The following is a 66,806-nucleotide window of genomic DNA, read 5'->3' as shown; positions in this document are numbered from 1 at the left end:
ATTTTAAGACGTGTACGACAAACAAGAAAATCTGTACGGAAAAACGCAAATTTGTCAATTATGGGTACCATCCGGTATTCACCGACTATCACCAAACGGCAAATCAATCTAGTCAAACGAGTTCGCAAGTCATTCTGATCTGAAAACAACAGGCGGGTTGATTGAGTAAATTTGAAATACATGTGGTCTTAAAAAACATCGGATTTCATGTGGTAGTTGTGTAGTGAAAGGAAGTACGTCTCTTTTTAGAGAACCGGCTTTTTCGGCTCAACTCATTAAAGAAAGCCGGCTCTCAAACGGCTCACTTGTTTTGATGCATTATATTACGAATCATTATTGTTGTATAAAGAAGTTAAGAAAAAAAGGAAGTATAAAAGGAGAAAATGAAAAAAGACAGGTTTGTGGTTATCCCTTTCATCAGTATATTACCAACAATAATTTAATGCAGAAAATGAATTGATAATTTTAATAAGAAAACGTATTATCTTATTTATATTTGCATGTATTTTTTGCTTCTATGGTGAACGTCTAAGCTACTTCATTTTGTAACTTTTTTTTATAATAAACCTCATTCATGTCGAGCAACTCAGTATCTCACAACAAAATGTTAAGTAACAACATATATGATATCGAAACACATGTACAATATAACATTTTAAACTACATATATAAACACGTTTGAAAAAAATATATGATGTAAGATTATTTTGTAAGGGAAAATATGACATTTTGTAAGGGCATGGAGCCCTGGAGCGCGACAGGTGTGGGCAGGGTTGGGTAGGGTTACTTTACTGGATTACTTTCAATTACTTTTGGATTACTCCAATACCAAATATGCTAATAAAAGACAAAATAAACTAAATATGAATAAAATTATGACTCACAGCACATGGTAAGGTTTCTCTCCTGGCTTTGATCTCCGGCAAAACTAATATATAATGCGACAGAAACAAAATGAAAATAAATCCAAACAGCTTGCCAACATCATTTTTGCCGTTCCATGTATTCCAAGCATGCACAAATTTAGTAATTTTCTCATATTTAGTTTCTTTTGTCTTTTATTAGCATATTTGGTATTGGAGTACTGTAATCCAAAAGTAATTGAATGTAATCCAGTTAAAGTAACCCTACCCAACCCTGGGCATGGGGTAGAGGTCCGTAATTTGGCCATCTAATACATTATTATTATTTTATTTTTTTAAAGCTGGGTTTTTTTTGTAATTATATGTATAGAGTGTGACAGAATGCTGTTTTGTTACAAAATATATACATACAAACATTTTTTGAACAAAAGATGACACTCCTACGTCACATCCGGCGCCAGTGTCCGGAAGTACAGTCAATTTTTATCCACAAGAAAAAAAAACATCTGGTGTCCGGAGGAAAAAAATCGTCTAGGTAAGTTCTCCATCGAGCTTTCGTGTCTTTAAATGCAAGTTTGATAAGTTTCAGGATCTGTCAAACCTTTTTCTGGTGTTTTGGACTACTATACCCTTATTTTATAAGCGAGCCGCGTTGTGATGCCCTGTAGTTAGCGTTAGCGGTAGCGTCCACTAGCACTGTGGCTGCTGTGCAATTGTAGCTAACACATTAGACACTGATTTTCTTGGATTAAACCCTGTTTAATGTCAAAATTCCTGCAAAACCTCGTTGTTTTCATCACATTTATACTTTATTCAAACACTCGTGCGTATGCCATTTACCCAAATAGTGCGTGTAGTGCCCGCATTGTTTTGCATAACTGTGCCTTGTTGACGTTTGACTGCACCAACCAAAATCATTTATTCATGATCATTCAGTTTCAGTTTACAATTTAACAAGATAAACTAAAGTTTGAGGAGGAAAAAAATACGTAAATGGTATCTTAACCAGCTCAAGTGCTGTTTGCCACTGGTTCTCAACTGGTCTGACTTCAGAACACACAATTCCACCCTGGTGACAAGCTGCGACCCAAATCAATAAAATAAATTCCACTATTCAGTTGTATTGCACGAAAGGCATCTTAAATCAGAGATAATATAATCTATTCAGCATTTTTCCCAAGAACTAAATGACCAGCAAAGCCAAAACGACTTTGAGTACCGTATTTTCCGCACTATAAGGCGCACCGGGTTATAGGGCGCACCCCGAAAAAAATAGTTTTTGGTCCTATTTTTGACATACATAAGACGCACCGGATTATAAGGCGCTACAATGGGAACGGGGACAAAACAGTCAGATAGTTCAGTCCAACTTATTACCCCCTTAATATTCCCAAAGCTTGCAAAGACGCAAATACGTGTCGTAGACACGTGCGGATGCGGTGTCCGTAAGATGTCACTCAAATGCATCGTTCCATCATTCGGAAGGTTAAAGTCTTGGGATTCAAGAAATGCCAACCATTCCCTAGTTTCTATTTTCTTTTTCGCTCGCAACTTTACTGTGAACATGACAATAAACACTTGGAATTGAGTTTAATTTAAAAATAGACACTCCATTCCATCCATTATCTGCACCGCTTATCACAGAAACATCGAGTTCAGTCTGAAACAAGATATATAGCCGGAGTAGCTCACCGAAGTCGTTGTGTTCATAATAATGTGCAGCCGTGGTCCTCTTATATCCGTGAGTGTAGTCAATCCAGGAGAATAAAATATTTACAAATACAGTATAGTAAAAAACTCTTTCTGTATGCTGTCAGCCACGTCCTATACACATTCATCTTTTTCGGCCAATTGCAGGCTTTGTTTTGCTGTTTAAGCCAATGCCAGCCTGTAAATGATAAAAAGGATCTGCCTCTTGACCTCCGAATAACTTTAGCCAATAGTGATCGAGTCAATTGATGATTGACACATCTTTTTTGGCTAATTGCAGGCTTTGTTTTGCCGTTCAAGCCAATGCCAGCCTGTAAATGATAAAAAGGATCCGCTCCTTGACCTCCGAATAACTTTAGCCAATAGTGATCGATTCAATTGATGATTGACACATCTTTTTTGGCCAATTGCAGGCTTTGTTTTGCCATTTAAGCCAATGCCAGCCTGTAAATGATAAGGATCCGCCCCTTGACCTCCGAATAACTTTAGCCAATAGTGATCGATTCAAATGATGATTGACACATTGGTTAGCCAATGAAACACCGGTAAATAAATCCCAGCATACACCGCGGACTACTTGGCGTTCGGGGGGAAATCTAGTTGGCGGCTGCAAGTTAGTTGCAAGACTTTGCGAATTAATATTGATCCATAAATAAGGCGCACTGTATTATAAGGCGCATGGTCAGCTTTTGAAAAAAATAAAGGCTTTTAGGTGCGCCTTATAGTGCGGAAAATACGGTACTTTATATATATTCGCTTATGAATCTACATTGCATTTAAGCGACTCCCTAAAACTTCTTTAAAATAGCCACATCTATCTACCTTGGTCATATCCCTCAAGATGGGTGACCGACAGCAAGACAAACACATACAATAACAATGAATATAAAAAAGGGAAAAATAGCAAAAAGCCCACACAAAATTTTTGGGGGACCATGGCCAGCCCAAATGCCCAAACTCCCAAACAAGTTAGGCACCTCTGCACCTAAGTTGGTCATGCTTTCGTCCCTCCGGATGAAACAAGACGCAAGAAAGCGGCCATGTCACTCGGGTCAGGGTGACACAACACACTCAGCAGGGCCCAACAGCTTTCACTGGTTTACTCCTGCCCCATCATACAGGTGCCCTGCCCAACATGTCTAAACATCCCACTATCCTTTTACATCACCTTTCCACTCATTCCTATCAACAATAAGAGCTCTAGCTTCCACTAAATTTAGACCTCTTTCCTGCAGTGCAGTCATAACACCATGTATCCAAATCAATCGCGGCCACATACCAAAAGAAATTTAAAATATTGATTAAAAAAATGGCGAACTTAAACATCAACAAGTATGTAATAAATATGGAGATACTGGTAAAAAGCCAAAAATATAACATTTTTCAATCATTTACTGTACCTTCCAGCAGCACTTCAATGACAAACACTTGTACACCATTTTTGAAATTCACAATCATTTCTTCCTTCGACTCGATAGTTGTTGTCATTTGTTTAACACTTTTCTTTTCTCTTATCACTTACCTTCTCGGCACCCATCATTATGGGCAAAAAAGGCAATAAAACCAACAAAATCCCAATAATATGAGATGTGGTGCCTCTCAAACACGATGATCGACTGAACAGGTAGAAGAGATTGAGCAGGGCATGATTGCCACCAACTTTTAAAGAGTGTAATTGACCCTCAGTTTTTTCTCCTTGACCTTTGCCAAGTAAAAGGCGCACAAAGCGCTGAAAAGGGACCCATTTTTGCATCCTGACACACAAAATGAGAAGTAGTGTGCTAATTATCAAGAGTAGGAAGATGTACAACCCTACAATACTGGTAAATTATCACAGATAGTAGAATATATTCAGCATTTTTCCCAAAAACAAAATGACCACAAAAGCGAAAACGACTAAGTACTGTATATATTCGCACATAAGCCTACATTGCATTTAAGTGAGTCCCCCTAAAACTTCTTTGAAATAGCCACATACCAAAATAAATTCAAAATATTGATAAAAGTGTACTTAAACATCAATTATAATGTAGTTAATAAATATGGAGCTACCAGTAAAAAGCCAAAAATATAACATGTTTCAACCATTTACTGTACCGTCCAGCAGTTTTTTAATGGCGGACAATTGTACACCATTTTCAAAATTCACAATAATTTCTTCCTTCGACGCGATAGTTGTTGTCACCTTTTAACCTTTTTCCTTTTCTTTATCACTAACCTTCCTTCCTACCTTCCTTCTTGTATTATAATATTACTGTCGTGTTTTTGTAGTACTTTATAGTATTATTTTCCCCCTTCGAAATGAAAGCAAAATATTATACAGGGTCCTGTTTTAAATTGGAAATTTTGTTTTGTATTCATGTTTTAGTATTTTTCGTGTATACACACAAAGGGACAATGGGGGCAAAGGTGGCAATAAATACATTTCTTATTAGTAGAGCTTTATTTTTACTACTATGTATAATGTCATGGTATTTTGGTTTGGCATGGATGACGTGGTATCTGTGGGGGTGCGTGGGAATCGCTTTATTTTCTATAATCGATCTGCTTTGCATTGCATTTGGTGCTTGGCAGTTTCGTCTCGATTCGATCCAGCTCCAAATAATAGGGACACTCTGAGTTTTTGGATAATACCCCATTCTTACCACTGATGGTATTGCTGTAAAAACAAGTGGTTGTCAACTGGTCCGACTTCAGGACCCACCATCACATCCAAATTACAAGCCGTGACCTGAAGCAAGAAAAAAAATACATTTCTCGAATTTATGGAATGAAAGGAATGTGCAGTTTAAAGCAGATATAGCAGAATACACTGTATTCACCTTTTTTCAAAAAGCAAAACCAAAAGAACTCAAAGTACTGTATATACTGGCACATACTGTGACTACATCACATATAAGCCACCCCTGTTGAAATAACCACTTACTAAAATAAATTCATACCTAAAATATTAATAAAACTTTTAAATGCATATAATTATTTAATTATGTACAGTAGATGATAGATATTGTAATGCTGGTAAAAAAAAAAGCTGAAGAAAAACCCAATTAAAAATAAAATAAAATCATTGACTGTACCTTCCAGCAGCGCTCTGATGGGAGACTCTCAGACACCATTTTGGTATTTCACAACCATTTCCTTTTTTGTCTCAATAGTTGTCACTATTTTCCACTTTTCCTTCCCTGTCTTACTAACTTTTTCGGGACCCATTAATATGGGCAGAAAAGGGAAATGAAACCAAAAATAATATCACAAGAAAATGACATATGATACCTGTTAAAAATCTATTGGGACAGTGCTCACTGACTGAACCGAAGAAGGAGATCGAGCAGGGCATTACCGCTATCTACTTTTCAAAAATCTTAGAGACCGTCTGTTTTCTGATAGCATTATTTTGCAAAGGCCCGCCGCTTACTGAAAACAGATCTGAGACCCACTTTTGTGTCCCCGCCCAGCAGTTGAGAAACATTGCAGTTAACCCTTGTGAAATATTTTTCTGTAAAAGTGTCACAATTGAACTCCCAATTGGACTTTACAGTCGCTGCCATATATATCAGTAACATTTTGTTATTGGTTTTGACAGGATGCCAGCCCCAAAGCGAGGATCAGAGGAGCCATTTGACCCTCAAGCAAAATTGGGGAGGTTCGACGACAATGTTGAAGCGCTCCAGTCTGAAACCACACCAGAAGTCAACAACAGGTCTGAATTAGATGCCGTCGCGCCTCGGACAAAGAGGAAACTTAACGATGAAGACGCAACAGAAACTGAAGAGAACCCATCCAAGGCATTCCGACAAACATCCCCACTCACAACTACCCCAGGTTTTTCTGTCTCGGAAAACACAATCGCCTACTGTTGGAAAGCACCGTCAGACAATGATAACGCAGAGTGCGGTGAACGGAACACACCTAATGAGGTCAGCAAGGGACATTCGAGCCAAGTACCGCAAGTCAGCGAAGAGTTGGCATCGCTACCACAGCACAATTACGATGGCGTTTCAGACTCAATGATGGAAAAAAACACAAAGGAACCATTACGTTTTGAAAACACGTCTGCTGATATCAAAGTCTCATCTGAACAATGTGACAGAGAAGAATCAGAGGGCCAAAGTCTTACAGAGGGCAATCCTCTTGCATATTCCCTAACCGAATCTCAATCAGAGGCTCCTGTGTCCGCCAGAAGTCATTTAGTGGAAACATTAAATTCCTGCGATGAAGATGTACATCTTCCAAATTGTGTCTATGGACCAAATTGCAACCCAGATTGCAACATAAAATACAGAGGGACTAACTTAAGCGTGATAGCACAGAATTCAACACAAACCACAGACCAAACGCAACGTAGCCTGCCAGAAAGTGATGACTTCAGAAAACGTAATGAAGTACAAAATGAAGATCAGACACATACAAATGAGTCTGCCAATGAAACCATGTTTGAAAGTTGTAATCCTGAGAAAATAATTGAAGAAAGTTGTTTATGTGAGTCAAATAGGACACCGTATCCTCAGGCAACAGAAAGTAAGTCAGACCTAAAACAGCAGGGTCAGAGCCAAGAAAAGCAAATGGTTATGGACTATAACAGCAATTTACATAGTCCTCTTGAAAAAGTAACACGGTTTGATGGAAATCCACCAAGCGACATTGGAAATTCTTTATCGATACCGTCAACAAGAAGTCCAGCAACTCAAATGGAATCAAATCCAGATTGTGTCATCGAAACAAATGTTGCATCTACATGGCCAGACATAAAAACTTGCCAAGTTGAATATGAGTGTAGTGAAACTGTCGAAAGTCTGGCTGGATCCATTTCGAAGGTGGACAATGACGTGGCACAAGACGTCCTTGGAAAAAATGACAGAGAAGGGCATTTAATCCAGGAAATTCAAATGCCATCAACTGAAATAAACCAAGAAGTAATGACGTGTGATATAAACCCTGCAAGCCATATTACCGAAAATGTGTTTTTGACAAAGTCTCATAAAATTCCAGACAATCTGGACGATAATTTGATTTTGAAGGAAACTGCTGCTGGACTCTTTGAAAGTCATAATACAGACGGTCAAATTAAGTCTGGTAAAATACCAGAAAATGCAGATGATGGGAAAATAACAGATACAGGGCAGAAAGAAGTAACGTTGATTGAAGATATGTCACTCATGAAAAAAATTGTCTTCACACCTCAAGAGATTCCCATTAAAGGTCCTAATGCACAAATTGAAGCGCAAATCGAGTCTCCCGTTATAGAAAATCTGCCATTAAAGTTACATTGTATATCAGAAACTGGAGATTCTTTATCAAAAAATCATTTACCTTCCAAAAAAACTAAGGAGGTCCTAGTTGACCATTTTACTGCTCAGAATAACATTGATAAGTTTTGTGAAAATATTCAGAGCCAAACTGAAATAAATCAACATTCAACTGCGTCTGATTGGAAACCAGTAAGTTCTATTGAAAACAATGTATTTGCTAGTCCTTTACTTCACCAAGACACCAAAATCTGTCCCCCCAAAATCCCTGGCAACTGTGTAGAACATCAAACTTTCGATGAAAAAAATAATTCACAAGCGGACATAGATAAACAACTGGATGTTTCGTCACAGTTGCACATAAATGAATCAATGTCACGTGAGGTCCTCCCAGCCAGGGGTAAAATGGCGGGGCATCAGATGGAATCCGAAAACAAGGCAGAAGATGAAGCTGCAACGGATTCAAGTGAACACTCTCAAGGTCACATAGATGCCTCTCTTTCAGAAGAAACCCAGCCCAGACCAGAAGAAGTCTTTCCAGGAAGCCAAATTTTAGAGTCTGAGTTGGATTCTGACCAACGGGAATTTCAACTTGATAAAAAGACAACATCATTGGAGTCATGGAATCCTGCATTTTCAACGGTAACCAAACCCGCACTACATGGGGTTTTGAAAGACTGTCTCGATACAATGAGTCAAGTGGAGGATAAGCCACTCCAGTGTGATCAAAATCTTTCAAAAATGGAGTCCATTGGGAGTTTGGGACAAAATGTGACAAACGTAACAGAAACCCTACAACAAAGGGACCCGAGAGACTGCTTGAATGCAGAAAGTTGGGTGAAAGAGAAACGCACAGGATCTGAGACTGAAATCCACGCAAAACCCCCTGATCCAAAGCATGTTCCTGTGTCAAGTTCGATTATCGTCAACAAAACCTCTGAGGTGTTTCCTCCACACAACGACGCAACCTTTGAGCAAAACCAGACAAAAGAGCGTCGTCAATGTGTCATTGTCTCACGTCACCAAACAGATATGGAAGTATCTCCTAAAAGAGTTCATGCTGGCTCGCTTCAGGCCGAAATCAATAATGACACTAGAAGAAACCTTAATAATATGGATATAATGGGAAACCCTTCTATTTTGGAAATGGAAAGTAAGTGCTTGGAATATACAACAGCAACTATGATTGAAACGAACACGACTTTACCTGTTTCTGAAAATGCGAATGAAGCAAATCATAATGAAAATATACTTGGAATGAGTAAATACACCAAAAAAGAAGACACAATAAATACAGAATATAGTATGGAGGACTTGACAGTTTTAAATTCAGAAAAGATGCAAGATGCCATCGTTCAGGAAGACACAAGAGTAACTGACTCTACCACTAATGATGTACTGAAAAGTGTAACTTTAGGCAATTTCCAGACCAACAGAAGTGAAGAACATATCACTGTTTCAGGGAAACCTGGAGAAGCTTATGAGAAAACTAAGAAGGATGAGCATGCAAATAACCACGTATATGACTTGAAAAACACAAGACATTTTGACGCTGTGGCTACACCTCTGAGTCCGGTTGACCTCAAAATTCAAAGCGCTGCAGGCCTGGTGAATACTTCAGAGGAATCAGATAATCAAATTATCCAGGAAAAGCTGTATTCAGCTCTCATAGAAGAAACCCATGAAGAAGTGAAAGAAGGGATATCCGATGCAAATGGGAATCAAGTGGTAGTAACTGAAGACATGGATTTTGAAAATATTGTCCAGGAGAACCAGACATTACCATTAGAGGCTTCTCTAAGGCCACAAATCTCTGGTGGCCAAACTGCGGAAACTTCTCATCTGGTGGAGATACAACCTGAAACGGACCTGCTTTGTGAGAACTTGACAGAAAATTCAACTACTGATCACACAAAGATTCTTCAACATGTACCCTTGCTTGACGATTTACAAGCATCAGCATTAGTAGATTCATACCAAGCAGTAAGCGACAGAAAACAAGTTGTCACTGAACGTGCATTGGACATACTTGAAGTTCAAACAGGTCCATATTTTACAGGTAAGGGTTTATATGACATTTCTGACCAACCAACTGCTGGTCCTATTTCACCTACTTCTACCGAAGAGCAAAGTGGGACAGTCAGTCACTCACAATTTGAAAACGACATGATCATATATGAGCCTATTAGTAGCCCAGAAAGTGATAAAAACGCTGATGCTGCTTTGGTTTCAGAAAAGCAAAGTATGGTGCCGTTGTCAAGTATTCAAGATACTCAAGAGGCCTTGTCTTCTAATCAAACCATGGAAGCTAGTCATTTGATACTGAAAAATGAGGAAATGGCTGAAGAACATGCTGATGGCCAAATAGCAGTTGAAAGTTTCTCACTCCCACTGACAACTTTTTTGCCGAAGTGTAATACAGACAATAAAGTTGCAACATCTTTTAAGAGACAAGATTTGGTGTCTTCATGCAATATGTCAAACAGTCCAAATATAGACTGCTTTTCTTCTAATCATAACATGGAGGCTAGTCATTTGCAACTGGGAAATACCAAAACTGCTTTCGAAAAACTGTTAGAGGGCCACAGAGAAATTGAAATGGAGGAGGTACAGGAAACCACCACATTTCCAGAGGCTGTTAATTTAGACAAAGCACCAAGTACTCAACACCCAATGCAGAACTTACTTGCTAATGAAAGTCTGTTTGATGGTAGTTTGCAACTGAAAAACAAAAGTAACTCAAAAAATGCATTGCCGCAAGATGCATTATGTTTGCATTCCTGCATAAATAAATGCAGGAATGCTGCTGTGACTTTTGAGGAAGTACCAATTACTCAAGGCTTGAAGGACTTTTCTAACAATGAAAGCATAAAGATCTGTAATTTGCCCCTGGAGGAAACCATTACCACTGCAGACAACCAATGTGCAGTTGAAAAGGACAAACTTCAACTGATCACCGCTCTTAAGGAGACCAAAGGAGATGATTTGGAAATGCAATATGGTGGGTCTTCGGAGTCCATACAAAGCAATCAAAACCAAAAAGACGTGCTCACTAATGAAAGCGCACCTGCAAGCGATTTGCAAAAGGAAAATGATAAAACCTTTAACGAACTGACAAATCACAAGGCAGCAGTGGAAATGGAAATACATCATACCAACATGGTTCCAAACCGTAATCCAGATAGTAACAATGGTTGCTATGCTATTAAGGCTTTTAAGAACCAATGTTCCCTTTCTTTAGACGATGAACCTGGTGACGAAGGCATTGATAAAAATGTGTCTACAGATGAAAGCAGAGAAGATAGTTGTTTACGATTGAGAAATAGCATTATCTCAAAAGTAGACGCTATAGATAACCAAACTGGAGGTAATATTGAGAAAGTACAACAAACCACCACTATCCCGAAAAGAGATGAAAGTGATGACTGTGATTTACAAAAGACAGATTTGTTGTCGTTAAGGGAAGCACAAATCATTAAACATGTGGACATGCAAACCATTGGAATTTCAGCAGATTGTCATTTGGAAATGGAATGTAATGAAAATAGTGAATATCAGGGAGACGACCGAGCAGCAGCTGAAAGAGCAAGACGACATCCTGCCACAGTTCAAGACAGAAGTCCAAAAAGTAACGAAGATGGTGTTGCTTCTGTCACTTTGCAAAAGCAAGATTTGATTTATTCAGAGTGTGCACCTAATAAGCAAGAGATCGATCATTTGTCTCAGAGTAAAAGAGAAGAGTGCCTTCACTTGGATTTGAAATTCAACAATACAATCAAAGAATCAACAGATGTCCAAACACCAGTTGAAATGGAGCTAGAACAGGCAACCACGGTCCTGGAAAAAGATAAAGGTGTTGACTGTGATTTACAAAGTCCAGATTTGTTTTCCTTAAGGGAATCACAAAAAAATAAATACGTGCTAACAAGTGGAATTTTGGCGGATATTCATTTGCAAATGGAATGTGCTGAAAACAATGAAGATCAGAGAGAAAACCTAGCCGCAGTTGAAATAGCAGGGCATAAGACCACCATAGTTCAAGAAAGAAGTCCAAATAGTAACAAAAATGGCGATTCTTCTTTGACTTTAGAGACGCAAGATTTAATATCAGCAGAGTGTGCACATAATAAACAAGACATCGATCATTCGTCTCTTAGCGAAAGAGAAGACTCCAATCACTTGGAATTAAAATTTGAAAACACGACCAAAGAATCAACAGCAGTTGAAATTGAGCTAGAACAGGCGGCCACAGTCCTGGAAAAGGATAAAGGTGTTGACTGTGATTTACAAAATTCTGATTTGTTGTCCTCAAGGGAAGCAGAAATCAATAAAAATGTGGACATGCAAATGATTGGAATTTCGGCAGAAAGTAATTTGCAAATTTTATTTGCTAAAAACAATGACGATCATAGAGAGAACCAAGAAGCAGTGGAAAATGCAGGACAGAAGACCACCATAGTTCAAGAGAGAAGTCCAAATAGTAACAAAGATGGTGATGCTTCTGTAATTTTGCAGAAGCAAGATTTGATTTCTTCAAAGGTTGCACCTAATAAGCAAAAGATCGAGCATTTGTCTCCCAGCGAAGGAGAAGAGTCCAATCACTTGAAATTGAAATCTGAGAACACGGCTGAAGAATCAACAGATGTCCAAACAGCAGGTGAAATGGAGCTAGAACTGGTGACCAAAGTCCCGGAAAAAGATGGATATATTCATGGTGATTTAAAAACGCAGGAATTTTCATATGATGAGAAATTACGAAAATTTACCTCCAGTGAAATTGCGTCTGATTGTCCTATGCATACGCAGCATGATGAAATTATGGAGGATCAACAGAAAGATGGCCAAGCAGGAGTAGAAATTGTAGGACAACAAACTTCCATAGTTGAAGAGAAAAGTCAGAAGCAAAATTTAATATCTTCAGAGTGTGCACCAGGAGCGCCACAGATGGGGCATTTGTCTCCCAGCGTAAGAGAAAAGTCTCATTCGAAAGTGGAAGATGACAAATCCAGTCATGAAATGGCAGACATCCAAACAGTAGTCAAAATGGAGATGGAACAGACCACCACTAGTCCAGAAACAGATGGAGACAATTCCATTGATTTAAAAAAGCAAGATTTGTGGTCTTTTGAAGAAGTGAAAACTATTGAAGCAATCAAAGTTGCCATGCACTCAAGTGAAATTTTGTCAGATTCTCAGTTGTCTAAAAAAAATACTGAAGAACAAAAAGCTGGTCAAGTAGCAGTTGAAATGGTCGGACATCAGGCTTTCATAGTTCAAGAGAATAGTCAGAACCAACATGTGATGTCTTTAGAGTGTGCACCAGAAGTGCCACAGATGGGGCATGTGTCTCCTAGTGTAAGAGAAGAGTCTCATATTTTGCAACTGGATGATGAGAAAACCGGTGAAGAAAGGGGAGCTATCCAAACAGTAGTTGAAATGGAGACAGAACTGCCCACCACAGTTCCAGAAACAGATGAAGACAATTCCATTGATTTAAAAAGGCAAAATTTGTTGTCTTTAGAGGAAGTGCAAACTATTGAAGTAATCAAAGATGCCATGCACTCAAGTGATTTTCCATCAGATTCTCATTTGCAAATGCAGTATGATGAAATTACCGAAGAACAGCAGCAATGTGATCAAGCAGCAGTTGAAATGGTAGGACATCAGACTTCCATAATTCAAGTGAATAGTCAAAAGCAAGATTTCATGTCTTCAGAGTGTGCACCAGAAGCACCAGAGATGGGACATTCGTCTACTGGTGTAATAGAAGTGTCTCCTCATCTGCAACCGGGAGATGAGAAAACCAGTGAAGAAAAGGTGGATGTCCAAACAGTAGTTGATATGGAGATAGAAAAGACCACCACAATTCCAGAAGAAAATGGAGACAATTCCAGGGATTCAAAAAAGCAAGATTTAAACTGCAGCAAAATTCCATCGGATTCTCATTTGCAAATAAAATATGATGAAATTACTGAAGACCAACAGACAGATGGCCAAGCAGCTCTCGAAACGGTAGGACAGCAAATTGCCACTGTTGTAGAGAGGATTCCAGATAGTAACAAAGATGATGATCACTCTGTGGCTTTGAAGAAACAAGATTTGATGTCTTCGGAGTGTCCAACTAGCCAAAAGACAGAGCATTTGTTTCCTAGAGATCAAGACGAGTCTCCTCATTTGCCACTGGAAAACGAGAAAGAAGCTAAAGAATTAGAATGTGTCCAAACAACTATTGAAATAGAGGTAGAACAGATCGCAACAATTTCAGAGACTAGTACAAAGAGTCCTCAAATTGAAGCGATTTCTATTGATTTCAAAAGTCGAGACCTTACGTCTTTAGACATTGAGGCTGACTTGTACCCTGAAAGGGAGGAAATTGCTGATAATGAAGCGCTGGAGTGCCAAGCAATGCAAGATGTGAAAACTGTCTTGCAACTGGAAAAAGAAAAATCTGCTGAAGAAGAACTGACTGATGGAAAAGAAACAGTTGAAGTAATGGAGCAACAAAATACCACCAAAGTTCAATTGAAATGTCCAGCCAATTGTGCAGTAGGCAATGAAACGGAGATTTTGGCAGTTAAAGAAACGTGTGATTCTGCAGAATGTGTGGTTCTTGAAAAGGTAACGGGACACCTTCAAAATGACCTTCCAGTCACAGTACCTTTGGTCATTCCTGCAGTCGACATACTGGATATCACATCTGAGGAATATGTCATTCTTGAGCCAGTCCCAGAGGGCAAAGATATTGTCCCACAAGATGCTGTTGCCTCAGGTCTCTCCGAACCCTGCTTGGTGAGCCAGGTGGATACAAATTGTTTAATTGCGGCCACAGAAGAACCTCTGCAGATCCCCGAGATCAACGTTTCTGCAGTGATACCATCTGGAGAAAAAGTTGCGGTTTTACCTGAAACACCTTCAGAAAAACCTTCAGAGTTAACAACTCCAGAGGACCACTCTCAATCACCATCTGATATAGCAAAAACAGCTGAGTCTCAATTCCAAAGTGGGAATTTTGTGTCAGCAGAGGATAACCCGAGTGACTTGGCTGTCCAGGAATTTCAAATTCTGGAGGACATGGAAATTGGACAAGAAGTTGTAGTGGTTGAGGTTGGGAAAGAATTCGACAATGAGGTTATGGTGATCAACAATTCTAACACCCTAGCACCTATCAATTCATCTCCAATTCCTGACAACCGGATAGTTATTGAGAAACCCAAGAAGCAAGAAATGAACACCCAGGCAAGAACAAAGGCACGTTTGGCCGCTCTGGCAGAGCAAAAAGCTGCTGCCATGAAAAGGACTGCCAACAAGCAGCAGCTCAACCTCTTAGCCTTGTGTGAGGAAATTGCTGAGGACATAGCAACTGACAGCATGCTGTTGGAGAGGATCAAGAAAGAAAAAGAAATTTTAAAAATAGACGAGAATGTCAAGAAAGGAAATCTACCTGTGAGTGTACAAAAGGTGACCACAGTTGACGTTAAGCCTGCTGCTGAACCCGAAAGTGCCTTCGTTTTGGTGTCCCAGGCTGAAGAGCCTCCTGCGGTGCAGTCCCCTACTGCTGAATCCAAGCTGGCAGCTGAACCTCCAAAGAGGCGTTTCTTTGTCTCACAGGTTTCAGTGCCCCTAAAGGCCCATGAAAAGAAGAAGCTAACTCGATATCAAAAGCTAAGACAGGTTGAACTCCAAAGGGAAAAGATGTCATGGGCACGCATGAAAAAAATGAAGTCTGACCATGCAAATCAAATTTTCTCTCAAATGGACTGGCAGCCGTCAATGTTTACGCCTGCTCCATTTTTCCCTAATGCCACAACCTCTGAACCTGCACCCAAAACCCATTCCTCCCCGCCTCCAAATCCTACGGCTTGTAGCAAGCCTGAATCACCCAAGCCAGAAGCACCTGAGCCTGTAAAGAGTGACGGAGCTAATGCTGAAGCTCCAAAAGTTGATCTCCTCAAGACTGTACCAGAAGTCAAAACTGAACCCCCAAAAGCAGAAACCCCTCAGACTGAACCTGTTAAAACCGGAAGCACGCGAATAACAAGGCAAAGTAGTAAGGCTCAGACTTTGAAGCAGAACCCTCCCTCAAAGCCTGCCCCTAAAATTACACGGTCATCTACCAGGAGGACGTCCCTGCCAGCTGTCCCCCCACCAATGCCCAATGGATTTAAGGCAGAAAAACAACAACCTGTTGAGTACAAGCCATACAAACCACGCCCAAAATATTCCCCTGATGACTTTGAACTTGACGATGACCCATTACCAGCACCCCCAAAGAGGTCTTGTCCTCTACCTAAGCTTAACCAGAGTCAAATTCAGTCAAACCTTCCTGCGCAGGCAAAAGCCAAATTTCAGCAAGCTACCCAAGGAAAACCGAAACACTCAACTGGACTCATACCATTTCAGTCAAAGTCCACCATTTCAACCGTGGGTCACTCCAAAGTCAACTGTGCTCTCCCTGCACAAAGTCCCATCGCCACACCTGCCCAGTCAAAAGCTTCTGTCACGGTTGCCCCCACCAATTCAATTCCTTCTGATATTGTACCACAATCAAAATCAACCTCAGTCTTGACTCACCCGCATAATGAGAGGTCTGTTTTGCCCCAGCCGAAGACCGCTGGTGCATCCTCAGATCAAAGAGCCATTTTAAACACACCTCAGATAAAGCTCAGCAGTCCTCCAGTTGAGGATTTTCTAAGACCCGCTGAAAGCCTTGAGGTTCAGGCAACGGCAGATAACGAAAGCAAGGTAACATCTTTAGTTCATATTCGCAACGAAATAACTAGAATTAATGTCCAATCGTTTTTTTTTTTCCGTCACTATGTTTTCTAGAGTACAACAGCTTTGAGTTTATCAAGTCCACCTAAAAGTCCCCCTCCTCGCAATGACAGCTCTAATATCCCTGAGGTGCAGCAATGTGAAGGAAAACATGATGGTCTGTTCTTTTTAAATTTCCAGACCTCTTCTAAACGTTCCTGGTATACTGTACAACAATGATTGTTATTTTATCTCCACAGTAGCTGACCAGAGCCAACCTACCCCCAAGATGGTCCCTGTTGGGCATGCATCAGAAATTTCCTGTCAAGAGTAAGTCCCTCCTTTTTCTTCACAATGACTGCATTCTGTAGTCATGTTATTTTCTGCAGTGGTGTGACGAAGCAACATGATGGGGAGACCACCAAGGATTGTGACAAAGATGACAGCCATACGATCATTGTAAGTAAATTAAGGGAACACTTTATCTTCAAGTCATTATAGTCGGATCTGAGGATATGTTTTTGTGGTGAGCAGGATGCAGGACAGAAACATTTTGGAGCTGAAGCCTGCAGCGTTTGCGGTATGCTTTACTCTGCCACAAGCCCTGAGGACGAATCGCAACATTTGCTATTCCACAATCAGTTTATCAGTGCCGTCAAATACGTGGTAAGAAGTAGTTGTCATTCCAATGGCTGTTTTGTTTTGTACTCAAGTCACATTTATTTGTACAGCCCTTAATCACAAAGTCTCACATGGCTGCACAGACCACCATTACAACCTCCCCTGATCTGAAACCTACACGAGGGCAAGGAAAAACTCAAAAAAACCTAGGCAAGAGGAAAATTAAGAAACCTTGAGAGTGGGTCACACATGAGGTAATTCCCCCTTCCATGATGATCAGGCCACAATGGATGTTGCAAGGGCATTAAAAGACGATACATAGTCTACATGAAAATTATATATAAGTAATAACTAAAGTCATGCAAAAAGTCCCGTTGACAGCATCGGGAAGCTTCCTATCTCGAAATCTCAACCAGTGCAGCAGGTTCTAAATTATAGCATGCTTCAGGTCCAGTTGCCGATACTATGCCTCAGAACACACGCACCGTGCAACATCCAGACTTGTATTAGGTCAACATCACTCATAAGCTATAGAATATTAGTGTGTCTTAAGATCTGCAACCGAAGTGGAAGTGTTTAAATCTAGACTTATCGCATAGGGCAGAGCATTTCACTGCACTGGGCCCAGAGGGGAGAACGCTCTCGAGCCTACAGATTTCTTCTTGGATCTTGGAATCTTTAGTAGACCAACCTTTTCAGAGTAGATTCTCTGAACAGGAACATAGGGCACAATCAAATAGGAAAATAACCTTTAATTCCCATCTTAAACGAAGAAAGTAGCCTAGATGGTAGGGCGCCCGCTTTGAGACTGGGAGGTCGCTGGTTCGCGCCTCGGCCGAGTCATACCTAAGACTTATAACATTGGTAAAAAATGGCGGCGCCCTCTGTTGGCTGCGGCTGCATCGGCTCGCTACAACGGGTCAGGTGTATCGACATTTTCGTTCTGTGTACATTGTTGTTTTTTTACTGTGTTTTAATTGACAGGGCTGGAAAAAGGAGAGGATCTTGGGGGAATTTCCCGACGGCAAAATCATCCTGATTCTACCTGATGATCCCAAATACGCTCTCAAAAAGGTATTTAAAAGTATTTTTGGATATTAATACACGAAACCCTAAAAAGAAGTCAAATTTATGGCATTGGAACATACAGCATAATGATCCACGTTTCATTTTATAATAATGATATTAAGGAAATCAAGTTTATAAAATATTCTGAAAAAAATTCAATGCAGTAATCCCTGGGTGTTTGGCGTAGGTTGCATTCAAAAAGGGTCCTGTGATAGTCAAAACCTGCAAAGTAGAAACATTTATTTACTTATTTATTGTATACTCTATTATACATTGAAACCAAAGAACAAACCCAATTTACAGGCTCAAGCATTTGTTTAACAAATAAAAGTACTGCACCTCATAAACTTTTTTCACCAATAATTTTTCTCCTGTCAAATTATAATTTTAAAAATATTCTTGCTGTTGTTCACTATTGATTATGGACACAATCTACTTCAGATGATATTTTGTGGCCATCATGTGGAAGTTATTGAAAAACAAAAGTATGTTGTGAAAAGAACATTTTTAACAACAAATATAGAAGTAGAGTACTTTTTAAAACTTTTTTTTTTTTACAATAAACATATGTACTATTTCATCACAATTTACAAAATAATCTTGCAACTATATTGCACTAACTTGGGCGCTTTTTAGATAAAGCAATAAAAATCTCAATTTGGCCCAAAAAAGTGAGGTATCCACTTATGGTATTAGTATGATATGTATTACCATTATATATTTGCCATTTTTTGTTTGGCATTAAAAGTTAGTCAAAATTGAATTCTGAACCATCCACTTTACTTTAGAGGATATTTTATTGCTGTCATGTGGACTTGTACATGTGTAATGTAGGTTCCTAAAGTTGCTTTACATTTTCTTAGACCGCAACATTATTGATGCACAGGCAGAAAATTGGCGGAGCCTCTCTTTAGCCAATCAGAACGTAGAACACAATGCATGATGATATTCCGCAAAGTAGGAAAACCGCGAAAAGTAAACCGCAATACAGCGAGGATTTACTGTATAATGAGCCCTTGTTTTTCGCAGGGTTTACGTTCCCCCAAAGTGCCACGATAGTCAAAACCCGCAAAGTCAAACGTATATTTATTTATTAGATATCCATCAATCCATTATCTGCACTGTTTATCCTCATTAGGGTTGCGGGGTGCTGGATCGCATCCCAGCTATCTTCGGGCAATAGGCAGGGGACAGCCCAAACTGGTTGTCAGCCAGTCACAGGGCACACAGGGACAGACAACTCACTTGCTCATTCAGGGACAATTTGGACCGGCTAATTAAACTGAAATGCATGTTTTTGGAATGTTGGAGGAAACCTGAGTGCCCGGAGGAAACTCACGCAAGCACGGGAAAAACATGCAAACTCCACACAGGAAGGTTCTATCTCATGACCTTAGATCGGAGCCGCACACACAGTAACCACTGCGCTGCCGTGCTGATTATTAGATATCAGTAAGATATGATATATACTCGGATTCATGGGTTGAGCCAAATAATTTGTTAGGGGTAATCGCTCTGGCATTGGTGAGATGCAGGGGTGGCTTGTTACGAAGCCAGAGCAGTAGGCTTGAACTGCAGCCACGCTATTGCTTCCTCTCGCGACGCCGCCTTAGTCTCTTCCCTGACCCAATAACAATCCACTGAGCACCCAGTGGTGATCAGCATTTCTTCACTTTCTTCAGAGTCCAATTTAATTTACAATTTTCTTTTCAATGTCACGAGCCTATAACTACGAGGTGTCGCCGTGCTTTGCAGTTTGTTTTAGCGGCCACATTGACTTGCGGGGCCGCCCCGCTGTTAAACTGACAGCATAAACCAGCCTATCACAGTCATGCACACAAACAGTCAATGCCCACCTAACAAACACACACAAAGCCTTCCACAACCTGCACCAATGATGGCATTGGCTGTGAGCTCTTTGCTGTGGAACACAATGCAAAACATTGACATCAATGACAATAAAGCCCATTCAATTCAGAATCTGCAAAGAATCGAAACCGTGAAAAGTAAACCGCGATACAGCGAGGGATTACTGTATTTGACAAATTAGCCCTTTAACATGGAGAAAAAAACCATGATCAATCCTAATTTCAATATATAAGTGCTTATTGTCAAGTGTTGTTTCCCCAAAATGATGATTATTTGTCATTAAATTCTTCACCAAATCAAGTTTCCATCTACAAAGGCGCCAATGATGTCGTTTGTCGCCACACAGGTCGAAGAGATAAGAGAAATGGTGGACAATGACCTTGGCTTCCAGCAGGTAGGGAAAAAATGTCCCTCCTCAACCAAAACTTTCCTGTTCATCACCAACGACAAGAAAGTGGCGGGATGTCTTATTGCCGAGCACATTAATGAGGTGAGTCCCCCGCAACGATACTAATACTAGTAAATGAGTAAAAATGCAATAATTATTTGGGTCTTGCACCCTGTAAGTCTTGTGACACCCGAAGGATGCCAAAAAGAATGAAGTCCGTATAATATTCTTGTAAATGATTATATTTCAGACACTGATATGCATCACACAGCCTGCACATTTTGTGACAACATAATGAGGCCAAAAAGAATGAGGCCCATGGTAAAAATCTCAATAGATTGTGACACCAGGAAAAAGCCAAAACAAATATAGCCTTTAGTAATTCTAGTAAATGAATGCATATATGATGACTATAAGTCTTCATTTCTTGTGATATCAAAAAGAATGAAACCATAGTAATAGTGGAAAATGAGTCCATACATGATCACTATATGTATACCTGTCAACCTGTACGTTTTTGCCGTACAAATTACGTTTATTATGTATTTTAAGACATGTACGATGTACAAGAAAATCTGTACGGAAAAACGCAAATTTATCATTTATGGGTACCATCCGGTATACACCGACTATCACGAAACGGCAAATCAATCAGGTCAAACGAGGTCGCCGTGGTAGCCTATATCTCTATCGTGGTGTAGAGAACCGGCTTTTTCGGCTCAACTCAATAAAGAGAGCCGGCTCTCAAACGGCTCACTTGCTTTGATGCATTATATTACGAATTATGTTGTATAAATAAGTTAAGAAAAAAAGGAAGTATAAAAGGAAAAAATGACAAAAGACAGGTTTGTGGTTATCCCTTTAATCAGTATATTACCAACAATAATTGAATGCAGAAAATGAATTCATAATTTGAATAAGATAATTCTACTTAATTATATTTGCATGTATTTTTTCCTTCTACAGTGAACGTCCGAGCCACTTCATTTTTGAACTTTTTTTATAATAAACCTCATTCATGTCGAGCAACTCTCTCACAACAAAATGTTAATTAACAATATATATGATATAACAAAACACATGTACAATATAACATGTTAAACTACATTAATAAACACGTTTGAAAAAAAACATATGGTGTAAGATTATTTTGTAAGGGAAAATATGACAGTTTGTAAGGGCATGGAGCCCTGGAGGTTGACAGGTATGTATATGCGTCATGTACCACGCGTGTCCTGTGACATAGGGGTCTTATAAAACCAGGAAGAGGCCTAAAAGAACGAGGCCCGCACTAAGACCCTGCACGTTCTGTGCTCGGCACACCCAAGTCACACGACTATTGGATCCTCTACGCAGGGCTACAGAGTAATCAAGGACCCCGAACCCGAGGGCTCAGAAGGGGAGAAGTTGATGTTTGAGCGTCAGAGAGCTTGGTGCTGCTCCACCAAACCCGAACCGGCGCTGTGCGGGATCAGCCGCATCTGGGTGGTCAGCATGATGAGACGCCAGGCCATCGCCTCACGCTTGGTGGAGTGCCTCAGGTCAGTGCCGCCATGCACGCTTTCGGCCTATACACTGCCAGAACATGTACCGGGGTAATGACCGTAAATCCCGGACTACTAGCTACTACTTTTATGTTACATTTTATTGGGATTCCCAAATTGTAAAACATGAAAAATGTTAGAAAATAGTACATCGTTTTTTCATAAAATATCTATCTATCTATATAATCGGTATTTTCCAGTTATTATCTGAGATAATGCATTTTTAGGACAACTTGTTGTTAATTCGTCTAAGAGATTCAGAGTGTTTCAAGCAAAGTTTTGGCAGTTTACATGTTTTATGTTAGCTGGGGGTCACATAATGTAAAAAAAAAAACTCAAGGGGGTATGACTAATAGGTTTAGGAAAAAGAGCAGGAGGAAAAGAGAGAGATAAAAAGAGAGTGAGAACAAGGAAGACAGAGTAAAAGAGAGAATAGGTAAGAGAGAGAAAATTAAAAAAAAGTGAGAGAAATAGAGAGGGAAAGAGCTCAACAAAGAGAGAAATGGGGAAAAAAGAAAGAGAGTAAGAAAGTAAGAAGGAGAAAGATCAAAAGAACACGGGAAGAGAAAAAGACGGAGAAAGAGAGAGAAATGGTGAACATGAAAAAGAGATAGAGCACAATAGAGAGAAAAAGGGAGAAAAAGGGAGAGGCTAAGAGAAAGAAAGAGAAAACACTAAAGAGAGAAATGAAGTGAGGAAGAGAAAGATCAAAAGAAGATAAAAAAATAAACATAAGAGAGATAAATAGAGGAAGTGGGGAAAAAAGAAGAAAAGAGAAAAAAGAGAGAAATAGACGGACAGAGAAAATCAAAGGGAGTAAAAGAGAGAGGGAGAAAAAGAAAATGGAGAACAAACAAAAAGACAGAGACAAAACCTGAGTCTTACCTTTCAACAGAGACCAAAACTGTCCATATCCTCCAAATGGTTCAAGAACAGCATTCAATTTACCGTATTTTCACGACTATTAAGGCATACCCCCCAAAAATAGTTTTTTGTCCTATATTTTCCATACGGAAGGCGCACAGGACTATAAGGCGCTACAGTGGGAACATCAACAAAACAGTCAGATAGTTTTATCAAACCCCTTAACATTCCGAAGGGCTCGCAAAGAAGCAAATACGTGTCTCAGACACGTATGGACATGGTGTCTGTACGATGTCACTGATCACTCAAATGCATCATTCCACATATCATTAGGAAGGTTAAACTCTTAGGACTTAAGAAATGCCAAACATTTCTTAGTTTTTATTTCATTGTGCATATGACAACAACACTTTGTATTGAATTGAATTTAAAAATAGACTCATCACAGATACATCAAGATCAAACTGAAACAAGATACTGGGAAAGTAGCTCACCAAAGTCGTCTTGCAGCCATCACGTTCAATAATAATAGGCAACCATGGTCCTCTTACACATGTAAGTGTAGTAAATCCAACTTTGTAAAATATTTACACACTCCAAAACACGCAATAATGCTGATAAATAAAAGAAAAAAATCCGCCAAGAAGCATCTGCGTCGATGGACATTGTTAAGCGCTATAATTCCTGTTTACAAATACAGACTATTAAAAATGTTTTCTCCATGCCGTAGAGAAACCTTACGTGTGATTCACATCTTTTTTGGCCAATTGCAGGCTTTGATTTGCCCGCTTTAGCCTATGCTACCCTGTAAATGCTAAAAAGGACCCGCCTCCTTTACCTCCGAATAACTTTAGCCAAGAATGACGGATTCAATTGATGATTGACGCATTGGTTTGGAAATGAAACGCCAATGTATATATATATACCAGCAAACACCGCGGACTACTTCGCCTACGGGGGAAAATCGAGTCTGCGGCTGCTTGCCTTAGTTGCAGGACTTTGCGACTTAATATTGATCCATATATAAGGCGCACTGTATTATTAGGCGCACGGTTAGCTTTTGAAAAAAATAAAGGCTTTTAGATGGGACTTAATAGTCATGATAATATGGTACTTTGGGTATGACTGGGATTGGGGTTTTAGGCAAAATGTACAGGAACTTTAAGGCATTAAGGCGCAGGTGTCAAACTCACGGCCCGCGGGCCACATCTGGCCCGGCGTACAATTATATCCGGCCCGTGAAATAATTTTGTATACATCTACTATAATGGATGAAACGCTGATAACTTTCAAACTATACTCCGATATTAAAAACCACAATGACCGAGAAAATTATGTTAACTTACATTGCTGCTAAACCCGTGTGTCTTATTTGTGGAGCTTTTGTGGCCGTAATTAAGGAATTTAATGTAAAACGGCACTACAAGACAAAACTTCAGAGTAAGCTGAAAATCTTGAATCCAGAGAAAGGATACAGAAAGTGGAAGAGTTCAAGAAGAATATGAAGATGTTTTTCACCAAAGCAAATTCCCAAAGTGGATAGCACAAATTTTACTTACATTTCTTTTTTTTTTTTTCTTTTTTTTTTTTTTTTTCATATTTTCAATTTGACAGGAGATATTTTTATGGAGAGCAATAATATTTAATTCATTTAATGTTTAAGTTTGTTTATTCTGGAATAATATTCCTGACTGTTTTAAATTCATATTTTTTTTATTTTTTTTTAAGGTCAATTTTAGTGTATTCAATAAATATTTATCCTTTTCGGCCCGCGACCAAAGGTGTGGTTGGAGTTCTGGCCCTCTGTATAATTGAGTTTGACACCCCTGCGTTAAAGAGTGTCCAAGTCTCTGGGTGAGAGAGCAGGGGCTGAAAATTGGTGGAGGAGTAAAGTACCGAGCGCAGGTCAATAGTATCTATCCGATCCAAGTATTTGATAAGTATCGATAACATCGATATTTGAATCCCACCCCTAATATAAGGTGGGGTTTTTAGGCCATAAAGTCCACAAATTACGGTACATTTGAAGGTTTCAAAATTGGGTAAATTGACTGACTACATCACAGCAATAAAAGACTCTTAAAAGCCGGTTCTCCGATTTATGTTTTCCTCACAGGAACAACTTCATCTACGGTTCGTACCTGAGCAAAGACGAGATCGCCTTCTCGGACCCGACTCCGGACGGCAAGCTTTTCGCCACGCACTACTTTGGCACCTCGCAGTTTCTGGTGTACAACTTTGTTAGCGCTACTCAGTCACGACAGCCCAAAAGCGATACCGGATGACGGGACACTTCTTGCTTTCGATCTCAGGATACACTCATTTACGCGTTACCTAGGAAAACATTATTTTAAAGCGACATTAAGGGATTATTACACAGGAGTTATCGATGGCACGCTAAAAAGAAGGCAAATTTAAAGCAAGGATAATATATTTTTTGATTCGATCCTCAAATTATATCCGATATCATCTTGAGAAATAACTATAATTTTACCCCTCCCTCTGATGTTCTCATATGAATCTGAAAATGTCCTTTATATTTTATCTTTGTTGTAATATTAGGACTACTATGAAATGTTATTTGTTTTGTTTTTAAAACATGCACTGTTCTCTCCCAGAATATACAATTATTGTGAGAAAAACTACCCATATCATAATTTACATTAAAACAGTTTAATTGGGATATTGCTGAATCTACAGATATCCTAAAAACGACTGCAGACGCTCCCCTACTTACGAAAAACCATAGATACGAATATTTTTTTCGGGATGTCAGAAAATATCCGGACATTGCTGTAGGTTTTGTATTGCGTACACCTTTTTACAGGACAGTACTGTAGTGCTTCAGTCTGCCACTACGGAGGTGTGGCGCTGTGAGAGCTTTGATGCTAGGTCCTTAGCTTGGCCCTTACCTCTTGCCATTATCTTTGATTTTTGCATCTCGGAGATGGAATAAGAGCTTGCTCTGTCCACTCCACGCATCGGCCCGGTATTGCAGTACCTCCGGGAACGGTGCATTCGCAATGATCGCAGCAAGGCTTTAGGGCTAGGACCTTAGCTTGGCCTTTTGGCTGAGAGTAAGTGTCCCGGCTCCTAGGCTTTGTAGCGTATTATGAACTGACCGATAACGGATAATGAATAACGAAGATAGAACAATAACCCTTAAAAACCCCAAAACCCCCACCCATCATCCACCCTAAAGAAGAAATCTGCTTCCTCTTCCTAGTTTGTGTGTAAACATTCTATACTGTATCTCCACCGCACTAAGAATTTTGACATTTTTATTGTTTAATATTTCGCGCATCCACTCAATATGATTGGTGTAAAGTATAAAGAAGAGACGAGCCGTTTCTTTTGAAATGAAAGTGGAATAAGAAAGCTTGATGCGGTTGAGAAAATGGTCGAATTGCTTTTTTTCTGGCCACTTTCTACCATGGAGGAGGAAGTAGCCTAACTCTTGAAGCCCATCTTCCAAAAGTAAGTTAAACTTAACTTTATTTGTCTTTATAGAGCATATTGTTTCATGAAATGTTTGTTTTTTAGTACAAAACAATACAGGTTATTTATACAAGCCTTAAACATACTTATACAAAACTTAAACATCCAAAATATCGCACTGTAACAACTTGTGAAAAAATCCAACTTACAAATGATTGTCCGGTACCTATCTTGTTCGTAAGTAGAGCAGCGTCTGTATTGGGTTTCAAAATGTATAAGGAACCTGTTTTGGATCTACACAGGACTTTATCAAACTATCAATCTGGTAAAAGTTCCACTTAGAAGTAAGATCGGACCTTAAAAATCCAGTCCGACACGGGCCCGCGGGTATTAAAGCCCAAACCAACCCGAGCCTGACCTGTTAACTTGATTCGAAGGACCGATCCCGGAGAAAACCTGAATTTTCCCATTTTTTTGTGAGGACTCGGGAGGAGGTGGAGTGATTTGGGCTGACTACACCAACATTTCAGGCCGGGCTCGGGCCTCAAGATCTTACTTCTGCTTCCACTTTATGTTGCTAAGTAGATCTGGGAAATGCATTTTGGAAACCACAGTATATTTTTACCAGTATTACATTCAATTTAGCTGGATGATTCAAGTCTTGTTTTCTTTAAAGGGACAGTGTGTGTTTTTGAGCGCCTTCTAGTTGTAAAAAGAAAACTTTATTCATTGAAACAAAACACAAATACTATAGTAAGAAAAAATATATATTTTGATCCCAAATGGCTTTTTTTAACATTTTGGGTTGCCAACTCCCGCACCACTCCATATAACAACATTCAGTGGTCAAATAATCATATTAATAATAATACACACTGTCCCTTTAAAGTTACATTTTTGGGGGAAAGTACATGAATTTTTTGGTGTGTTTTCTCCCTGTGAGGCCCTCGAACTACCGAGTGGAAATTGAATCGTGCGCAGTTGTTTTTTTTTAAATATATCAGTCACTTTCATGGTGTTTCACGATTCATAGACGATCACCTATTTTATTTTTTACACAAGGTTTGTCACATTTCAAACTAATAACTTACCTTTGGACTCGTTGTTCCTGACACCTCACCCTTTCCTTATGTTTTTTTAATTTGTGTCATGTACTCTTGATTCTTAAAGCAACGGCATTTCACTTTGCTTTGACGCTGTGCCTGAATGTAATCAGCAGTGTCTTACTTTCTTTTCGTTTGTTTTAGTAGCGCATAGTATGATCCTCCTGAAATATAACAGTCATGTAGATAATCTTGTACTATAACATTTGTAATAAACTAAGTTGAAGGTCCCTCTCCACCCACTCTTTCCTATGGCTTCAGATGGATGAGATTTTTACTAAACGGTTGTGAATACGGTGCCGTACAAAAGTATTGACCACGTCCGAGATCCAGCGCCCCAATCTTAGGTCTCTTGCAGTCTCCCAGCAGATTTACAACAAGGATTGTTCTGTATTTGGCGCCATCCGTCTTCTCATCAAATCAAACCATCTTCCCTGCTGAAGAAAAGCAACCCAGAACATGATGCTGCCACCACCATGTTTGACAGTGGAGAGGGTGTTCTCAAGGTGATGTGCAGTGGTACTCTTACGCCAAACTTAACAATTGTTGGAATTAAATATCATAATGTAGCGTTTACCAAATTGTTCGAATTAGTTATCTGACTCCATTAACCAAACACAACCTACATACACCCAACATTTTATGCGCGCTCGTTTCTTGAGGGAAAAGATGAACAGGAAGCCGACATTTGCACACGGGGGCATACTTATTTTTTTAACAATTTAAGTAAGTGTACTCCATCGAAAACGGACAAATTAGTGACGTTGGAGTCTGTGTGAAGCCTTCTTCTGAAGTCCTTTAGCTTTCTCCTATTGGCCATCTTCTCCCCGCATAATGGCGTGCCGGCTCCTCCCATGGGCGTGCCAAGAAAGCCCCCTGGGCTTCACCAGCTTGTAGACGAGTCCCGACGTCATCAGGGCCTCTCTGCGTCAGCAGCATCTGGATGTGCTGATTATCTTATCAGCTGTACGTCCTGTTCCCGCCGTTCCTGTAAACAACATTTTCCACCATGGGTTCCCTGACCTCGCACCACAGCCCAGTCAGTGAATATCTTTTTCATTAAATGTAATTTGTATTCAATCGTATAAAATCCTTTAGAGTCCAATGTATAAAATCCTTCAATGTCTCCATTGCATTCAGCACAAAAGGTTTTATGTTGGTCTCATCTGACCAGAGCACCCTTCTCCTTGCCACTTGTGTAGAGTATGACTAATACTTGTCTTATACACAGATTGTCTAGCTGTGTATGCCTGCCGGTCATCCAATGCGATCATCCCGTAGCGTTGGCGTGCGAGGGATGGCACATGTACCTTTACGGAATTCACTTCCCACTCTGGACCGACCACCAAGCACTCAGCCCTCCAAGCCACGACGGGGTTCGGACACAAGCCACTGCGCCTGTACCGCTGGTCAGAGAGACTACAAGCTTACAACTTCACCACAGTGATTATGTCAACCTACCGAATAAGAGAGTGAGAGAGAACAGATTGTTAATAGATTTTTATATGGGGAGAGAATTGATCAAAGCCCTGCCGACAGAGAGCAAGCCATATAGAGTGAGAGTAAGATGCATCGTTTCAGAGGCACGAAGAAAATGCGGGAAGCAAATTCTTCTCAGCGAGATGTAGAGAGAACGCAGAACAGGTGTCCGGTCACAATACAGTATGAAATGCGCTTTCACATGAATCAGCCAATCTGAGATCTCAAATCAAGGGGTGCTGGCCGATGGGCATCGTTAGAACCTAATGAATGGCCACTCGGCTTGAAGATTAGCTGCCAGAGACATTCTTCAATGGTACGGGAAGCATCCATTGTGGGGGTTTTTTTGTTCTTGTTTTCTTTTTTATATAATGACTTTTTTAAATTAAATGTTTTTGTTCTCGATCTTTTTAAAAAAACAATATATATATTTATTTTTTCTGGTAAGCAATGAACCAGCAATAATTGAAACGCAAAGTAGCGATGGTCCTTGTATTAAAAGGTTAGGCGCATCGTTTGAGGTGTCCTAAAAAAGTCGAAAGTAAATTTTTTTTATATGGCAATGCTCAACTAAGTTTGATTGCCCCTGGTGTTCTTTTTTGGGACTACTTCCTCGAAAAATATTCCATAAAAGAAGGGTCTTAAATGTGCTGCCCGGGGGCCAATTTGGGGCCCCCAGGATGATAGTTGCCTCAATATCAAAGATGATATGACAGTGTGTATTATTTGCCCACTAGATGTCACTGTATTCCATCGTGACGGAAACGAGTGCTAAAAGCACAACGGAAGAAGACAAAATACAGAGACTCAAAGTGACCTTATTACTTTTGGAGAGAAGAGACATAAGAAAAGAAAAATAGAAAGAGGAAAATGAAAATAAGGCAAAAGTAACACCAAAGAAAAATGAAAAATAGAAATTTACATTTTTTCGTGTTGTTCTTTTTTCTCTTAAATTCCTTTCTTTTGTTCTTTGTTATCCCGCCTTTTTCCATTTTTTCGCTTTCTTTTTCCCTACTTTTCTTTTTATTCCTGTTTGGTTTGTAATATTTTTACTCTCCGAATTGTATTCCTTTTTCTAAAAAAAAATCTTTCTCCCTTTTTGTCTTTCTTTAAAATTGGAAGAAAAAGGCTGCTTTTTGCTCCCTTTCATTCTCCGTAGTTTAGTCTTCCTTAGACTCCTTTTCGCTTGACCCACACATGACAGCGACATCTAGTGGGCGAATATATAAAACACTTTTCCTTTAATAACAGTGAGATGTTTTTATCTTTTTATGGAAAAGCCCACTTGGCCCAACCTCACCCGGCCCCTAGCTTCTAGCGCCCCCTCCTGTCCTAAAACATGATGTACAGTCAAATTTAAATGTCAGTTTTAATTGGACATCATCTATATTTGTAGCTTTTTCTCATTTATATTTTCATATCTTATTAAAAAAAAATTTCAATGCGATAAAAAACTGTTACGAGTTACTGGTGCTTGAGAAATTGTGAAAATTGTCTTGGAAAGTCTTTAAAAAAGTGCTTGAATTAGACCATAATCCCCGTGAGTTGCATTTTGGTCCCGAAACTAATTTCAGCACAGATTTGTTTTAAAAAAAAGTGCACATTTTTTGAGAAGGACTTCATAATAAATGAGTCAAGAGCACAAACGAGGAAATCGACTTTTAATTTCTCCACAAAAGTTTAAAGACACACATTTGTCACAGCTGCCACGTTTTCAACCAATCAAAACGCTCCTTTTCAGGACACGCCTCCTCTATCTAAACACAATGTTCCCCAGTGATTTAGGATCCAGCAGCAGTATTGCGGCCGAGGTCCAACTCATCTCTGAAGAGCGAGATGAAGCTGGAAAACTACGGCGACCGGATGATGAAGGTGCTGTAACACGCGGCCCACGGGCCGGCCAAGGGTTTTAACCTGGCCCCTGGGACGACGCTGAGAGAAGCACAAGAGAAGAAAAGAGCTGCGGTTTTTAATATGTCCGTTTGATGTCGATAAAACCAGGCACCACTCGCCAAACGAGCTGGATTTTTTTTCCTCTCTTCTTCTTTAGCGCTCTTTTTTTTCTTTCTCCCTTTTTCTTTTCTTTTTGTCTTTCACAAAGTGTTTTTTCTCTTTCTCTATATCTCGTCTGTAGTTCTTTCATCTTTATTATGCTCTTTATTTTTCCCTCTTTCTCGCTTTCTCTGTTTCTCTTGCTCTTTCTGTCTCTTGTTCTTGCTCTTTTTTCTTTTTCCCTCACCCTTTGTCTATTTTTCTACTCTTTCTTCCGCTTGTTTTCTCTTACTTCATCTTTCTCTGTCATTTGTTCTTAATTTCTCTCTCTTTTTTGTCACCCTCTGTTATTCTTTTCTTTTTTTCTCTTTATTTCTCGTTTTTCTTTTTATCTTCTTTCTCGCTCTCACTTTCACTCTTTTTTCCTTTCTTTTTCTCTTATCCTTTGTCTTTTCTTTTTCTCATTTTTCTGTCTTTTCTCTTACCCTTTGTCTCTCTTTTTAATCTTTCTCTTTTTTCCTCAATGGTATTTTCATTATTTCTCTCTATTTCTCTCTCTCATTCTTGTTCTTGCTCTTTTAATTTTTCTTTCTTCTCTCTCACTCTCCATCTTTGTCTTTTTTCTTTTCTTTTTTCTCTCATCTTTTTGTCTTTCTTCCCGTTTCTCTCTCTCTCTATCTCTCGCTTTCTCTTCAATCCATTAGTCCGACCCCCGTGTGAATGTTTTTGTCCTACCATGTGTCCCCCTAACTAAAACGAGTGTGACATCCCTTTCACAGGACAATCTCAGTCCTGCGTTAGGCAACTGTCGTGCGCGCGATGGTCTGTGAAGGTCCGGGTAACGTAAAAACACCAAAAACAATGAACACTTGGTGACTCTTACTGAAAAAAATCAAAGATATCAGAAAACAATACTTCCAAAAGGTGTCCAATCTACCAGGTTCAAAAATCATACTTTGTGACCTGAACCACGGGTCAAATAATAGCTGCCCCTCCTCCCCTGACATCACCCGGGACTTGATCTCTCTTAAGAGCTTTAAGAACGGATTAAGCTAATACTACCCAGAGCTTTCAGATCTGTTGACCAGTAAAAAAAACAAAGACGCACATCTCTATCTACAAACAGGGTTCGCACGGGTGCTTGAAATCGCCAAAAAATGCTTGAATTCTCATGTCGAGTTTTCAAGGTTTGAAACGTTTGTAAATTGCTTGAGAATGCTGGAGATTGTTGCCATGTTTCTGGGCAGTCTGACTCGATAGAACCACGCGAGTCTTTTCAAACACAATGCTGCCGACACCGCTTTCTGGTGACTTTGATTTGGCATTGCGATTTACGAGAAGTCTGGCACGAATCGATCCATAGCTCAAGGTTTGGATGTTGTCGGGTACTGTTGGTACAAAAGCCAAATTTGATACAACATAGACTAAACACAGGCGGTGTACTGGAATTCCTTACTACCCTCACATTCCTTCCTACCAATGCCCAGTACGCTGACGGCGATTTGTTTGAGTAGTTATAGCTTTCGGTTTTATTTAATCTCATTTGACTCTGTCACTGCAATCAAAATACGGTTTTCTGATGTACTTTTGAAGCCTGGTGTGTTTTCCCGCTATAGCTTTCTCGCATGGTGTTTGTTGACTACAGTTATCGTGCAGCGTATGTATGCATGCCAACTAGAGGTAAGATTTTAAGCCCAAGCCCTATCTATAATTACCTTCGGGCCAGGCTTCTTTTTCGCAGACTTTTATCAAAAAAAACAAAAAAAAATTATCCGCCTGTCTTTGTTCTTTGTTTCTTTTTTTGGGTTGGAGGATCCACGCGATGGATTCCATCCCTCACTTGCAGCCACGATTCGGTCCCACTTTTGCGCTTGGTGGAACGTAAGGGTGGCGGAATCTATCGCGTGGATTATCCATAAAGAAAGAAACAAAGAACAATGACGGGTGGATAATAAAATGTGAAAATTCGTGTTTACTTCGAGCTTGGTCCCTCACCTCAAATAAAGTTTTTTTGAGGGGGGAATCAGGCTGGGCAGGAGCTGGCCTGGATTTTATTTAAAGTTCTGTTTGTAACAATTTGGAGTTTCAGTGTTTGCTAGTTTTACTTGATTGTAAAGATAACAAAACTGCTGCTATCAGGTCAGCCTACGATTGGACGTCTCAAGAGAGTAGGTAAGAATTTCAGAACAACGGCGGCACAGAAACTCTGTTTTAATTTCCATGCCCCATTCAGTGAATGGTAGCTGCTGGTTTATCATTTTACCTGGGATTTTTTTTCGTTTTTCTGGTTTATTTATTCTCTGTGACCTCAGACAACATGGCTATGGATTGACTCACACCAGATTTCTTTTAATAATACTGGAAAAATTCGCTTTGCGAGTCCTTGAAAAGTGCTTGGATTTGGCCTTGAAAAGGTGTACGAACCCTGTTACCAAAGATAAACCTGGGTCTCAGATTATTGACATTAAGGGTGCAACAGCACATACTTTGGTTTTAAGATTAAAGTCTAATCTACATGTATGACAGGAATTGAGTAAATGCTTATCTGGTCACATGAAAAAGTTCTACCAGAAAATTGGTTCAGGATTCAAATATTGTCAGATGACAAAAACAGGAAAGTTCTACATCAGAACAGAGTTCTACTAATGAAACAAATAATGGCAGTATGTTTGAAAGTCTTAAAATTTTGATTTTACTGTAAATTCCGAACTACAGACCGCTCACCTGATTCAAAACTGAGTTTATCGACACGAGTTTTTCGATGATGTGACCGTTCAAAATAAGGATTTCAAATTCAAGCATGTATTTACTACTGTGTCAAAAGCAAATATGAATGAAGGCTGCTTCGCATAAAAGGTGAGCCCTAATTTCTATGCAACAGCGCCAGGGCAAACGTACTGTGGAGAGTAGTGCCAGATTGCAACCCGGACGTGTTGGTGGTTTCTACGGTGACAGGACAAATTGCTTGTCATCGTTCCTCGAGGATTAAAGAAAACGACCTGACATGGAGGCGATAATACGGAAAGAGAAATGTAGCGTTTTGATCGATAACTTCCGCAGCAGTTCAATTCGAATGTAAAAATCGAGGACTTGATTTTTGTGTGGAAAAAGTTTATCATGAGTTGCCATGTTGACAGACACAATTGCATTTGCTTGTCATCGTTCCTCGAGGATTAAAGGAAACGACCAACATGGAGGCCAATAATACGGAAAGAGAAATTTAGCGTTTTAGATCGATAACTTCCACAGCGGTTAAATTCTAATGTATAAATTGAAGACTTTGTGTGGAAAAAGTTTATCGTGAGTTGCCATGTGTACAGACACGATTGCATTTGCTTGTCATCGTTCCTCGAGGATTAAAGGAAACGAATCGACATGGAGGCCGATAATACGGAAAGAGAAATTTTGCGTATTCGATCGATAATTTCAGCAGTGGTTCAATTCGTATGTATAAATCAAGGACTTGATCTTTGTGTGGAAAAAGTTTCTTGTGAGTTGCTTTGTGTACCGACACAATTGCATTCGCTTGTCATCGTTCCTCGAGGATTAAAGGAAACGACCTGGCATGGAGGCCGATATTACGGAAACAAAAATGTAGCATCTTAGATCGATAACTTCTACTGCTGTTCAATTTGGATGTATCAGTTGATGACTTAAATTTGTGGGTAAAAAAAGTTGAATTATCATTGTGAATATTTAATTTTTTGCTCCTGTTATAATAATATAGGATTGAATATAATAGGTGTCCTAAAATGTTTCTGTACAACACTGCGGAGTTTGATAGGTAGAGCGTATGCTTTGTGGGAAAAAAAGAGCAGCTCACCGTTTTCCTCGGTGCCACCACGAACCAAAGAAGGCCGCACTGTATTTGCAGCCGTAGTGCAAAACCGTAGCGGCTTGTAGTTTGGAATTTACGGTATTTTATTCCTGTACCTTGCCAATATCTTTGAAGTGCTTGTCACAATCCAAATAGACAAATGCAAAACATCTAAGGGAAGTGATTGTTCATGCCCAGGCTATGGCAACATAAAAAGGTAGGCACCAAAAGGATTTTCAGGAGTCCTTTGTTTACAAAATGGGACAGTTTTCACCACAGAAGTTGTACAACAGATCCAACACATCTGGCTCTTGGAGGTTTCGAGCTACCAACCCCTGTCCTTTCTTTGGTTGTTCAAGCACCACCGCCTCACCATCTCCTTGGATCACCTCCAACGGATGGACCTTGTTGTTCATCATCCCAACAGCAGATCCGTTTCTGCCCGGTCTCATTTTGGCAATGCTCTCCAGCTTTGCATCTTCATCCTGACACACTTCAGAGTCGCTAGTGTGCGGCAAAGAGAAATAGGTGCACATTTTCGACTTCCTGTGATCTTCGGGCTCGGACGTCGTGCTGAGAAGGGAGTAGGGGGTGTCGTCTTGCGTGTCTTCGTAGCTGTCTTCGACTTGGACGGAGTCGACCGGGTTTCTATTGATTCCGGTCGGATCCGAAACCGATTTTCGAATGAGAGCGTTCTCTCGGATGAGCCACCGTCCCTCGTCGATCGGAACGCTATCGCCGGGTCCGACCTGTGCATTGAAAGCGATGCAACGGGTGGCCTCGGTCAAGGTGTCGAGAGCATTGGCGGAGTTGAAGTATGACAGCTCGGATGACGCTTTGGATCTTGCTGTGTGGAAAGGCAAGATCATTCTAGAGTGCTTTTTGGCTTTGGGGGCTGATGGGGATTTCTCAGCGCCATTGCTCTTTCCGTATAGTCTTTCGATGGTTCTCCTCACAAACCCTTTACTGATGGACTTTCGCACTAGATCTTCCTCAGTGCCCGATTTCTCATTTGATGTTTGGGTCTGATAGCCACCAGTTGGCGATGTCTCAGAAGGCTGATTTTTATTGAGGCCGTGCTTTCCGTATTCTGCGAAACTCTTTGCCAAGAACATTTCCCGAATCGACCTGACCCTGTTGCCTTCGGCCTCCGCAGGTGCCACACCGCAGGAGTCGTAGCTGAAGGATAGCGACGACTGTGGGGCGGATCGGCTGCTTTGCTCAAATATTTCAATTGCCTCTTCTGACAAAAGTGAAACCTTTTTTGCTTGATCTTTGTTATAAATTGGTTTTTGGGCATCGGCTACCTGCTTTTCCAGTAGACTCACCCTCACCGCGACAGGTTGGGAGGACTCTTCTTCACACAGGTCTTTGGTAACTTCTACTTTGTCACACGTTATGGTTGTCTTAGAGGTTTGGTGTTCTATTACAGAGCCACATTCACCTTCAGTGTTTGAAGCTTGATCGTAGAAGCTCAACTCCTCACCAGAGTTTTGAATTTCGCTGTATTCAGGCGCAGACGATGCTCCGTTTTGGTCACCACCACACAGGTTATTGATGCTGTTGTCATTGGGTTGGTCTCTTTCAGGATTTGGGTTATGCATTACCTTTTCATAACACAGTTCATCCTGCTTCGTGTTTTCAAATTCTTCCGAATTCACCTCACACTGTCTGGATGTCCCTGCCTCAACTACCTTTGATCCTTTGTCTTCATCTCCTGGTTGGGTTTCATCCACACTCTCCATTTTGCTTTTGGTGTTTGATTGCTGTTTTTCAGATCTTTCCTCCTGACAGTGATTGATTTCCACATAACAGTCTTTTTGTTGAGTTTTTTCCTTGTATTCTATACATGGGTATTGTTGCATGGCAAGATGTGATATGTAGTTTGGGTCCATTTTCTTCTGTCCGTCATTATATGCCTCCTCGTGTTCTTCCGTCCCATGGGTACGATTCAGCTTTAGCTTCTCTTGGCTAGGGTTTATGAAACCAGTTGAGAGAGACATGAGTTCTTTTTTAAGGATTTCTGGAATACCAAGCCCATTAATGAGGTTATCAATGTCATGTTCTTCTTGATAAGTGTTACCATGACTCTGGAAGTCCTTCCAGCTCTTCTTCACATGACTTGAAGCCGACTTCCATAAAACTGAAAGACCTTTTTCTAACTGTTGGGAGTCCTCAATGCTAGCAACTTCCCGCAATTCGTCGATCATCCTCAAGGCCTCGGCGCAGGTCACATCGTTTACCTTCACTCCGTCCACCTTAAGGTTGGAAATACTGTCTTTTAGGGCTATGATGGACAAAAATGCCAGGAGTACTTTGGATGAGGAGCCAAACATGGAAGTTACATGGGAGGAAAAGTCTGATTTACTGCTTGACTTTTCCAAGGTTGACAGACATTGCGCAATATGCTGGACGGAATTCATAGGGCCGGAAACTCTCTCGAGAATAGGTTCCAAGTTTGGCTGGTCAACTGTGTTTGGCAGCCGCTGTTCTACTTCAGATTCAGTTGTCGATTTTTGTTGATGCTCCTGTTGGAGCGCGATAGTGTGCTTTGGAATTTCAACACCAAGTTCTGATGGTTCAATATCATGCAGAGGGTTTATCTGCTTTTTCCGGGATGATGATTTCCTATTTCCTGGAGCCTCTGAATCTGATGACGAATTTTTGGAAACAATCCTTCTTTTGGAGTATCGTCTGACAGGAGGTGATGCCAAGTCCAACGAGTTTGGATACTGACTTTGTTTGCTTTGCTCAGGCAGGGTCTGTCGTTTCTTGGGCAAAGGGCTGACCTTTGTTATTGTTGTCTTATCTAAAGGGCGACTCTGTAAGGATTGTGACCTTGTTAACTCAGATGTCCCATTTTTGGCTTGCAATTTTGGACTTTGCATCATTTTTGGACCAGGACAAGAAGAAACATTCGATGTTTTGATGTCACTTGATAGCACACTTGATGACGAAAGCCTTTCTTCTGACAGAAGACTATTTGGTGACACAGAAGAATTAGACTTAAGACTTAAAAGAGATTGCTGTTGCTCTTCATTGCTAATTGCGGCAAATTCTTCCATACTAGACATTTTGAGGGATGTTTTCTCTTCCAGAGACACGTTTTTTACCAGAGGTGCCGTTCCGATATACATAGATTTTGGTAATGTTTCCTCTTCCTTTGGAACGTCAGTCTCTAAAAGTCGAGTCATTTTCATAATGTTCTGGGAATTTGGTAAAGCCTCGATAGTTGGCTCTTGATTATTCATTGGATATGAGCCTATTTCATTTTCCATACCAGATTCTTCCTGCATTTTCTCTCTGGACGTAGAATTGAGGGAAAGATCAGGAGACCCTTGAAGTTCATTATGATTTCCGTTTTCACTGCTAGGTGGCATCTGATTTTTGTTTTTAGGCTTAGCTTTTTTTAGTTCTACGTTTATTTTATGATTGTTTTGAGCCGTCTGGTTTTCCAAATACTGTATTTTCTCTTTTACAGAGGGTCCTTTCACATCCTCAACCAAAGCTAATTCTCTGACAATCTCTGCTTCAACAGCAGGGATCTGTTCCTGAATTTCTGTCCTGCTGAACTCGCTTTGGCTGTCAGAATGTTTAACATGCACTTTGTTCAGCCAGTTCTCAACATACTCGTTACCAGCAGAGCTTTCAAATTCAGACAGGGACATTTGCTTTCGGGCGTCACGATGCTTGTCTCGATGCACCGATGTCTGCCGAGTTAACACCCAGCGTGTCTCTTTTAGATTTGGGTTCTTGAGTATTTTATCTTTAGGCTTTGTGCTTTTTCTCCCAACATTCCGATTATTGTTTTGGGGAGTTCTCCTTTTGAATTTTGTTAAACTTTTTGCTGGTCTTAATTTATTCCCATAAATCTTCTTGATGAATCCGGCGCTGGTGAATGTACTTGTTTTCTTGCGTTTTTTGGTGTCTGCTGTCGCACTTTGTATCATGCTCTTCTTCTTTGGTTTAGGGCTCCTTCTGGTCTTAGTTCTAGGTGGTTTTTGTTCAAGATTGGTGAGCTTTGCTAGCTGTGTAGAGTGTGTGGAACGTTCCCAGGACTCATAACGATAATTTCTTTGTAGAGGTCTACTTTCTGAAGTAGCTGGCCTATTATAGGAATCTATGTTTGCATTGTAATTATCTTGGCAAGTTTGCTGTTCACAGATATGCAGGACAGTTTCCGCTATGTCCCCCTCACTCGATCCCACATGCAAGAAATCAGCTGATTTACACAACGACATGTTTGTGGTGCTGATGCTGTTGGCTTCCATAGAGCTGAGTCTTCTTGGTTTTGGAATCGGCCTTGTGCTACTCTTCAGGACTGTGCAGTACTGCCCTGTCACGGCTCCATTCTCGGTTTCTTCCTGGTGTGAGTAAGATTCAATGGATTCTATGCTCTCCATAATCAATTGCTTTTTTCTGATTTGTGCATGTCCAGGCGTCGCTGCTCTGAGGGGAGAGGTTGTCCTGCTTTTGATTGTGTCGTCTTCGTAGCTGCTTTGACTTAAAACTCTGTTGCAGAGGGATGGCGGGTTATCGTCTTTATCGTCTTTAGACTCGTCCTTGTTGATTTTTTCATTGGAAGAGAGAGGGTCTCCAAAATCCGGCACGGCAGGGCAGACGTCCTGCTCCGACTCTGACTCGGGTAAACAGGCCGTATCAAGCTGGTTGCCCATACCAGTGCGGGAAAGTGTAGTTGTCCAGTGGAGGGTCTCCTCCTCCTTCACAGTCAAGCGCACCCTCATCTCTACAGTCATGCTACCATCCTGGTTCACTCGAAAAGACTTTTCAATGTCATCCTCGTTGGGCTCCAAGCAGTCCATCCCTTCACCCTCTTTTTCAGCAGCAACTTGTCCCGAATCATATCCTAAAGAGTTGGCATGGTGGCTGGCCAGTTCGCATGAGCTTTCCATGAAGGAATTGTGAATCTTGTTCACGATGTAGCGCTCCGAAGACGTTGAAAAGTTTCTTGACTTGGACCCATAGGATGGTGACTTCTTTTTGCCTTCTCGAGCACGAAACAGCGGAAAACATTTTTCAGGTCGCAGTGGAGATGAGAAGAACACCCAGAAACATGTAAGAAGAGGAAAAAAAACAATTAGAAGCTCCTTCTATGAGTAGTCAGCCTCGTATATGCCATAAGTAGGTCATCTATGGTGTAATGCACAATGAAGTTGCGTCAGCACATTTCCCTGCTTTATCCTGTGATGCTAGGTAGATTACACAGGTCACGTGATTGAACGTACCACTAGATTGAAATGAAGTGGACTTACGGTTGAGAGCCTTCAGTCTCCTAACACTCATCCGGTTGCCGGGTTGCCTCATTGATCTTGGTGACGTCTGGGTGTTGTAGTTTGCAGGTCTGAATGGCTCTTTGCCCACTGCCACTACCACACCAGAGCACAAGATCAAGCTCGGGAGCCCTTCAACCTTTGGAAAATGAAACCGAAGTTTAATTTTCAGTGGTACAAGCGAGACTGGTTTCATTGATAGCTTTCCGATGGAACCAGAGCTGATAACATTGGTGTGCATGTCACTAGGATCTTCCCAGGTAAAAACAGATCCCTTGTTGCCTTACATAGCAGTATCCCAGAGTGCATCGCGTTGGATTACGATGGGTGCTAAAGAAGCTTAAGACGTACCTTTTGTGGGACAGCCATTTACAGAACAACTCAAACGAGAAATATATACCGTAAATTCCGGACTATAAGCCACTACTTTTTTCCCAAATGTTCAACCCTGCGGCTTATTCAGTGATGCGGCCAATTTATGTATTTTATCTAACAGCCGGCGGCGGCGCCCGAGTACAGAAAGTAAGATTTAGACCGGTGGAATATATGCGAGTGTGTTGCTAGCGTGTTTTTGAATAAAGGAGCGTAGGATGACGTCTACATGACAAAGTCTCTTTCCCATACTGGGGAAGACGACTTTAATGATGTCAGTTACAAGGAGGAAGATGAGCACGGTTTACCATGATTTTTACAAGTACCGTATTTCATTTTTATCAGACTGGTTTCCTAGTGTTGTGAGCGTATTTCTAGTAGCGTTTTGCTACCCTTCACAGACACGGTTTGGGATGAAAGTTATCATATTATTATTAAAGCTTTGAAAACTCTCTCGGTGTACCGTCTTTCTTTGTAAATATGTGTAACCATGTATAATATCTATTTGCCAGAGACTTATTCTGATATGTTTTCCACGGGCGAATCAAAAAGAAGGGGCGAATACAACGGGGGCTGATGGGAAGTGGAGTAAAGGTGAGACGTGTTTGTGGACGCAGCGGACAATAGTGGATATATATTTTTCCCACCCTTACCTTTGGAAATATACTTTTTTTTTTCCCTTGGATTATTTTCAACGGGACCCGGCCTCTGCAGGTCTGCGTCATATCATAAGTACCGGTATCATTTTACGTTCAATTTGCCGGCTGTGGTTTTTGGACTGTGTACTTCATATTCAGTTACAATTGCGGAACTCAAAGTCGGATCTGGGTTAATCTCGTGATTGTGTTACATGGGTAATATGGGCGCATGCGGCTTATATACAGGTGCGGCTTGTGTAAGTACAAAAGCGGTTATCCTCTTAAAATGTGGTGGGTGCGGCTTATAATCGGGTGCGCTCTATAGTCCGGAATTTACGGTAGTTAGGGATGAACTTACGCGTCTGCCATCAGCCGTGTGTAGCTTCACCACCTGGAACTGCATCATATCTGAAATATATTCCAGGATCCCCTCAAACGTTGCTGTGCTCCTCTTTTGGAGCACCAAGGTGTGTTTTACAAAGGGGTCTCCGTTCCGAAAGACCTCCAGTCTCTTCGGTATGTGCACAAGCGTGGGCTTTTGCTCCCTGAGAAAGGCCCTTGGCCGCTGCAAGTTCCTGTGGCGGGAGCTGACTGGTGTGGCGTGGTACCAGGGTGCCAGCTTCCTCCTGGCTAATGCCAGGTTGATAGGCTTTACCTTCCGGTTGTCAGAGCAAATATAAGACTTGCCGTCCTCCAACTCGTCCAGCGTGTTAATGGCATGAACCCCCCGGGGGGTTGTGATGTTCCTCACGCCGAATGCCAGCGGTACTTTCTTGGAGAGGCTGTCCAGTAGGGCATCGAACGTTTTAAAGGTGCGGTTATTGACAACCATGCGCAGGCCGCTGAATTGAGGATCACCGCTCTTGTAGAAGCACACCCTCTTGGACAAAATGGGGTTGGTGATACTCGCATGGCGGGGGGTGCCGAAGGTACGCAGACTCCCCGAGGACTGGTCAGGGGGTACCCTGCGGAGGCTTGACTCGTTCATCCCTGTGATTGGTTCTGAGGGACAACAACACAGGGTCATCAGCAATGTTCCCTCTAAGCTGCGTGTGTGCGCAATTGCGCACTACCCAGAGCTTTTCCGCGCACAAGAAAATCTAGCCAGCTCACAAATGTCAGGGCTCGACATTGCTAATTAAGAAGCGACTTAAGTCAAAGTTACAGTGCATGAAGGTCAAAATACACGGGTTCCCCTGACGCTGTGTTCTAAATGCGGTATTTTGAAGTTAATGTCAAATCAGAACAAAGTTGAGTAAAGTCAGTAGAGTTTTTCGAGAACCGACTTCTTCGGCTCGGCTCACTAAAGAGAACCGGCTCTTTCGGGTCCCAAACGGCTCTTCAGGTTGTTTTTGCTTCTTTAATCCCTACACGACCAAATATTATGTAAAACTGTACACAAAATGACTTAAAGGAAGGGTGGGGGAATAGAACAAAAAGAAAAAAATACCAACATGAAAAAGTAGTGAAAAGCTGAGAAAAAAAGAAACAAAAGGAAGAGGAAAAATTCAGAAAAAAGCCAGAAAAAAAGAAAAGAAAGAAACAGAGGGAAAAAAGTAAATAGAGAACAAAAAGAAAAAAGTAACAGCTAGGAAAAAATAAACACAATGAGATTTTTTTTAAAGGAATTTTAAAAAAATAGAAAAAAAACAGGGATAAAGAAGAAAAAGTTTGTGTTGCAGTCGAATAATTGCCAATTATACCAAGTCAATCTTGTTGCCAACATTGTACCTCCACTAAAAAAATGTGATTAAATACAGTTCTGTATCGTGCAACCGACTAAATAAGCCCCCAAAAATGTTAATATTATGCGACAAAATATAACAGGAAAAAAAAAGAAATGGATATCTTGTGAAAGAATTGTTGTAAAAAACAAATGACGTTTGTAGGCCGTACAACCTTTGCAATAATACATGAGTCAATTCATTCAAAAGTGAAATTTTTTTTTGCATTACCGTAAACCCAGCAAAATGTAACTCGATGTCAAATTTTGGACATGTTTAATAATCAATTATCTTGCCACACTTGGGATTGCTGTTGCTCACTGTTGTTTCAAGCGTTGCTCACCGACTTTGATTTCGTTCTTTTAGAAATCTTTATTCTATGCATTATCTTTGTTTCTTAGGGATGGTTCCATTCTTTAAATAATTCATCTGTTGACTACTAGTTTCTTTAGAAGTTTTGAAAGGAATCACTAGTTACTTGTACTTACTTGTTACTCTATATTTATTGAAAATTAATCCCAGCTTTAAAATCAGTCATTTTGTTGCATAAAAATTTAGTGTTAAAAGGGAACCAATATTGTGATCTAAGTTCTGGACTGTTTGATTCTTGGAAATATTTGGACTTATCTCAGCAAAGAAGTAGCTTTGGAAGATACCACCGAAATGCAAGATCACCTGCGGTGCGCTGAATGGACATATGTTGTTTACTTGAACTGCAGTCACGAGGCCTTGATGGGATTTGTAGGAAAGAGTCCAACGTAAGAGTTCCCAGGAACTAATGACAGTATGGTACTGTTCTTAGTTTAAATGAGTGACTGTTTTGGTTATGGAGGTCTTTGCTGAACATTTTGCTACCTTTACAAATATGAGTTAGCTTTACGCCAACCTGGGAGCAATGTTCCCTGTAATTTTCCACAGGTGAGCAGCGCTTGAAACGACAGTGAGCAACCATAATCCCTAGTGTGGCAAGATAATTAATGATCTCACATGTCCAAAACTTGACATCAAGTTACATTTTGCTGAGTTTCTGTCAATGCAAAATGATTTTTCTCTTTTGAATGAATTGACTCATGTACTATTGCAAAGGTTGTGCGGCCTACAAATGTCGTTTTTTCTTACAATTCTTTCACAAGATATCCATTTCCTTTTATTTCCTGACATATTTTGTCGCATAATATTAACATTTTTGGGGGCTTATTGAGTCGGTTGTAAGATAAAAAACTGTACTTAGTCACATTTTTGAGTGGGAGTACAATGTTGGCAACAAGATTCACTTGATATCATTGGAAATTTGAATGCAACACAAACTTTTTCTTCTTTTTCCCTGTTTTTTTCTATTTTTTTTAAATTCCTTTAAAAAAAAAATCTCATTGTGTTTATTTTTTCCAAGCTGTTAGTTTTTTCTTTTTGTTCTCTATTTATTTTTTTCCTACATTTCTTTCTTTTCTGGCTTTTTTCTAAATTTTTCCTTCTTTTTTCTCTTCTTTTTGTTTCTTTTTTTCTCAGCCTTTCACTACTTTTTCATTTTGGCATTTTTTTCTTTTTTGTTCTATTCCCCCCTTCCTTTAAGTCATTTTGTGCATAGTTTTACATAATATTTGGTCATGTTGGGATTGAAGAAGCAAAAACAACCCGAAGAGCCATTTAGGATCCGAAAGAGCCGGTTCCTTTTAGTGAGCCGAGCCAAAGAAGCCAGTTCCCGACAAACTCTACTAACTTTACTCAACTTCGTTCGACTTCAAAATACCGCATTTAGGACACAACGTCAGGGGAACCCGTGTATTTTGACCTTCATGCACTGTAACTTTGACTTGAGTCGCTTCTTAATTAGTAATTTTGAGCCCTGATTTTTGTGCGCTGGCTAGATTTTCTTGTGCGCTGAGAATGTGCGCGCAGCGCCTGGGAGCATTTTTGCCAAATTGCACCAGTCAGTATCCATTAAAGTCCCTTTCAAATGAACAATTAAAATAAAAAGGTGTTTTTTGGTCAGTTTAACGCAGACCTGGGCACTCTGTTCCTTGAGGGTCGCATGTCCTGCTTGGTTTTGGAGGTTTCTCTTCTTTAACTTAGGTGATACATATTATCAGCCCCTTAGCTAGCTGGCAAGAGCTTGGAATCAGAGGTTTTGGAGCAGAATCTCAGAAATTGGGCATAACATGCGGTCCTCGAGGACCAGAGTGCCCTGGGCTGGTTTAACTGTTCTAAAATGACATTCTAATCACTCAGTAATACCACTTGGAAAGTTGTAAAGAACCACGAGTTTCCTTAGCCAACAGGAAACCAAAAGTTCAAGTGCCATCACAGTTTTAATGTTTTTGGAATTTAATAGCCGTCATTGGCAATGAATGAATTCAACAGGAAGTCATCATTCTATTTTTTTTTTAATCGTATTATTTTATTTCCAACACAAGGATACTGCTGGAAGTGTGAAGTTCCCTACTGGGATGAATAAAGTATCTATCTATCTATCTATCTATCTATCTATCTATCTATCTATCTATCTATCTATCTCTAATTTGCTATCTATCTCTCTATCCATCTCTCTTTCTCTCTCTCTCTCTCAATCTCTTTCTCTCTCTCCCTCTCTATTTTGCTATCTCTATCTATCTATCTATTTATCTATCTCAATCTATCTCTATTTTTCTATCTATCCCTCTCTATTTCACTAATCTCTATCTATCTTTATATCTATCTATCTATCTCTATGTTTCTATATATATATATCTATCCATCTATCTCTCTCTCTCTCAATCTCTATCCTTATCTCTCTCTCTTTCTCAATCCCTATCTTTCTCTCCCTCTCTATTTCGCTATATCTATCTATCTTTCTATCTATCTATCTATCTATCTCTATTTTTCTATATATCTATCTCTCTATCCATCTCTCTCTCTCTCTCTCTCTCTCTATTTTGCTCTATCTATCTATCTATCTATCTCTATTTTGCTATCTATCTCTCTATCCATCTCTCTCTCTCTCTCTCAATCTCTGTCTCTCTCCCCCTCTTTATTTTGCTATCTCTATCTGTCTATCTATCTATCTGTTTTGGTTTAAAGTATACACATTGTTTTTTTTTCCCCCCAATCTCATTATTAGGCAAATTGAAAATTGTAATGATTGTATTTAACGCTTTATTCTCTTCTTTCATGATGGTTGCATTTTTGTAGAGTTGCGGGTGTAAGGCAAACTTTTGACTGCTCACAGCTTTGATTGAGTTAAAACCAGGGAAGTCAAGTTCAGTTTGGCTCTGGGGCAGGATTCAGACTCTGTTCCGAAGCGGGTTTAGTAAAATAATGTCTACTCTTCAAAATTTTAGCTTTGTTTTTTAGTATTATGCTTTATCATTCAGCCTTACTCAACATATTATAATCACGGATGATGAGGGATATTCTATAAATCCTTTGTATTTTAGTTTATATTATACTTTATTTGTTTTATTTTATTTCTTGTTTTTTTTGGGCTGTTAATGCAACATCCATTGCAGCCTGGTCATCCTGGAAGGGGGATTAATTCACTTAAGGTCCCTTCTCAAGGTTTCTTCATTTTCCTTATGCTGAGGTTTTTGAGTTTTTCCTTGCCCTCATGTGGGTTTTAGATCAGGGGATAGTGTCATAATAGTCTGTGGTCTCTGCAGCCCTTTGAGACTCCTTGTGACCAAGAAACCACGACTTGACTAAACACAACGCATGTATTTTCAAACAACATGGAGGAAAATAATTTCATATTTGGCATTGAATGTGTTTGGTTTCATTCAGAAGTTATAGAAATGCAGTTTTACACCTAAACCAACTCACCAGGCTATATAAACCCAACACCCAGAGAGAGCATTTGGTTAGCATTTATTTGAAAAAAATCTTAACATTTCATAGAAACGACGTAGAGACTCGCTTCTTTTTCTGACGTACTCGGAAATTTATGGCGGGCCTGATCCAGTAGGTTGCCAATGTACAGGGTTGGGTAGGGTTACTTTAACTTGATTACTTTCAATGACTTTTGGATTACTCCAATACCAAATATGCTAATAAAAGACAAAAGAAACTAAATATGAAAAGAATGACTCAATTTTGTGCAGGCTTGGGGAGTAACGGAATACATGGAACGGCAAAAAATGATGTTGGCAAGCTGTTTGGATTTATTTTAATTTTGTTTCTGTCGCATTTATGTTAGTTTTGCCGGAGATCAAAGAGATCAAAGCCAGGAGAGAAAGCTTACCACGTGTTGTGAGTCATCATTTTATTCCTATTTAGTTTCTTTTGTCTTTTATTAGCATATTTGGTATTGCAGTCATCCAAAAGTCATTGAAAGTAATCCAGTTAAAATAATCCTTCCCAACCCTGCCAATGTAGACATAATACTGAAATACAAAGCTAAAAATGACTTTTTTTTTACTGATCCAACTCACCTGAGAACAGAAAGTCTTAATCCAACCCTAGAGCAAGACCGTCTTTGACATGTATGCTGTAGTTTATTGTCATTGATAGCAAAGTAGTAAAAAATAAAGACACATTTAATTCTAATTCAAAAGAATTAGTGTTGTTTAGAGTTAGAGTTAGTGTTATTTTTTTTAACTTCCAGATGGATTTAAGAGAAATCGAATAGACTATTTCAAATGCAACATCCAAAGATAGAAGCCAAACTCACCTAGCTTGCCATTATAAAACCGGAGACAGGTTCTTTTTTTCTTCCTTTCTTTCTTTTGGGAGGATCTTGGAACCACCAGGTTCTACATCCCAACTCGTGTCCGGTTGGCTTCCACAGCAAGCGTTTATTTCGGGCTGCACCATGGAAGCTAATTTGCTTAATCTTTGCTCGGCACTAATCCTCTAGTGTGGTGCACGCTGGGCCATCCTCTTGACGTATTTACTTTTAAGTCTTGTTGTCAAATGTGTCCGGATGCTCAAACTTTAACTCCTTGCACTCGTATTTTTGTACCACGCCTTGAAAATAACTGGCGTCGACTTTCAAAAACATGGCTAGCAGAAGTGTGTGGGCTCATCCTACCGGGGTGTCTCTAATCTGTTTGAGCAGCTTGATTTTAATACGGATTAGAAAGGTGTTCGCCTGCAGGACCATGTCAGGGGGTGCAGAAACACAATGCAGGAACAGTGAGTGCAGTGGTGATTATTTTGGGCAGGGTTTTGTACACGGGGACTCAGAGGCAGGCAAGGGGTAGTAGATCCAGCTCAGTTAGCAACGGTAGCAGTCAAAAAAATTCATTCATTCAAATCTTTGTGATCCAGAAGGGCAGGGAAGGGCTCGGTACACTAGGATAACAAAACTGTGACAAGAGGCTTATGCAAACTAGCACCAAGCTGAGGAAACACAGTGTTTAAATAGTGAAGAGGAAGAGGTGTGCTTGGAGGGTAATCAGGACAAGTGACAGGAATTGTTGAATGCAAAGTAAAGCCAGGAAGTGAGTGACCAAATAAGGTAAGGACAAGCGAGAGGGGGAGAAAGAGCAAACCAAACTTGGGTGCTGGACTGTGACAGACCCTCAAAAATCCCGCTAGATAAAAAATAGTTAATTCGGTGAGTATGTTTGCTCGAGCACGAGTGATTTTGAGAGCAAAAGTGCAACTCGTTAAAAAAATAATGGTTGCATTTTATGAAATAGGAAGAAACTAACACGATAGGAAGGAAGGACTGTAAATAACCCACGAAGAAATCGAAATGCAACTCAGTCTTATATAAAAACACTCAATGAACAATGTATGTACAGTTTGCCCCTCAGGCAATTATGAATGATATATTTATACCAGCATATTTTTCTAGAAATAGATTAAGAGGTAGGTAAAATATTTTTTGCAGATTTATCACTCAAAAAGGTTTGAGATCATCAAATCAATTTTAATATCACACAGAGAAAACCCAAGGACATACAAAATGGACTTTTGAAGTGTTAATTCCATTTAAACCACAAAAAAGATCAAAACCCATGTGAAAATGTAATTACCTCAATTGACTTAAGGGAGCACTATTTTTCTGCTCATTTTTTGGCCAGTGTTTTGAAAAGAAAGAAATTAAAATGAGAAAGTAAAGGGAAAAAAGGAAGAAGAGATAGGAATAAAAAAAGAACGATACAAAGAAATAAAAAGGGAAAAGGACAAAAGAGGAAGAAAGAAAAAAAGCATAAAAGGAAAAAACAAAGGAAAGAATACAGAAAAAAATAAAGAAAAAAGAAGAGGTAAAGGAAGAAGAGAAAGGAATAAAAAAGAAAGATACAAAGAAAGAAAAGGGGGGAAAGGACAAAAGAGGAAGAAAGAAAATAAGCATAAAAAGAAAAAAACAACAGAAAGAATACAGAAAAAAAATACAAAAAAAGAGAAGAGGGAAAGAAAGAAAAAAGTAAAGAAAAAAAGAAAAAAAGAGAGAAAAAAAGAGGAAGTAAAATAGCCAGGAAAAATAAAGAAAAAAAGAAGACAAAAATGACACGTTCTTATTTTTGACATCCCGTAGCAGCAAAATGGCAGATAAATATGGCAGCTCCCATAGAAGAGGCTCATATTATGTAAAGGGAAAAAAATCCGTGTTTATGTAATTTAACTAATTATTTCAACATATTTTATATATTTTCTAGCATTGTAGGCACCGAATGAAACACACTGTCCCTTTAAGTTCAGCCCTTGCAGATAATGGATACATTTATTACTGATGCATTTTTTTCCATCCTTAATTTTTTTTTTCAATATATTATTTTGTGTCTAAAATTTTAATAAATAATATTTGAGAACAATGGGATATTTTTCTATCCCAACTTTTTGTGGAAATTCCGATTCCGCCAAACCTCATCTAGACCGTAGCTCTGGTGGCCTTTTGGTAAATTGAATTGGAGACCCCTGCTCTAAAGCAGTGGTTCTCAAAAAGGGGGTGTGGGTGTGATTAACATTGGGGAACTCTTTTTTTTTTTTTTTTTAACCTTCCTAGAATAAAGTGCAATCGCACCTCCACTACACCAGGGTGCAGTGGTGTTCTCATTGGCATTTAGCCACACAGTGCATTGAGTATGAATAGTAGAGATGAAGTGTAGCGCACCGTCAAGTGACGTAACGAAAAACAATTTTTTACACAGATGCGGAGACTAACAAAATTCTCCTCCCGAAAGATATGACGAGAAAGTTTGATGAGTAGCTCTTCACTGTGGCCACGGAGGGAGACGAACAAAGACTGGTGTGCTTGCTATGTTAAAAATGTTGGCGGCGGACAGCATAAAGCCAAATAAATTAGACTATCATTCTTTAATATTATGTAAAAGGACAAGAGGATTTCTTCTTCCGAGGGGGGTGTTGGGAATTGATTATCAAAATGTACCGTTTACTAAATTGTTCGAATTAGTTATCTGACCCCATTAACCAAACACAACCTACATTCACCCAACAATTTATGCGCGCTCGTTTCTTGCCGGAAAAGATGAACAGGAAGCCGACATTTCCACACGGGGGCAGATTTAATTTCATTAACAATTTAACGAAGTGTACTCCATCGAAAACAGCCGAATTAGTGTCGTTGGAGTCTCTGGGAAGCCTTCTTCTGAAGTCCTTTTTCTCTCTTATTGGCCCACGTCTCCCCGCAAGATGGTGTGCCGGCTCCTCCCATGGGCGTGCCAATGAAGCCCCCTGGGCTTCACCATCTCGGAGAAGAGCGTCACGACGTCTGGAACAACCAAAACAACGCCGAGCGTTTCTACGTCAGCAGGGCCTTTCTGCGTCTGGATGGGCTGATTATCTTATCAGCCTTATGTCCTGTTCCCTCCGTTCCTGTAAACAACATTTTCTACTAGGGTGCCCTGACCTCGCACCACAGCCCAGACAGTGAATATCTTTAGCATTAAATGTAATTTGTATTCGATCGTATAAAATCCTTCATGGGCGTGACAGAAAATAATTGACATGCACTGCTCTAAAGAAAAAACGAGAAGAGAAACCTTAAGGAAGCAAGGGAGATAAGAATGGCGTGAAGTTAGAAAAAAAATTATGAATTGAAGCTAGCTAAAGGGATTGCAACAATGTACGAAAGAATAAAAGAAAGATCGGAAGCGATCTTTTAGCGACCAAAAAGAGGGTTTCTCACGTCCATGTCGAATAAATGAAAAGAAATCCTGAAAACTGTTTGTTTGACATTGTGGCAAAGAGGAACTGCGTGTTTGTTGGTTTTACTTGGGGCGAGGGTCTTTGCCTGATTGCAAGCCGACTTTCCAATAAGCTGTCACGCAAGGCTTATTTCCCACATAAGACAATTTCAGCTTTGCTAGCAAGGCTAGCGCGTTAGCCGCTGCGCATAACCTCCTCCGTCACCTCAGCTCAAGTTACATAACAAATAGTCGAAAAGAGGTTTGCTGTTCTCATCTTAGGCCACTAGCTACCAATAAGGGTGAGAAGATCGATCCAATTATTGATATTAATGATACTAAGCAAGTAATTGTATCGGATCAATAGTAATGCCCTGGGATCAATACAGTGGCTTGCGAAACTATTTGGTCCCCTTGAACTTTGTGACCATTTGCCACATTTCAGACTTCAAACATCAAGAGATAAAACTGTAATTTCCTGTAAAGAATCAACAATAAGTGGGACAGGATCATGAAGTGGAACACACTTTATTGGATATTTTAAACTTTTTTAACAAATAAAAAATGAAAAAGTGGGTGTACAAAATTATTCAGCCCTATTGATAAAACTGATATTTTTGCCCATTCCTCCTTGCAAAACAGCTCGAGCTCAGTGAGGTAGGATGGAAAGCGTTTGTGTGAACAGCAGTTTTCAGTTCTTTCCACAGATTCTCAAATGGATTGAGGTCTAGACTTTGACTTGGCCATTCTAACACCTTGATATGTTTTGGGGTGAACATTTCCATTGTAGCTTTTGCTTTATGTTTTGGATCGTTGTCTTGTTGGAAGACAAATTCCCGTCCAGGTCTTTTGCGGACTCCATCAGGTTTTCTTCCAGAATTTGGCTTCATCCATCTTCCCATCAACTTTAACCATCTTCACTGTCACTGCTGAAGAAAAGCAGGCCCAAACCATGATGCTGCCACCACCATGCTTGACAGTGGGGATGGTGTGTTGAGGGTGGTGAGCTGTGCTGCTTTTACGCCAAACATATCGTCTTCCATTGTTGTCCAAAAGTTCGATTGTGGTCTGATCTGACCAGAGCACCTTCTTCCACGTTTGCTGTGTCTCCCAGGTGGCTTGTGGCAAACTTTAAACGACACTTTTAATGGATATCTTTAAGAAATGGCTTCCCTCTTGCCACTCTTCCATAAAGGCCAGATTTATGCAGTATACGACTGATTGTTATCCTATGGACAGATTCTCCCACCTCAGCTGTAGACTTCTGCAGTTCATCCAGGGTGATCATGGGGCTCTTGGTTGAATCTCTGATCAGTTTTCTCCTTTTTTGCAGTGGTCTGATACTCCTTCCATTTAGATCAGGCCCGCTAAGGGATTGAATCCGGGCCGCGAGACAACACTCAGAGAAGCGCAAAAGAAAAACAAGCTGCAGGTTGAAAGCTGCAGGTTGAAATATTTCAACTTGATGTTGCCAAAGCCAGGTGCCTCGAACACTTGTCTTTATTTCTCTCTCTCTCTCTCTCTCTGTTTATCTCTCTTTCTTTTCCACCCCTTTTCTCCCTCTTTGTCTCTTTGACTCTCTGTGTCTCTCTTTTTTTCTTCCTTTGTTGCTCTTTGTCTCTTTCTCTCTCTGTGTCTTTTAACTTCTTTTGCTCTACCTTCCTTTTTTCCTTTTCTTTCTTTTCTCTTTCTCTCTTCCTACCCTTCGCGCTTTCTTTTCTCTTTTCTCTCCTTCCGTCTTTCTATTTCTCTTTGGATTTCTTTCTTCCTCTCCCTTTCTTTTCCCCCTCTTTCGCGACTTTTTATCTTTTGTTTCTCACGCTCTCTCCCCCTCTCCCTTTTTTTGTCTTTCTTTGTCCCACCCTCCCTCCTTTTCCCTCCCGGTTTCTCTTTTTTCTTTATCTCTGTTTTTCCTTCTCTTTAATCTACAAGTCCGGTCCCCGACAGAATGTTTGTTCTATTGTGTGGCCCCCGAGTTAAAATGAGTTTGACACCCCTGGTTTATGATGTGGCTATTTCAAAGCAGTCTTAGGGGATCTACTTCTATGCGAGTATCATTTTGGATATCGGTAGCCTGGGTGATGAGCAGTGTTCCCTCTAACCTCAGCGCACAAGAAAATCTAGCCAGCGCACAAAAATGAGGGCTCAAAATGACTCATTAAGAAGCTACTCAAGTCAAAGTTAGTAAAGTTGGCCGTTTTGGATAGGTGCATTTCTCAGAATTCAATGCAATGAAAATAACTTTTTATATTCCTAAATATAAAAACTATCTTTCTCTCACACACACACACACACACACACATAAAGTCACGTTTCAAACATCAGTCTAATTATAACTTTTTATACGTTTATCAATCTTATATTCTTTTATTGTGAAGTCGCGCTCATGTGTGTGTTCCTTTTCCTGTTTCCTGTGACGAATGATAAACACACGCCCGACCGGTACGAGCCAGGACACTTGGCCAAATGGCAAATATCTGTTTTTACTTGTGTGATACAGCCACCCAAGAGTTTTTATAATGTTTAACTTTAACAAAGTTACAGCGCATGAAGGTGAAAATACCCGGGTTCCCCTGACGTTGTGTCCTAAATGCGGTATTTTGAAGTCGAGTCGAAGTGGAACGAAGTTGAGTAAAGTTAGTAGAGAACCGGCTTCTTCGGCTCGGCTCACTTAAAGGAACCGGCTCTTTCGGGTCCTAAACGGCTCTTCGGGTTGTTTATTCTTCTTTAATCCCAACATCACCAAATATTATGTAAAATTATGCACAACATGACTTAAAGGAAGGGGGGAATATGACGAAGAAGAAAAAAAATACCAAAACGAAAAAGTAGTGAAAAGCTGAGAAAAAAAGAAACAAAAGGAAGAGGAAAAAAGAAGGAAAAATTTAGAAAAAAAAGCCAGAAAAAAAAGAAAGAAATGTAGGAAAAAAGTAAATAGAGAACAAAAAGAAAAAAGTAACAAAAAAGTAGAAAAAAAACCACGGAAAACAGAAGAAAAAGTTTGTGTTGCATTCAAATAATTTCCAATGATATCAAGTGAATCTTGTTGCCAACATTGTACTTCCACTAAAAAATGTGATTAAGTACAGTTCTGTATCTTACAACTGACTAAATAAGCCCCCAAAAATGTGAATATTATGCGACAAAATATATCGGGAAATAAAAAGAAATGGATATCTTGTGAAAGAATTGTTTGTAGGCCGTTCAAACCTTTGCAATAGTACACAAGTCAATTCATTCAAAAGAGAAAAATCATTTGCATTGCCGGAAACTCAGCAAAACGTAACTTGATGTCAAGTTTTGGACATGTTTGATAATGAATTATCTTGCCACACTTGGGATTGCTGTTGCTCACTGTTGTTTCAAGCGTTGCTCACCGACTTTGTGTGAACGCTCAGACCTGTGGAAAATTAGAAGGAACATTGGTGATGAGGCAATTACTTTTTAAAAGAAGTAACTAGTAACCGTAACTGTTATTTTGTGTAATTGGCCCAAGACCGGCCGTCATCGCATACGAACGGACCGCCTGTCCGTCCAATCCCCAAGACAGGCTGGCGTCTATTCTGACTGGTATACGGCGGCTAATTGGCGCCGCGTTAGCTCCTGACCTCGACTGTTAATGGGAAAAAATGTGCACGCGTGCGGCTAAATCGGTCGCGGCGGCATGCAGCTGCTGCACTTGCGCATAGTTGGACCTAGCATTTTGGCGCGAGCGGCAACTAGCGTAGCCGCTGCCTTGGCCCCTTCGATTGTAGGTATTCCATTAGAAGCCTTGCATCGAGATCAGAGGTCTCAAACTCAATTTACTTGAGGGCAATGTTCCCTGTAATTTTCCAGGGGTCTGAGCGTTCACACAAAGTCGGTGAGCAGCGCTTGAAACAACGGTGAGCAACCATAATCCCAAGTGTGGCAAGATAATTCATGATCAAACATGTCCAAAACTTGACATCACGTTACATTTTGCTGAGTTTCCGGCAATGCAAAATGATTTTTCTCTTTTGAATGAATTGACTCATGCACGATTACAAAGGTTGCTGGGCCTACAAACATCATTCGTTTTTACAACAATTCTTTCACAAGATTTCCATTTCGGTTTTTTTCATGGTATCTTTTGTCGCATAAAACTAACATTTTGGGGGGCTTATTGAGTCGGTTGCACGATACACAATTGTAGGTAATCACATTTTTGAGTGGAGGTACAATGTTGGCAACAAGATTGACCTGATAGAATTGGAAATTATTTGAATGCAACACAAACTTTTTCTTCTTTTTTTCCATTTTTTAAATTCCTTTAACAAAAATCTCATTGTGTTTATTTTTTCCGAGCTGTTAGTTTTTTATTTATGTTCTCAATTTACTTTTTTTCCCTTTGTTTCTTTCTTTTCTTTTTTTCTGTCTTTTTTCTGAATTATTTCTTCTTTTTTCTCTTCCTCTCATCTCATCAGCCGTACCGCTTATCCTCATTAGGGTCGCAGGGGGGGCTGGAGCCCATCCCAGCCATCTCCGGGCAGTGGGCAGGGGACACCCTGAACTGGTTACCAGCCAATCGCAGGGCACACGGGGACAGACAACTCACTCGCTCATCCACACCTAGGGACAATTTGGACCAGGCAATTCACCTGAAATGCATGTTTTTGGCATGTGGGAGGAAACCGGAGTGCCCGGAGGAAACCCACGCAAGCACGGGGAGAACATACAAACTCCGCACAGGAAGTCTGGAGCTGGATTTGAACCCACGCAGGAGGTTCCCATGACATGAACTGTGCCGCACAAGCGCTAACCACTGCGCTGCCGTGCCGCCCCTTTTTCTCTTCCTTTTGTTTCTTTTTTTCTCAGCTTTTCACTACTTTTTCATTTTGGTATTTTTTTTCTTTTTTGTTCTATTCCCCCTTCCTTTAAGTCATTTTGTGCATAATTTTACATAATATTTGGTCATATAGGGATGAAAGAAGCAAAAACAACCTGAAGAGCCGTTTAGGACCCGGTTCCTTTTAGTGAGCGAGCCGAGGAAGCCGGTTCTCGAAAACCTCTACTGACTTTACTCAACTTCGTTCTACTTCAACCTTGACTTCCAAATACCGCATTTACACAACGTCAGGGGAACCCTTGTATTTCTACCTTCATGCACTGTAACTTTGACATAATTTGCTTCTTAATTAGCAATTTCGAGCCCCAATTTTTGTGGATTACCGCACAATAAACATTAAACATGAGGCACATCATGTAAAAAAAAAGAAAAAGAAAGAAACTCATAAAAATATTAATTTACCTTTTTTGGCCTAGCGTTTTTTGAAAAACTGATCCAATGAAGTCTGCTTTTGACAATCCGGCTAAATTCCGCACGGCAGACGTCGCAAAAGCCCAACGTCTCAACACTTTTTCCAGCTGATTCCTTTCTGCAAATTGCGAAGCTTCTTGGAATTCAGCTAAAATGTCTTTCATTTGGGCTGATTGAATCACGGCTGCATCCTCCGCCCGCTATCTTGCTGGAACCTCCTCCTTGTCTCTCAACTTTGAACTGTGGGGGTGACACGAAGCGCATGCTGGGAGGCAGATTTGGGAAACTCTGGGAGCAGCTAAATGCAGCGTGTACTGCAGTTTATTTTTGGCTTTGTATCCTGGGGAAGAAAAACTATTTTTTTGCATATTTATAACTAACAATACTTTCAAATCATCCAACCAAATTTAATATCACACAGAGACGACCCAAGGGAATACAAAATGCAGTTCGGAAATGTTGATTCCATTTATTAAGGTACAAACAAATTAAAACCTATCTGGTATTGCGTTAACAGTAATTGACCCCTGGACCTAATAGCAAGTTGGGCCACCTTTGGCAGCGATAACAGAAATCAAACCTTCAAAATAATTGGTCATGAGTCTTTCACAACGCTGCGGAGGAATTTTGGCCCACTCTTCTTTGCAAAAGTGTTCCAAATCTGCCATATAGAAGAACTTTCTAGCATGAACTGTCAGTTTAAAGTCACACCATAGCATCTCAATGGGATTCGAAATCCGGACTTTGACTCGGCTACTCCAGAACCTTCATTTTGTTATGTTTTTTAGCACTTCTGAGGTGGACTTGCTGGTGTGTTGTCTTGCTTCATGATCCAAAAGCCTTCGAGTTAGAGGGCACAAACTGAAAGCCAGACGTTCTCCTTGAAGGATTTTATACATTTGACTATAAGGGATTTTATACGATTGAATACAAGTTACATTTATTGAGTGCAATGAAGATTTTCACTGAGTGGGCTTCGGGTCACGCTGTTCCAAATGCGGAATGTTTTGGCTGGGGAATTTTGATAACAGGATTATGACGAAGGATGGCAGGCATTGTTTTGATAAACGCTCTGCTGGTTTGAGTTTTTCCAGGCATCGAGGTGAGGGGGTGGACCCCACGTGGGGCCTCTCCTGGCACACTCATGGGAGGAGCCGGCACACCAGCTCGCGGGAAAACTGTGGGCCGAGAGAGAAAAGTAGAAGATCGAGAGAGGAGGCTTGACAGAGACTCGAGCGACACTAATTCGGCTAATTCGTTGTAGTTCACTTCGTTAAATTGTTTTGAGAAATTCAATCTGCCCCCGTGTGGAAATGCCGGTCTCTTGGTCATCCTTTCCATCAAGAAACGAGCGTGCATTGTGAATGTAAGTTGTGTTTGGTTAATGGAGTCAGATAACTAATTAATTTGGTAAAGGATACATTTTAATATTTAATTCCTAACATCCTCCAGGATCTTCTGATAAACATTAGAATTCATGATTATAAGTGGTCCAGGCCCTGAAGTCAAGATTCTCTACAAAATAAAACAGCTATGAACAAAAAATACCATCTTAAATCAAGATTTCTTTTGTTGTTGATTAAATTTGAAAAAGCGGGTATTCAGATTTCAGATCAAAACAGCAAACTTATAGTTTTTTTCCATATTAACATTAGCAATTCAAGAAACTAATTCGACTGAGTGGAATGTTGTATTTAAAGGTAAATTACATCATTGTTTATCTTTTAATGCATTTAACGAGTGGTTAGAGTTGGAGTACAACCACATAAAGATACGTAAAAACGGTCTGCATTGACAATGGAGGTAAACATTACATACCTGTCAACGTGTACGTTTTTGCCGTACAAAGTACGTTTATTATGGATTTTAAGACGTGTACGACGTACGAGAAAATCTGTAAGGAAAAACGCAAATTTGTCAATGATGGGTATACACGACTATATTGAAGTGGAAAATCAATCAAGTCAAACGAGTTTGCCGCGGTAGCCTCTATCTCGGTATATTTTTTTTGTTGCAAACGAAGCGAGCGGTTTGATGTAGTGAAAGGAAGTCCGTTTCTTTTTAGAGAACCGGCTTTTTTCGACTCAACTCATTAAAGAGAGCCGGCTCTCCAACGGCTCACTTGCTTTGATGCATTATATTACGTATTATTATGTTGTATAAAGAAGTGAAGAAAAAATGGAAGTATAAAAGGAGAAAATGAAAAAAGACAGGTTTGTGGTTATCCCTTGAATCAGTATATTACCAACAATAATTGAATGCAGAAAATGAATTCAGAATTTGAATAAAAAAATGCTTTATTCTACAACTCAGGATCTCACAACAAAATGTTAATTAACAATATATATGATATAACAAAACACATGTACAATATAAGATGTTAAACTACATAAATAAACACGTTTGGAAAAAAAATATGGTGTAAGATTATTTTGCATTTTGTAAGGGAAAATACGACAGTTTGTAAGGGCATGGAGCCCTGGAGCGCGACAGGTATGACATTACCTCCAGTCATCTAAATGTTGTCATTAGAGCAGTATGTTTACTTCTAAATTGTCCTTTTTCCAATTTCACCTTCATGACTTGATTTGGTTATGCAGTTTAACGAAATGTCTCCATCTGCGAACACAACGAGAGGAGCTAGAAGTGGATTCAAAGGAAGTAGTTTAGTGACTATGGTTTTTAATAAATGTATAAAAATACAGGATATTTTCAAAATGCATCGAAAGCTTACCTTGTTTATATAATAAATATAAATTCTAAGTTGCGCTCAAAGGAATTCCTAATATCCACCAGTAAATGAAGCTGAGCTGCCCTCTAGTGGCGACTGTCGGGAAGACAAGACCGACAACTGGGCGCAGTCTTGAGTAAACTGAAATGACATTTCTTTATTCTCCTAATTTTCATTTTGTGGAGAAATACTTCGTTTTCTTGTTTTGATATAGAATATTTATTTACAAGTAAAAGAAAAGGAATAGTTCTAGATACCTAAAGTTTCAGTTTCAGCCTACTTGCTTTGGGCACATGTTTTGTTTCCAGGGTTACTTTAACTGGATTACTTTCAATTACTTTTGGATTACAAAAGAAACTAAATATGTATAAAATGACTACATTTTGTGCAGGCTTGGGGAGTAACGGAATACATGTAACGGCAAAAATGATGTTGGCAAGCTGTTTGGATTTCTTTTCATTTTGTTTCTGTCGCATTTGATGTTAGTTTTGCCGGAGATCAAAGCCAGGAGAGAAAGCTTACCACGTGTTGTGAGTCATCATTGTATTCATATTTAGTTTCTTTCGTCTTTTATTAGCATATTTGGTATTGGAGTAATCCAAAAGTAATTGAAAGTCATCAAGTTAACGTAACCCTACCCAACCCTGTTTGTTTCATATGATCGTATTTTAGACAATTTTGTGCAAATATTTTGTTATTTCTGTTTGTCAAGTAGTAATCAATTTTGTTCTTTTTATGCTGTTCCTGAATAAAAAGCCAGCAATAAACTATAAGGAGCAACAAAAATGGAGTGCTGCCATACCCATCTCAGTGTCCTCTTGTGGGCAATTGCCTCCTTTTCCCGTGCTATGTCATTCTCATTTTATATTAATGGCTGCGTGGGAATTACCACAATGGCTGCTACTCTTGTTTGGAGTATTGGGGCCAAAATGTTCGAACTTTAGAAAAAGTAAAACTTGAAAACTGAAAGCGCATTTGATCATTTTAAATAAAAAAAAAGGTATTTAAAATATAAGCCATTGTTAAAAAACCGATAAAATATGATTTTAACTCAACTTGAATAAACTTCAAAAAATCAGATCAAATATGATTTTAATCCAACTTGAATGAACTCCTCATTATCCCCCCTCCTACACATAAATCTCATATATAAGCCTATATCGCATATAAGCCGCCCCCTAAAACTGCTTTAAAAAGGACACTTAGCAAAAGAAATAGAAGATGACATATACCAATTTGAGGAAGAAGCAAACCCTTAATATTTCTTAGCCTGTGCAAATTTGAGAGCTTGCAAACAAACACTTAGCCGAGACACTCCATCTCCATTTTGTCCCCTTCCTTCAAACAACATCAAAGATCTCTTCTATTTCTGAGTAGTGTCCATGTTTAGATCTGCTGTTCTCACATTGGGATTTTGGTATAATTTCCAAGGAAATATTCTTTTTCGATTGTCTGACTATGGTTGCATCTACACCAGGGGTAGGGAACACTTTTGACCCAAATAGCCATAAAAGCAAAAATATTTTTATTTATTTACTTCGACAAAACCACACCATCATTTTTTAGGCAAAATTCAGCAAACCCGCTCTCCAGACACAAGCACATTTTATTTCACTGTGTGATGTTTGATAATTTTACCAAATCTCTCAGATTGTCCCGCAGGCCAGATTAAATCTGTTGACAGGCCCGGTTCGGCCCGCGGACCGTATTGACACCCCTGATCTAGAAGTTATTTATATTAGAGAAATCATTCCTAGCTTCATGAGACAATGTACGAAGCCGAACTATGGATTTTATCAGTGGTGGGCCGTCAGGGCCCTCAAGGCCTTCTGTGCAGGCCTAAAAAATATCTGAATCATGTGATGTCGATTATACAGTGCTGTTCGAACTAATAGCGGTGCAATTTGACTAACCAAAATATCTCAGGTTTTAGTACAGTTTTTATTGTTACATGCTAAATAAGTTACCAGTAGGTGCAGTAGAAAACAAACAAAGACCCTACATTTATAATAGGCATGCTCAGAAGGCTGTTCAATTGGGTTAGTAGTTCTAAGGCAGGGGTGTCAAACTCATTTTAACTCGGGGGGTTAAAGAAAAAAAGAAAAACCGGGTCGGTAGCCGGGACAGGAGAGCAAAAACGTGCTCGGGGTCGGAAGCGAGTCGTAAGCCAGAACGGGAGAGCAGACGTGATCGGGGTCGGAAACGAGTCGTAAGCCAAGACAAGAGAGCAGACGTGATCGGGATCAAAACGGGTTGTAGCCGGAGACAAACGGGAGCAAAACGGGACAGGCGGGAGTCAGGGTTGAAAAAGGCTTGCCTAGTATACACTGAGGTTAGCAAACGGACTGACAAAAGGGGACAGATAGGAGTGGGTTTAAATGGGGACAGGGAGCCAATCAGTCCGAGGCAGTGGGCACAGGTGAATCATATCGGTAATCATAAGTTTGGGCTGGCCACTCAATAACATTCATTTTATTGGTTTGGAACCAAGACTTTCCTCGTCTACTGGCGTGTTCAAGGTCAATGTCTTGTTGAAAAACCCATTTCAAGGTCACGTCCTCTTCAAGTATCTTGACATACACAAACTGATCCATCATCCCTGGTTTACGATGAATGGGCCCAACACTACAGCAGGAGAAATATACCCAGGCCGTGATACTTCCACCACCATGCTTTACAGGGGATTGGGCTGGCCACTCCATAACATTCATTTTATTGGTTGGGAACCAAGACTTTCCTCGTCTACTGGCATGTTCAGGGTCATTGTCTTGTTGAAAAAAACATTTCACGGTCACGTCCTCTTCAAGTATCTTGACATTCACAAACTGATCCATGATCCCTGGTTTGCGATAAATGGGCCCAACACTACAGCAGGAGAAACATGCCGTGATACTTCCACCACCATGCTTCACAGGGGATTGGGCTGGCCACTCCATGACATTCATTTTATTGGTTTGAAACCAAGACTTTCCTCGTCTACTGGCATGTTCAGGGTCATTGTCTTGTTGAAAAAAACATTTCAAGGTCACGTCCTCTTCAAGTATCTTGACATACACAAACTGATCCATCATCCCTGGTTTGCGATGAATGGGTCCAACACTAGAGCAGGAGAAACATGCCGTGATACTTCCACCACCATGCTTCACAGGGGATTGGGCTGGCCACTCCATGACATTCATTTTATTGGTTTGGAACCAAGACTTTCCTCGTCTACTGGCGTGTTCAAGGTCAATGTCTTGTTGAAAAACCCATTTCAAGGTCACGTCCTCTTCAAGTAGCTTGACATACACAAACTGATCCATCATCCCTGGTTTGCGATAAATGGGCCCAACACTACAGCAGGAGAAACATGCCCAGGCCGTGATACTTCCACCACCATGCTTCACAGGGGATTGGGCTGGCCACTCCATGACATTCATTTTATTGGTTTGAAACCAAGACTTTCCTCGTCTACTGGCATGTTCAGGGTCATTGTCTTGTTGAAAAAAACATTTCAAGGTCACGTCCTCTTCAAGTATCTTGACATACACAAACTGATCCATCATCCCTGGTTTGCGATGAATGGGTCCAACACTAGAGCAGGAGAAACATGCCGTGATACTTCCACCACCATGCTTCACAGGGGATTGGGCTGGCCACTCCATGACATTCATTTTATTGGTTTGGAACCAAGACTTTCCTCGTCTACTGGCGTGTTCAAGGTCAATGTCTTGTTGAAAAACCCATTTCAAGGTCACGTCCTCTTCAAGTAGCTTGACATACACAAACTGATCCATCATCCCTGGTTTGCGATAAATGGGCCCAACACTACAGCAGGAGAAACATACCCAGGCCGTGATACTTCCACCACCATGCTTCACAGGGGATTGGGCTGGCCACTCCATGACATTCATTTTATTGGTTTGAAACCAAGACTTTCCTCGTCTACTGGCGTGTTCAAGGTCAATGTCTTGTTGAAAAACCCATTTCAAGGTCACGTCCTCTTCAAGTATCTTGACATACACAAACTGATCCATCATCCCTGGTTTGCGATGAATGGGTCCAACACTAGAGCAGGAGAAACATGCCGTGATACTTCCACCACCATGCTTTACAGGGGATTGGGCTGGCGACTCCATAACATTCATTTTATTGGTTTGGAACCAAGACTTTCCTCGTCTACTGGCGTGTTCAGGGTCATTGTCTTGTTGAAAAAAACATTTCAAGGTCACGTCCTTTTCAAGTATCTTGACATACACAAACTGATCCATCATCCCTGGTTTACAATGAATGGGCCCAACACTACAGCAGGAGAAATATACCCAGGCCGTGATACTTCCACCACCATGCTTCACAGGGGATTGGGCTGGCCACTCCATGACATTCATTTTATTGGTTTGAAACCAAGACTTTCCTCGTCTACTGGCGTGTTCAAGGTCAATGTCTTGTTGAAAAACCCATTTCAAGGTCACGTCCTCTTCAAGTATCTTGACATACACAAACTGATCCATCATCCCTGGTTTGCGATGAATGGGTCCAACACTAGAGCAGGAGAAACATGCCCCGGCTGTGATACTTCCACCACCATGCTTCACAGGGGATTGGGCTGGCCACTCCATAACATTCATTTTATTGGTTTGAAACCAAGACTTTCCTCGTCTACTGGCGTGTTCAGGGTCATTGTCTTGTTGAAAAAAAACATTTCAAGGTCACGTCCTCTTCAAGTATTTTGACATACACAAACTGATCCATCATCCCTGGTTTGCGATGAATGGGTCCAACATTAGAGCAGGAGAAACATGCCGTGATACTTCCACCACCATGCTTCACAGGGGATTGGGCTGGCCACTCCATACTATTCATTTTATTGGTTTGGAACCAAGACTTTGCTTGTCTGCAGTATTTTAGTGAGTAAAACGTGGCTGTATCCCAGAATAATATTACAATTTTATGAGGTTTTTTATTGTTTTTTTTATGTGTCTCAGCTGTAGCTGCAGTAAAAGTTTTGTAGCCATAAAATAATTGATTCAAAGGTGGAATGAATGGCTTACCACTGGTTTTTACAATGTTTTTATTATTATTATGTTTTTATTTTACTAGTGTCAGTGTCAGTGTGTTTGGCATGTCACGAACGCATTCTGGAGAGATGTTTTAAAGGTCAACGAGTGTGGGTATTGGGGGCGCTCGTGCCGCTCTTGGCTTATTAAGTCATTGATTGTACAAGCAGGCTTTTGGGACAGCTGCAAGCGAGGGTGGGGTGCATCTAAAGGCTCTGGCTAATCCGTACGCATGCCGCTTCCAAGCGTCGCTTTTATGGTGTCGACTGCGAACCCGCAGACTAAATTTAGTCGCGCGCTGACTCCGTCGTTTATTTTCCTCCCGGTTCCATCACTCGCCTGCAAGCGCTTAAGCTAGCATATAAATACGTAGCCATACTACGCGAGTACTCGGATCAGATCAATACTATTGTTCTGGGGTGGATATTTCTCTTCCCCATTAGTTTCCTTGAAAGCTCCATCTCTTTTGTAGATAGCGCAGCCCTTCTCTCTCTCTCTCTCACCCAACGCCCTTGACTACTCCCTTAGTTAATGCCCGAGTCATGACTGACAGGCAGTTCTATCCTGCCTGCCAGGCGGAAGAAAGGGTCAAAAATATGCGGCACCTCAAAATGACCGAGGCAAACAGGAAGCGCAGTGTTGAATTTTCTAGGTCTGATTGGTGCAATAAAATGGTCTGCTACTGTAGCAACGCCACAAATTGACATAAACACATGAAAAAAGAGAGCAACGAGCTGCAAACAAAAATGGGTACATGGTACAGTTCCTGGGGCGGCACAGCTGGCTGGTTAGCGGGCAGAAGGGGTTCAGGGTTCAAGTTCAGTTACCGCAGCCTCCCCGTGTGGAGTTTGCATGTTCTCCATGTGTGCAAGTGTGGGTTTCCGCCGGGCACTCCGGTTTCCTCCCACATTCCAAAAACATGCTTGTTAGGTTAATTGGCCGGTCCAAATTGTCCCTAGGTGTGAATGAGCGAGTGAGTTGTCTGTCCCTGTGTGCCCTGCGACTGGCTGGCAACCAGTTTAGGGTGTCCCCTGCCCACTGCCCGAAGATAGCTGGGATGGGCTCCAGCACCCCCGCGACCCTGCTGAGGATAAGCAGTGGAGATAATGGATGGATGGATGGATAATCATTATTATTTGACAGCACAGTACATATTTAAGACCATATAATTATCCATTATCAAACATTTTTGAAAAAACGGCTTTGAATCCATTTGGAGGCTCCAAAGAGAAGCTTGTTACCGATTATTATTATTATTATAATCATTATTATTTGACAGCACAGTAGATATTTGGGAACATATCATTTTCCATTATCAAAGAATTTTGAAAAAGCGGCTTTGGATCCAGTAGGAGGCTCCAAAGAGCCGTTTGTTACAGATTATTATTATTTTAATCATATTATTTGACAGCACAGAAGATATTTATGACCGTATATTTTCCATTATCAAACTTTTTTGAAAAAGTGGCATTGAATCCACTAGGAGGCTCCAAAGAGCCGCTTGTTACCGATTATTCTTATGATAATCATTATTTGACAGCAGAGTAGATATTTAAGACCATATAATTTTCCATTATCAACCTTTTTTGAAAAAGCGGCTTTGAATCCACTAGGAGGCTCCAAAGAGCCGTTTGTTACAGATTATTATTATTATTATTATTATAGTCATTATTATTTGACAGCACAGTAGATATTTGGGACCATATCATTTTCCATTATCAAAGAATTTTGAAAAAGCGGCTTTGGATCCAGTAGGAGGCTCCAAAGAGCCATTTGTTACTGATTATTATTATTTTAATCATGTTATTTGACAGCACAGTAGATATTTATGACTCTATATTTTCCATTATCAAACTTTTTTGAAAAAGCGGCTTTGAATCCACTAGGAGGTTTTAAAGAGCCACTTGTTATTGATTATTATTATAATAATCATTATTATTTGACAGCAGAGTAGATATTTGAGACCATATAATTTTCCATTATCAAACTTTTTTGAAAAAGCGGCTTTGAATCCACTAGGAGGCTCTAAAGAGCCGCTTGTTACAGATTATTATTATTTTTATAGTCATTATTATTTGACAGCACAGTAGATATTTATGACCGTATATTTTCCATTATCAAAAATTTTTGAAAAAGCGGCTTTGGATCCAGTAGGAGGCTCCAAAGAGCCATTTCTTGCTGATTATTATTATTTTAATCATATTATTTGACAGCACAGTAGATATTTAAGACCATATATTTTCCATTATCAAACTTTTTTGAAAAGCGGCTTTGAATTCACTAGGAGGCTCCAAAGAGCCGCTTGTTACCGATTTTTATTATAATAATCATTATTTGACAGCAGAGTAGATATTTAAGACCATATAATTTTCCATTATCAAACATTTTTGAAAAAGCGGCTTTAAATCCACTAGGAGGCTCTAAAGAGCCGCTTGTTATCGATTATTACTATAATAATCTTTATTATTTGACAGCACAGTAGATATTTGAGACCATATAATTTTCCATTATCAAACATTTTTGAAAAAGCAGCTTTGGACCCACTAGAGAGCTTGTTACTGATTATCATTATTATCCTTATTTGACATCAGAGAAGTTATTCGTTAAAATAATAATACTCTATACAGTATTTGTAAAAACAATTTGTTCTCAATGAAAAAAAAAATAGAATAAATTACCTTCCGTTTCCTGCCAGCTTCGTGTAATTTAAGTAGTTTAAGCTTTATAAATGAAGATTGTGGGGAGATTTCCAATCTCCAACAATTTTCCTGGTTTTACGCTTTTCCGCTTTTTAGTAACACCGACCAGGCGAAATAAGACCAGGCAAGCCTCGATTTATTTACAAAAATTTATTACATAAAAGTGCAAAAGTATAAAAAAAAAAACACCTTGCATTCGAAGAATTTGAAACAGTGACTTT

At 40.1% G+C, this 66,806-nt stretch overlaps 2 protein-coding genes and 1 pseudogene across 2 annotated transcripts; 2 read left to right on the top strand and 1 right to left on the bottom strand.

Annotated features, from left to right (window-relative positions):
• Positions 1-6,157: 6,157 nt before the first annotated feature.
• On the top strand, positions 6,158-25,800 carry LOC148348490 (uncharacterized). The gene is made up of 10 exons (XM_088322865.1): positions 6,158-6,755; positions 7,317-16,561; positions 16,646-16,748; positions 16,831-16,900; positions 16,960-17,029; positions 17,105-17,236; positions 18,176-18,265; positions 20,475-20,618; positions 21,873-22,057; positions 25,041-25,800. Exons 1-10 carry the CDS (start codon positions 6,158-6,160, stop codon positions 25,207-25,209), a joined length of 10,806 nt encoding a protein of 3,601 aa, XP_088178991.1. The 3' UTR covers positions 25,210-25,800.
• Positions 25,801-25,805: 5 nt separating this feature from the next.
• LOC148348489 (U2 spliceosomal RNA) lies at positions 25,806-25,947 on the top strand (annotated as a pseudogene).
• A 4,641-nt stretch (positions 25,948-30,588) lies between these two features.
• On the bottom strand, positions 30,589-47,520 carry LOC148348488 (uncharacterized). The gene is made up of 4 exons (XM_088322519.1): positions 47,418-47,520; positions 41,413-42,056; positions 40,027-40,183; positions 30,589-39,758 (listed from the first exon to the last, which is right to left on the bottom strand). Exons 2-4 carry the CDS (start codon positions 42,040-42,042, stop codon positions 35,005-35,007), a joined length of 5,541 nt encoding a protein of 1,846 aa, XP_088178645.1. The 5' UTR covers positions 42,043-42,056; positions 47,418-47,520; the 3' UTR covers positions 30,589-35,004.
• Between the last annotated feature and the right edge of the window lie 19,286 nt (positions 47,521-66,806).

The sequence above is a fragment of the Urocampus carinirostris genome, chromosome 18 (assembly GCF_059441175.1).
Source record: "Urocampus carinirostris isolate Australia breed hairy pipefish chromosome 18, RoL_Ucar_1.0, whole genome shotgun sequence".
NCBI classification, from domain to species: Eukaryota; Metazoa; Chordata; class Actinopteri; order Syngnathiformes; family Syngnathidae; genus Urocampus; species Urocampus carinirostris.
The sequence above is the reverse complement of the archived record's forward strand: the minus strand, read 5'-3'. Positions and strand labels throughout refer to the sequence as shown.

Bases quoted from the DNA above. Each gene is read 5' to 3' on its own strand.
- LOC148348488 (XM_088322519.1), bottom strand. From the start codon at position 42,042: ATGAACGAGTCAAGCCTCCGCAGGGTACCCCCTGACCAGTCCTCGGGG. The intron at 40,184-41,412 runs GTAAGTTCATCC...CATTTTCCAAAG, and splicing joins ACACGGCTGATGGCAGACGC to GTTGAAGGGCTCCCGAGCTT. The intron at 39,759-40,026 runs GTAAGTCCACTT...GTGCTCGAGAAG, and splicing joins GAGACTGAAGGCTCTCAACC to GCAAAAAGAAGTCACCATCC.
- LOC148348490 (XM_088322865.1), top strand. From the start codon at position 6,158: ATGCCAGCCCCAAAGCGAGGATCAGAGGAGCCATTTGACCCTCAAGCA. The intron at 6,756-7,316 runs GTCATTTAGTGG...CTACATGGCCAG, and splicing joins GGCTCCTGTGTCCGCCAGAA to ACATAAAAACTTGCCAAGTT. The intron at 16,901-16,959 runs GTAAGTCCCTCC...TATTTTCTGCAG, and splicing joins TCAGAAATTTCCTGTCAAGA to TGGTGTGACGAAGCAACATG.